General features: G+C 41.6%; 1 protein-coding gene across 1 annotated transcript; it reads right to left on the bottom strand.

The window, feature by feature from the left end:
* Positions 1–49,210: 49,210 nt before the first annotated feature.
* Positions 49,211–51,684, bottom strand: LOC121978264. Its single transcript, XM_042530632.1, has 3 exons — positions 50,733–51,684; positions 49,945–50,651; positions 49,211–49,756 (listed from the first exon to the last, which is right to left on the bottom strand). Exons 1-3 carry the CDS (start codon positions 51,682–51,684, stop codon positions 49,211–49,213), a joined length of 2,205 nt encoding a protein of 734 aa, XP_042386566.1.
* Positions 51,685–72,089: the final 20,405 nt, after the last annotated feature.

The following is a 72,089-nucleotide window of genomic DNA, read 5'->3' as shown; positions in this document are numbered from 1 at the left end:
ATGCTTAGTTTTAGGATACAACAACATATAAGCATGTGAACCTTAAATCAATTTCATGTCATACACTATAAAGAATATCATGAGCATAGGTAGTAGGTTCTAAGCTTCCTAGGCCTTTTAACTTGGTTGTGGCCGAACCTTTAAGAGCATGAAACTAAGTTTTATACAAGCATAAGAGTCCAAGCTAACTTCATATCATATCATAAGGGAAATCCATGAGCTTGCTAAGTTTAAATTTAAACTTCCTTGAACCCTAGAATATAGTCATGGCCGAAAGTTCATAAAAGGGAAATAAACTTCTAAGCAACATATAAACATGAATACCTAGCCAAGTTCATGTCATATCATAAAGAAGTCTATGAGCATGTTAAATTAGGTTTTAAGCTTCATGGAACCCTAAAACCTCTCATGGCCGAAACTTCATAAAACAAGAGATAAACTTCTAAGCAACATACAAACATGAATACCTAGCCAATTTCATAACATATCATAAAGAAGTCTATGAGCATGCTAAATTAGGTTTTAAGCTTCATGAAACCCTAATATCTCTCATGGCCGAAACTTCATAAACCAAGAAATAAACTTCTAAGCAACATATACAAACATGAATACCTAGCCAAGTTCACAACATATCATAAAGAAGTCTATGAGCATGTTAAATTAGGTTTTAAGCTTCATGAAACCCTAATTTCATCATGGCCGAAACTTCAATAAACAAGAGATAAACTTCTAAGCAATATACAAACATGAATACCTAGCCATGTTCACAACATATCATCAAGAAGTCTATGAGCATGTTTAATTAGGTTTTAAGCTTCATGAAACCCTAATTTCATCATGGCCGAAACTTCAATAAATAAGAGATAAACTTCTAAGCAATATACAAACATGAATACCTAGCCAAGTTCACAACATATCATCAAGAAGTCTAGGAGCATGTTAAATTAAGTTTTAAGCTTCATGAAACCCTAATTTCATCATGGCCGAAACTTCAATAAACAAGAGATAAACTTCTAAGCAATATACAAACATGAATACCTAGCCGAGTTCACAACATATCATCAAGAAGTCTAGGAGCATGTTAAATTAAGTTTTAAGCTTCATGAAACCCTAATTTCATCATGGCCGAAACTTCAATAAACAAGAGATAAACTTCTAAGCAATATACAAACATGAATACCTAGCCAAGTTCACAACATATCATCAAGAAGTCTAGGAGCATGTTAAATTAAGTTTTAAGCTTCTTAAAGCCCTAGCATATTCATGGCCGAAACATAGCAAGAAGAAGATCAAGCTTAAACAATATCCAACAAAAATTTTTAACTAAGTTCATATCATAACATAATAAGATCCATGAGCATGGGTTCTTCTCCTTTTATTTTTATTTTTAAGTGTTCTAACCTTTCGAAAATATTGTAAGCGACTTGTACCACAAGTGAGGGGATACTTACATCTTTGTTTGATTTACCTAAGGAGGAAATCTTGCTTGTGGAGCCTTCCTAGAGAGGAACTTCTTGTTTTGTTTGGGTTTCGGCAATGGGGGTGGGGAGATGCTCTTGGTCACGGTGAGGAGGAGGAGGGAGGAGGAAGGGGAGAAAATGCATTTTCTTCTTTAATTTCCCCTTTTATTCATCATGAGAAGAGGAAGGGAAAATGCACTTTTCCTTCTCCTTTCTTTTACTCCTCCTTAATGAAAAAAGGAAGCAAGAATCCTCTTTTCTCTTGAGAGGAAGAAGGCTACTCTAACTTCTCCTTCTAAATGAAAGAAGCTCTTTTCTTACTCTTAACTATATTGTCACTTCTCTCTCTAACAATAACTTCTCTTGGTCTATTGGTTAACACATACATGTATCTAGTAAGAGATCCAAGGTTCAAACCTGGGTCATCTCTTTTTTTAGTTCTATATTTATTATTTTGCAAATTTATACATAAGGCCTATTTTTATTCATGATAAAAAAATATCTAAAATCTTGCTAAGTACCCTATAGGTGTTACAATTCTTCCAACGGTTGGAAAGATATGACATAAATCACATTTATATTAATTCTTGTGCGTATTAGCCAAAGCTAACTCAAGTTTTAATATAACTATGGATAATGATCCTATAAACAAGAGTTGCATAGAGATGTTATTGGTAATCGTTACCTACCGATCATACTAAATCTTGGGCGTATTAGCCAAAGCTAACTCAAGGGTTAGTATGATGTGGATCTTGTCCCACATGAATTATAGAATTCAGTGGGAGCATCATTTTGTTGAAGGCCTAATTAAATGATTTAAAAGAATATGATATTTATTTCTGCATTTATTTCTGTTGTAGAATTTCCATGATGTCAAACACAAACAACTTCTCTCTGCGTTCTGTCCTTAAGAAGGACAAGCTCAACGGAGCAAATTTCCTGGACTGGTACAAGAACCTGAGAATAGTTCTCACCCAAGAATGTAAACTGTACGTTCTGGAGCAGCCCATTCCAGAGGCTCCTCCTGCCACTGCCACGCGAGTAGACCGAAATGCTTACAAGAAACATCAAGATGACGCATTAGATGTGTCCTGTCTTATGCTCGCGACCATGAACTCTAAGCTTCAGAAGAAACATGAGTTGATGGGCGCTTACGATATGGTTGAACATCTTTGTCACCTATATCAAGGACAAGCAAGGCACTGGAAGAGGAACTCCAAAGAATACCTGGAAGATCTTAAGAAGAAGAGAAATAAGATTTCTACTTCAGGTATACATGTTATTGAAGTCAACCTCTCTATTTCTTCATCATGGGTATTAGATACCGGATGTGCTTCGCACATTTGTACTAATGTACAAGCGCTGAGAAATAGCAGGGCATTGATGAAGGGTGAGGTAGACCTACGAGTAGGCAATGGAGCACGGGTTGCTGCTATTACTGTAGGAACTTACTATCTATCTCTACACTCTGGGCTTGTATTAGAATTAGATGATTGTTGTTATGTGCCTGCCTTGACTAAGAACATAATTTCAGTTTCTTGTTTGGACAAGAAAGGATTTTCGTTTACAATAAAGAACAAATGTTGTTCTGTCTATTTAAACGATATGTTCTATTGTAGTGCACCTCTGATGAACAGACTCTATATTCTAGACCTTGAGAGCCCTATCTATAACATAAATACCAAGAGGTTCAAGTCAAATGACATGAACCAAACCTACCTCTGGCACTGTCGCTTAGGTCATATAAATGACAAGCGCTTATCCCAGCTCCATAAAGATGGTTTGTTGGACTCATTTGATTTTGACTCATATGAGATATGCGAGTCATGCCTACGAGGCAAGATGACCAAGACTCCCTTTAGTGGGCATAGCGAGAGAGCGACTGATTTGTTAGGACTTATACATAGTGATGTATGTGGCCCTTTCAATGTCGCTGCTAGAAGAGGTTATAGGTACTTCATCACATTTACTGATGACTTCAGTAGATATGGTTATGTGTACTTAATAACACATAAGTCTGAATCCTTTGAAAAGTTCAAAGAATTCAAGAATGAAGTACAGAACCAGCTTGGCAAGAATATTAAAATACTTCGATCAGATCGAGGTGGAGAATACCTTAACCATGAGTTTCGTGACTACCTAGCTGAGTGTGGGATTCTATCTCAACTCACTCCTCCTGGAACACCACAGTGGAATGGTATATCCGAAAGGAGGAATCGTACCCTATTAGATATGGTACGATCTATGATGAGTCACACAGATCTTCCGACATACCTTTGGGGCTATGCTCTAGACACGGCAGCTTTTATACTCAACCGAGTTCCATCCAAGGCCGTGATAAAGACACCATATAGGATATGGACTGGGAGAGATGCCCAGGTGTCTTTCATAAGGATTTGGGGTTGTGAGGCTTACGTTCGACGTCAAGTCTCAGACAAGTTAGGACCCAAATCTGACAAGTGCTACTTTATTGGATATCCCAAGGAAACTAAGGGATATTACTTCTACATTCCTAGTCAGCACAAGGTAGTTGTGGCAAAGACTGGAGTCTTTCTAGAAAGGGACTTTGTTTCTAGAAAGACTAGTGGGAGTACATTCGATCTTGAAGAAGTTCAAGATGCGAACAATAGCACTGATGCCTCGATGGAAGTTGAACTGGAACCATAAAGTGTTGTGGATGATGTTGTTCCACAAGGAGTTGAGGAACAACAACCAGTTCAAGTAGACATACCTCTTCACAGGTCTGATAGGGTACGTCGTCAGCCTCAGAGATACTCATTTCTCTTGTCTGACCATGATGACGTTGTGCTCATAGAGGATGAGCCTACCACCTATCAGGAAGCTGTGATGAGACCAGATTCTGAGAAATGGCTAGAGGCCATGAGATCCGAGATAGAATCCATGTACACCAACCAAGTATGGACTTTGGTTGATCCACCTGAAGGGGTAAAACACATTGGGTGTAAGTGGGTCTTTAAGAGAAAGGCTGACATGGATGGACTTATCTATAAGGGTCGCTTGGTAGCTAAAGGTTTCAAGCAGATTCATGGTATTGACTATGATGAAACCTTTTCTTCAGTAGCGATGTTTAAGTCCATTCGGATCATGCTTGCTATTGCAGCTTACCACGATTACGAGATCTGGCAGATGGATGTCAAAACCGTGTTTCTGAATGGAAACCTACTCGAGGATGTGTACATGATACAACTTGAGGGTTTTGTAGATTCACAACATACTAGCAGAGTATGCAAGCTGCATAGGTCCATTTATGGACTAAAGCAAGCTTCTCAGAGCTGGAATCTTCGATTCGATGATGCAATCAAACAGTTTGGTTTCATCAAGAACGAAGATGAACCTTGTGTCTACAAGAAGGTTGTAGGGGATATAGTTGTCTTCCTCATATTGTATGTGGATGACATACTACTCATTGGGAAGGACATCCCTATGCTTCAGTCTATCAAGACCTGGCTAAGGAGTTGCTTCTCAATGAAGGACTTAGGTGAGGCATCCCGCATTCTAAGGATATTGATCTATAGAGATAGATCTAAGAGATTGCTTGGCCTAAGTCAGAGTACATATATTGACAAGGTACTCTTTCGGTTTGCCATGCAGAACTCCAAGAAGGGATTTCTGCCGATGTCACATGGCGTGAGTCTTTCGAAGACTCAAGGTCCCTCTTCTAGAAAGGAGAGAGACCGCATGGATCAGATCCCTTATGCCTCATCCATAGGATCTATCATGTATGTCATGCTATGTACTCGACCTGATGTCTCGTATGCTTTGAGCATGACAAGCAGATACCAGTCAGATCCAGGTGAAAGTCACTGGATAGCGGTCAAGAATATTCTTAAGTACTTAAGAAGGACTAAAGAATATTTCTTGATATATGGAGGTGATGATGAGCTAGCTGTAAAGGGTTACAGTGATGCTAGCTTCCAGACCGACCAGGATGATTATCGATCACAGTCAGGGTTCGTGTTTTGCATAAATGGTGGTGTTGTGAGCTGGAAGAGTTCGAAGCAGGACACAGTACCTGATTCTACGACAGAGGCCGAGTATATTGCTGCATCAGAGGCAGCAAAGGAGGCAGTTTGGATTCGTAAGTTCATCACTGAACTTGGGGTGGTTCCTAGCATTGTTGACCCTATTGAGCTCTATTGTGACAACAATGGAGCTATAGCACAGGCGAAGGAACCTCGCTCACACCAGCGGACCAAACACATACTACGGCGCTTCCATCTCATTCGAGAGATTATCGAGAGAGGAGATGTGAAGATATGCAGAGTACCTACAGAAGCTAACATCACAGATCCCTGACCAAGGCTTTGGCATAGAGGAAGCATGATGGTCACACTAGGTCATTGGGGCTTAGAGCCTACACTGATTGGCACTAGTGCTAGTGGGAGATTGTTAGTTAGAGCCCTAGAGCCAATCATTTGATGATTGTATTATGGACTTGTTGTATCATATTCTTATATAAATAAAAGGCATTTGTTTTGGTTATTATACTTACTTGTATTGGTGCCAAATAAACTAAGTATAATAGCGTCCTTGAGTAGAAGGTTCTCACCTATATCAATCGGTTAGTTGAACCGATAGTGAGATGATATAGGGAACACTACTCTTAATCATTCCTTGTCGAGTATTAACATTCAGGGACAATGTTAATGCAATAAGACTAGCATGTAGGTCAACTCGATGACTTGATCTCACAAGTCATGGATATGGAGATATCAAGTTGACACATGGGTATGCATTGGAGAATGTATACTGAATGACCCGCTATGAGAAAGTATCATGGATCATTATATGAGTGTCATATACTTTCTCATGTGGCTATTAGTATGACTACTAGTCCTTGGACCTGAAGTCACCATGGATCCCTACATAAGGAGTTATGTACTTTGGTTTCGTCAAACGTTACCCGTAACTGGGTGGACTATAAAGGCGATTACTGGGTATATAACAAATTATGCGGAGGGATGTGAGTGATGTAGATGGGATCTATCCCTCCTATATGATGGGAGAGACATCGGTATTCTTGATAGAGTGAGACCATGAAGTGCATGGTCATGCTCAAATGAGTCAATATGAGATATTGAGCTCATTTGATTTAGTGAGTCTACTTGGAGTTCAAGATTTAGATTGATCAGAGGATGACACGGTCTATACCTCACATTGATCAATCTAGATGTCTAGGATAGAAGGACACTTGTCATATATTGTGAGGAGTCACAATTAATAGTCACAAGGTGATGTTGGATCTCAACATTCTTGTAACTTGGGTAGTAATGATGTATTGCTAGATACCGCTCATTACTTATGCTTCTAAATGAGTTTAGGGGCATTGCCAACGTTACAAGAACCTATTGGGTCACACACAAAGAATAAGTGGATGGAGATTAGGTTCATATGATGAACCAAGAGGATTAGATTCATGTGATGAATCAAATTGGATTAAGAGTAATCCTAATTGGGCTAATTGAGTTGGACTCAAGTTGATTCATGTGTTCAATGAGTCTAATTTAGATTATGACTCATTGAATCAATTTAATTAAATGAATTAGATTCATTATATTAAATTGGCTTGAATTAAATGGTTGGATTAGATCAACCATGAGAGAGATTAAGTCAAGTTTGACTTGACTTGAGAGGAAGAGGAAGAGTCAAGTTTGACTTGACTTTATGCCACATCATTTGTGACTTGGTATTAGGAGAACTAATGATGATGTGCCACATCATCACATGTGCCACCTCATGGAGGTTACAACTATTCTCTTTAATGGCCTCCACATTAATTGTGATTAATGTGAAGGGGGTTACACCACTTGATGGAAAAAAGAGAATTTTTCTTTTGGTGAGTAACTCTCATTCAAGTGATCTTCCTCCTCCTAAGCTCTCTTCTTGCTCCTTCTCTTCTCTTAGTCGTGGGCTTCAAGCAAGGGAGAAGAAAGGAGAGTGAATCTAATCCAAGAAGAAAGGTTAGTGAAAGTCACATAGAGATTTTAGAGGAGTGTGTTCTCTTCTTTTCCTTTCTTCTTCTTCCAATCCCATCCGAGAGCATCAAGAAGTGCTAGCACACTTGTGGTGTTCTCTTCTCCATCCTTGTGTGTTAGAGAACACATCTTGTTCGTGTGGATACTTCTAGAGAGTTGTCTACTTTGACAACTAGAGATCCGACATCTCCTTGGACAAGCGGGACTCGCGAAGGGCACGCATCGAAGGTATAAGATTTTCTCCATGTAGATCTAAGTGTAGATCTAGGTAAACTTGTACTCGTAATTTCGAATGATTTTTCTTTGCACGGATCCATTGGCTAGGGAGTTTCAGGGTTTTCGCGACGCGAAAAAATGATTTTCGCGGCCCGAAAAACCCAACACAGGCATGTACACCAAGGTCTTGAGTTACTTGGTGGCGGCGGTGTTAAGCGAGTTGACTAACCATCACCTTAAAATCCTTTATACTACGATCAGACAACTTAAAATTCAAGAACTCCTGAAGATGAACTACAACATAGAGAACTCTATGAAAAAGGTTTTCTACATCAGCCCCAGATGATGTTCTACTCCTCGAAGGTTGTCTTCTATGATCTTCTGCCACATGGTGGCCTGATCCTGTATGTAATGAACCGCTAGTTTCACCATCTCTACATTATTGTGAGTCATATACCCAAATGTCCTTTCGAGGTTATCTAAACATATGTGAGGGGTCCATGGTCAAAATTCCCATGGAATAGAATACATCAATCCTCAATTGCTTGGAATAGTATAAGTACATGCACCTTATCCATTACCCAAATTATAGTGGTAAGAACTATATGGTTGTTTGTATTTCCTTAGACTGTGCTCCTTGATCTCCAATAGATTGTTAACGGGCCCAATCCCTACTTTCCAACTTGGTCTTAGTTGGTGTCACAGAAGAATCTACATCCTCAACATCAGGTTCCAGTCCTAAGTGTCAATTGGTTGCGTTCATGGTTGACCCTGACCATGATTACGAATAGCATTGATTCACTAAGTGTCATCACGCTAAACCAAATCATTGAGTACCTAATAGATACGTATAAAAATCGTTACACAATCAAACTGAAGGGAGTAAGTTTAACCAATCACACCTCAATTTCTATGACATTCAACTTTTCTAACCATAACCTACACTAAGTAGTGAACACAATATGTAAGATAATCATTAGAGGTATACATTACTTCCTATAGCTTAGAGATATCCTACAGCTTGCCTTGTCCATAATCCAAAAAAAGTATAAATCAAAATAAGATTGAAATCCCCAAAACACAAAACCCAGCATTTGAACTTGAACCATGCTCTAATACCAATAAAATTGTCATGCCATGAGGGTTTACTTGTCCTTCAAAGTGGACGGTACCCCCTAGTGATAATATATAAAATAATCAATATCAAATCACTTAAAGACAATATAACAACCTAAACATGATAATGCGTGTATGTATGCATGTACATATGAAACACTAAAAATCCAGAATAAAAAGAACTATAACTATAAGTAATGGAAACAATAAAACAAAGCAACTCAATATAAATCCAACTCGAGCGGGACTGACAGCAGGACTCTGAGTGATACACATCCTCTATCTGTTAACCTAAAAGTCAAAGAAAAGGTAAAGGGTAGTGAGTACAACAACTCAGTGGCTAGAAGAAAATAGTGTGTGAATAATATACTGTCATGAGATCAAAGGATGCAGTCTCAGATGAAGTACTTACTATAACAGTAAAAGAGTCAATATGATCAACCACTAACAGAGCATAACTAACTACATACTCATCTACTAACTTGTTCAACCAAGTGTGACCAATAAATCGGGAGTACATATGTTACATCCCAACCTGCATGAATAAATACATGACCGACATATGACAAGTATAAAACAAGCACTGACTACAAGAGAACGCTCTACCATGGATGGTCCCATGGGCAGTCAGGGAAATCAAATGGTCACTATCTGTAGGTGAACTCGCTACCATGAATGATCACATGGGCAGACAAGATAAGTAAACAGTCACTATCTTTGGACGAACTCGCTACCATGAATGGTCTTATGGGTAGACAAGGTCTTACGTAGCTGTGTGGCTAGGGACTACACGTGAAATTGCCACCATGAATGGTCTCGTGGGCAGTTATATATATATCATGATCGCTGATGACTCTCTCAACCATGAATGGGACAATGGTAGACGGGATATACTAACAGTCGCTGACGACTCTCTCAACAATGAATTGGAGACAATGGTCGACAAGATATACTAACGATCACTAACAACTCCCTCAACTATAAATGGGAGACAATGGTCAACAGGATTACTAACTATGGGTCTAGTAGGATACTCAATATACTACACTATGATATTATCTTAGGGGGTGTTTGGTTCTTTCCTAGGAATAGGAATCGGAATGGGAATCATTGTATTGTGGAATGGGAATGGGTATGAGCATGGATATCACTCTTAAAAGCAATGTTTGGTTAGTTGCATATTTTCTATCGGAATAAATCAAAATTTCCTTTTTTTACCCTTAAAGGAAAATAAGAGAAAAAATTAGATATGAGAGAAAGATGAATGTGAGAGAAAAATATGATGAAAGAGAATGAAGAGAGAGAAAGTGTGATGAGAGAGAAAGTGTGATGAGAAAAAATACAGAGAGAGAAAGTGTGATGAGAGAAAATGAGAAAAGAGAGTGTGATAGGAGAGAGCATGATGAGAGAAAAAATGATGTGAGAGAAAGTATGATGAGAGAGGATGAAGAGAGAGAAAATATAATGAGAAAAAATGATGAGAGAGCGTGTGATGAGAGAGATTGAGGAGAGAGAAAGTATGGTGAGAGAGAAAGTTTGATGAGAGAGAAAGTATGATGAGAAAAAAAAAGAACAGTGAGTGTGATGGGAGAGATTGAGGAGAGAGAAAGTATGATGAGAGAGAAAGTGTGTTGAGAAAAAAAGGAGGGAGTGTGACAAGAGAGATTGAGAAGAGAGAAAGTGTGATGAGAGTGAATATGTGATGAGAAAAAAAGAGAAAAGAGAGTGTGATAGGAGAGATTGAGGAGAGAGAAAGTATGATGAGAAAAAAAAGAAGGAAGAGAGTGCGATGGAAGAGATTGAGGAGAGAGAAAGTATGCTGAGAGAGAAAGTGTAAGAAGAAAAAAAGAGGAAAGAGAGTGTGATAGGAGAGATTAAGGAGAGAGAAAGTGTGTGATAAAATGATGAGAGATAAAATATGATGAGAGAGAATAAGGAGAGAGAAGTGATATGAAAGAAAAAATAAATAAATATATTTTGATATTTGATATTAAGGGAGAAAATTTTAGTTTTAGGTCAAGGGTATTTTTGCAATAAGGAAATATTTTTATTGATGAAAATAGGGTAATAGCTCATTGAAAGGGAGGTACATGGGAATGAGTTATTACCCAATTTCAAGAATTCATTCCCTTATTTGTATTCCTATTCTTATAATCCAAACATTAACAATGGCAATCAATGATTCTCATTCTCATTCCCCACTCCTATTCCCCTAAACCAAACGCCCCTTACTAATATATAGTCATGAGCCTATATAACAAGGAAGGGTCTACTTGGATACACAATATCCTATACTACGATATAATCCAACTAAAATATAGGTAGAAAATAGACAATCAGGTCCCCAAAATACTAGTCAACCAATCTCATCAAGAGAATACTAGTCATCTAGTATTAATATCTCAACTCATTTCATGGTATCATTACATATATAATAAACAACAGGATCAAGATCAAGTAATCCTGGGGGTTGATCCAAAGAGAAAAGTCTAGTGGAATACGTTACCCCTCTACTAGGGAGTGATTTCTATAAAACATGATAGTAAATAATCATGCACTATAATCAAAACTCACAAAAGATAAGCAGAATCTACCCACCTTAATTATAGAATATCTTATCCATCCTCAAGTCAAAAGTCTACCTCAAGCTTGAATATATCCTACAAGTACAGAATACGAAGACAGTTTATGTACTAAAGTAATCCTAGTCACAAAGTCAAATCGATTTATCAATTATAGATTAATTCATATGTTAATCTATTAATCCACATATTAATTAACTAATTAATTCATCGATCTATTAATTAATTAATTGGCTTCTTAATTAATCCCAAATCAGATTAATATTTCATAAACTCCTAAGTGAGTGCATCATTATTCAATTATTAACCATTAAAATCAAATCTCAATTAATTAATCTGATTTACTCAATTTATCAAAAATCCTATTGTTAATCAATGTCTTAACTAATTAATTAACTTAAAACAAATTACCAAATCCTTAATTAATTACCAAGTAAGCTTTAGTTAATTAATCAACTAAATCAAAGCTTTAATTAATATAACATTCTGTTAACTGATGCACGATTCTTCCTCAGTCAATGACTCCTCCTCGCGTTGAAATTCTGACAAGGTTGTGGGGAATCAACGGCGGCGACGACATTGGAGAAGGGTTCGTGCATGGTGAAGGGAAGAAGAAAACTGGCAAGTGGCTCGGTGGCAATGACGCGAGTTAGACTTACGGCGTGCACGTGTGGTTCTGGGAGGTAGAGGAAGGCAGCCGGTTGAAGCAGTTGGGAGGCACTTGAACGGAAGGGGCTCTTGGGAAGTGAGCAGGACGATGACCGCTCGCAATACCCAGATCATAGTTTTCTCCAGCGATAGACTCTCGACAAATTGCTCTCCCAATACCCGACGGTTTGCAGCGGTGGCGTCGCATGACCAGGAGAAGGAAGGATAGTGTTTGACAGCCAACAAAATGGTAAGGATGCTCGACGGCGACCGTGAAATCATGGTAGCATCCGTGCACATGGCGATGAGGATGAGGAACGATTTCACATCATCTTCTTCAGTGATGTCTCACGATGACGGCCGGATGAACGGCGTCGAGTGCAAGGCAATGAAGTGAAATGATACAAAGATGGAACCCCCGGGTCGTCGACATCACTACGATGGCAAGATCGGTGACTCGACAGCATAGGTGCTTCTCGTGTAGGAGCAGGGCAAGAGACGAGTGGTGAAGTAGCGCAGTAGAGAAATGACACTGGCAGAGGTTGTACCAGCGTCGGGGGTGATTGGCGACTAGAGATACGGCGACGACGCCGTGTGCATGCATAGAAGAGACTTCAAACTTAGATTTTTAAGTTAATTAGGTTAATTGATATTATTAATTCCCAACTTAAATGGGTATTCTAAATAGTTTTTTCTAAAGTCTAACCCATTATCCCCATAAAGTATCCAAATATTCATTTTTAAAATTCTAGAAAAATTCTAATAAATTCCAAAAAAAATCCTATAATTTCTATTAAGTCATACAAACTTATTTCCTCATAAATTATCTACTAAAATGTATTTATTTTCCTAAAATAATTTAATTATGTCAAATTTTAATTATTTACATCTTTATCTATATTTTTTTATTATATTACACATTGTATCATACGGATTGCCAAACATGAATTTAAATCTATTCCAGGAGTATTTTTTACCATCTCTAAGTCATCGAGATCACATCCTAATACTAGTGTCATACGGGTGAGCATCCCTCCTAAAATAATTGGGGTATTAAAACACACCCTCCCTAATTTCACTAAGTGCTTTAGAAAGTGATAACCAGAATTTATTGAAACATTTTCCACCATCGCCCATAAACAATACAAATTAGAAAGTCTCACTATTCCTTCCTTATCTCCCCATCCAAATATAGTATTCCTCATAACCAATTGCAGATATGGGAAGATGGGGTTAATGATACTAGTAGCCTTGGATACATGTGGATTGTAGTGAGATTGCTCAGAGATCAATTGTCATATGTTTGAGTTTTTGAATATAGGGAGTATTGTATGTATTCATACCTAGGCAAATCATAATATGCATTAAAATCATCAAGTGTTCATTCATAATTATCATTAATGAAATTTAATCTTCCCACCTCCTTGAACATTATCAACATTGATGGAGTTTAAGATTTCAAAAATAATTCTAGGATAAATTGGGTATTTCATGCTTATCAAGTTGTTCCATCCTATCCTCTAGAGTAGCCAATCCACATCATTCCTAAAATCTAAAACATCTAAGGTTGCCTTGTCCATAAATCTAGTGCTCAAAATAGAACGTTTAGACAATGAATTATAACGATGTATTTGTTCATCACCAGAGAAAATAATACCAAAGTTATTATACATACCTTTGAAGCGTGTATTCCTTTCTCTTAAAGTTTCCATCTTCTCCTTCCCTTTTCTTGTTGTAGTACTTTCTTTGATGAGATTTAACATTCTGATGATGGAGAGGTTAGCCTAAAGTGGGGTGAAAACTCAAGGTATAGAGAAGGAAGTGGATGGTGGGGGTTGAAGGAAACAATTTGAGGGCTTTTGGAAGAAGAGGGAATGGAATTGGAGAGGGTGAAGAAGAAGGAGGAATCGGCAGGCATGGCCGTGTGGATTTCACATGGTCGTACCCTTACTAGGGTGTGGTTGGGCTGGGCCGTGTGGGATCCACATGGCCCCTTCTTACTAATTTCTCACATGGCTGTGTCAAATGGCATAGCCATGGTCTTCTTCGCCTCGGCTATAGTTACACGACCATGTCATTTGACACAGCCTGGGTTGGCTTCAGCTTGGCTGGAGTCACACGGCTGTGTCATTTAACATGACTACCCTCTTCCTCCTCTTTGCTAAGTTCACATGACCATGTCAAATAACATGGCCTAGTCCCTTTTCCTCTCGGCTTACTTCACACGGTCATGTGAGGTCACACGGTTGGCAATTTGAGGTGTGTAAAGGTTGATTTTTCTCCTCTTTAACCTTGTCGGTGCCTCCACACCCATGACATGATCATGGCTTGCTCATGGAGGCTACACAAAACCTAACAATAAAATTAAAAATGGATAAGACAAAATATAAACAAAATTGGAAATTGAATTAAACAGAAAAGAAACCCGTGGGTTGCCTTCAAAGAAATACTTATTTTAGGTCTTTAGCTCAACCCCTTATGTAGTTCACTTAGGTGCCCATGGTTCAGAAAAGTATAGCTTTTCACATTCATTAATTGGTGATCCAAGGAGTTACCTCTTGAGACTTTGCCCGTTTACTTTGCAAAGTCTAGATTCTTCGTTCCAAATTACAACTTCTCCGTATGGATATACCTTTTGAATTTTGAATGGTTATGACCACCTTGATTTTAGTTTTCTAGGGAATAGTATAAACCTAGAATTGAACAATAATACCAAGTCTCCTTCCTTGAATTTGCATCGCAAAATGTATTGATCATGTCATTTTATAGTTCTCTCTTTATGTAACGCCCGCCCTTCTTACCCAACCAAAGGCGGCGCTACGTTCTTATACTACTTACGTACATGCTTTAATTTATACTATAGCAGCGGAAGAAAAACTTTTAAACCATTCATTTTATTTAAATAAGCATGATATCACAGATTAAATATGCATATATTGATTCTATAACTAATCATATTAATCTGTCCGAATCGTTCTTTGCCGAGCCACCACCACACACATCATTATCCGCTCCTCCTGTTGCTCCTCTAGTTCATCCAGTTCTTTTATCTGCGGTACAAGGAAAGTAAGCTGTGAGCACTCATGGCTCAGTAAGTTCCTTTCCTACTCACTAAAACCGAAAATCATCGTATATTAACATCATGCGTAATATCATAAGCATACAACATACAAAGGTATCATATTCATATCATCATGGCATCATATCAAATCATTAGCTAATTCAAGCACATATGCAGGCAATGCATCATGAATTTGAAAACTTATACTTGTAAGTACTTGAAATTAATATCATCATCATTGGGGATCCCGGTTTGTACCACATACATCATACGTAGGTCCAAGGTAGCAAGTCTTGAACCCTACCATACATACATACTAGGCCCGAGTCTTACTCCATCGACCTAGGGCATCAGAAGCCCATTACTGACGAGGCCCGAGTCTTATTCCATCGACCCCGGGGCGTTTACGGAGCCCACCCTTGGTACAAACCATACAAAGTAATTTATCATGCATAACTATCATATCATATCCCTAACAATCTTTCATGCATTTCATTTTTCATTCTTCTCATTATGTATAGCATTTCATACGCTATCACATATCATGGCATTCACATAATTTCATTCTTCTCATTATGTATAGCATTTCATATGCTATCACATATCATGGCATTTACATATATTTCATTCTTCTCATTATGTATAGCATTTCATATGCTATCACATATCATGGCATTCACATAATTTCATTTTTCTCATTATGTATAGCATTTCATATGCTATCACATATCATGGCATTTACATATATTTCATTCTTCTCATTATGTATAGCATTTCATATGCTATCACATATCATGGCATTTACATAAATTTCATTCTTCTTATTATGTATAGCATTTCATATGCTATCACATATCATGGCATTTACATAAATTTCATTGCATAACATTTCCTAGGTTTCTTTCTTTCCTTTTTTTTTCTTTTATTTCTTTCACATGGCCGAAACCTACCATTCTTTAGCTAGGTTCTTAAGTAGTCTAAAGCATGAAAACCTAAGTGAGTTTCATGGTAAAATTTACTAAGAAATAAACATATAAATTTAGTTCATGAACAACTTGGCCGAAACATACAAATCTTTTAACATCTTTGTATCCTACCTCATGAGCATGTTTATTTAAATTTAAGGGTATTCCTAACCCTAAACCCCTTCTTGGCCGAAACATATGGGTGGGTTTCCTTTTAGTTCAAACATCTTCTAAGCAAGAAAACTAATTACATGGTCCCTAACATTTCATAGGAAGAATCTTGTACTAGTTGAGTAAAACAATGAATTTCTCTAGCCTCTTAAAAATATTTTTGGCCGAAATTCTAGGGTTAAGTGCTCCTCTTATCAAGCATCATATAGGTATAAAAACATGAAGAAGAATCCTTTTCCATGGCATAGAAAATCTATCATTTAGTGAAGACTAGATAAACATCACTAGATTTCGAAAGCTCTTCTTAACCGAATTTTCTCATACTTGTTTCTAGGTTTTAAAATCCTCATAAAATCATAAAAACATGTAAAAAGCCTTGTACCACAGGTGAGGGGAAGCTTACCTTCTTCGCTTAAGTTTCCTAGAATTGAGAACTTGCTTGGACCTTTCTTCTTGCTTGCTAGGTTCGGCACCAATGGAGGGAAAGGAGTGGCTAGGTCTTTTGGTGGAGAGGGGAGGAAGAAGAAGCTTCTTCCTCTTGTGTTGCTCGGCAACAACAAGGAAGAAAGAAGAGGGAGGGAGTGAGGAGGAAGAGGAGCTTCCTTCCTCTTGTGTTGCTTGGCAACAAGAAGAAGAGGAGAGGGAGAGGGGGTCTCGGCACAAGAGGGAGGAGGAGAGGGAGAGGAGTGGAGGATGAATTTGAAGTCACCCTCCATGCCTATTTATACTAAAATGAGGGGAGGAAATTTGACTTGATTCATCCTCCCCATTTATTCCTCTTCTTTATGATAGGAATATTCTAGAGATATGCCTTGTGAGTTCTCTCTTAATCTCTCTCTTTTCTCTCCTTTAATAAAAATTTTCTATCTCTCCTCTTACAATATCCTCTCTTATCCCAATTGGTTAACACATGCATGCATCCACAAGAGAACCAAGGTTCAAAACTTGGTTATGCATATTTTTATTTCTTTTTTTACTTCTTTTTCTTTTTAAGTAGAAAGAATCCTTTCTTATTCTTAACTACTTAATCCTTCCTCTCTTTACTAATAATTCTCCTATCCCCTTTGGTATCCTATACATGTTCTCTACAAGAGATCCAAGGTTCAATCTCTCTTCTAACATTTTATTTTCTTTTACACATAATAATTCATATATATTATGCATTATGCATAAATATTTCATACATGTACATATTATCTCTTATTTCTTTCTTTTGTCCACATTAATTCCATACATTTTAAATCATGCATAGATGATTATATTCTCAACTTTATTTTTCTTTCATAAAGTTTTAATCATCTAAATCCATCTTAATATTTAACATAGAGTATTTACATCCTCTTTTCATTCGTACTCCCATTACCCTTCTAGGCTTTCTAGGGGTGTTACACTTTATATGACCTTGCATGTTCATATGCATCCATTCGCAATTCATCAAGTTCATTGAGTTAGAATTTTCTTTTCTCACTAGCTATCTTCAAATCAAAATTGAGACATTGAATTACTCAATAGGCTTTGTATTCCAATTCTACTGGTATATGACATGGCTTTCCATAGACTAGCCAGAACGGGGTCATTTCGATTGAGGTCTTGTAAGAAGTTTAGTATTCCCACAAGGTGTCATCTAATTTTAAAGACCAATCTATAGGTCTCCGGTCGGCTAGCAAGAGGGGAGTGAATTGCCTGAAATGAAATGAATATCCTTTTTTGATCTTTGGACTAAGTTAGGAAAACACTTGTTTAAAAATAGAAAGTAAATGTATAAAATAAAGACAAAGGCAACAATATTTACTTGGTTTGCAATCAGAGGATTGCTAATCCAAGATAAATGTAGCTCACTAAGATCTCCTTCTTCTGAAGGCAGAGCAGCCTCTTACAATGTTGAAAGCTTAGAACAGTGAAGAACAAAACAAGAATTTGAAGTACAGAAGTTGTTTACAAGTGCTGTTCTAAACTACTGAGACTAGGGCTCTATTTATAGCTTGTTGGTCGAATCTGACCATTTACTGACATAACAGCTCTGAGTTCCTGGAAGGGGTCCGAGTACCTGGGTGTAGATAAAACTTTATCTATCCCTCAACAACACGACAAAGATAGATTTTCTCAATCTGGGTGCCTGGACCAACTTCGCGCTCCCAGACCATGTTGACGTGGCTCCGAACAAGAGCGCGTCTGAGACTAGTTTGGGTGCCCAGACAATCAACTTCTTGTTGATTATTTGGTTTCTCCTTCATTCCAGCTTGACTCGCTTGGGTGATTTCAACCATCTAGAATAGGGCTCATCCGAACTCATTTTCTGGCCTTCTCCTCGAGCAAACTTACTCCAGCTTCTCGTCCCTTAGAAACACCATGCACTTCCTTCTCATCCACTAGCATACTCTTCTATAGCACCTCGTTCCTTAGACGCACAGAATCGGTTGATTCTCTCCCATGTCATGTTTCTCACTAGCTGCGTCTTTCACTCAACTTCCTATGCTCCTAAGTTCCTGCACACTTAGACACAAGGCATCAAATATACACAGGACCTAACTTGACTTGGTTGATCACACCAAAATCACAATGGGGTGTTTACAATATCCCCTTGTTGATGTGGATCAACCCAAGTTAAGTTAGGATAAAACAAAACATTAAAATAAATGAATATGAAATTAAAGCATTAAATATGCAAATTAAAACGCATTAAATTAAAATGTAACTTCCCCTAACTTAATCTATAATTTTTCCTCTTTGATCACATTAAAAATAGGGGTTAAAAAAGACTAAGGGCCCCATAATTGTGATATATATAAAGCAATTGTAAACAAAATAATTATAAAAATAATTTTTATTTGCTGAAAAATTTTAAAAATTTTTATAACTATTAAGCAGATATATTTAAAGCAGTGATTAATTTTTTATGAAAAAATAAATTAAATTTAAGTAGAAATAAATTATTTTCTATAAAAAGATGCATTTTTAAAAAAAATGCTTTAAAATAGTTTCTAAACTCGAAAAATCTTGAAAATATTTCTGAAAATGTAATAGAGCAAGTATTTTTTAGAAAAATAAATTTTCAAAAATTGAATCTGTAAAAATTTTTAATAATTAAAATTAACATTTGGATAAATAATTTATAGAAAATTCAGTAACGGTCAAAAAATTTTGAAAATATTTTCTTTGACAGAGAACATGATATTTTATCACATAAATATAAAATTTTCAAGAAATAAATCTGAGAAATAATTTTAAATTAAAAATATGATTTTAAAAATTTATAAAATTAATACAACCATCAAAATTTTTTGAAAATTTTCCTAGAGATAAGTAATGAGATCCTTTTTCTCATAAAAATTAAGATCCAATTAATTTCGACAGAAATTTTACAAAACTATTTATTTGAAAATGTTAGACAATTAAAAAAATATTGAATCAAATTAAAATTAGAAATATGGGTAAAGAATTTAATCTAAACATGAATTTGGAACCCAATATAAGTTTTTTCCTACTAGATTAATCAAGTACTTTCTAGAAATATGCTTTTTTGTTATTCTTCTGATTTGACCCTTGTGAAATCTATAATACCAATTTAGTGCTTGATAATTTCTAACATTTGAAGTAATAAAATTTGAACATGCAAAAATTTTTAAGTTTTATATTTGTTCTTTCAATTTAGCATTTTCAATTTTTAATTTATCAAAATCATTAAACATGATTTTGCTAAGATTATTTTTATTTCTAAATTCTCCTTTTTCAGTTTTTCATTTTTATTTTTCAATTTACACATTGACTTAGACATGGGGATTTTATACCAAAATATAGTTGATAAGGAGATAAGAGACATACCTCATTTGCCATATTGGATCTGAAGCTAGATTCTAGCCCTACATCGCTGCATTCATCTGACACGCTCCTGCTTCATTGATACTAGTTTTTGAATTGCTTTGTTCTTCGTGACTAGCCATCAGTGCTAGTCTAGCATATGCTTCTATTTCTGACTCTGATGATGAACTCTCATCCCAAGTGGCCTTAAGATTTGTGTGCTTATTTCGCTTTGGCCTTTTTCTTTCTCCTTCTTGAGATCTGGACAGCCTTCCTCTATATATCCTTCTTTTTGGCAATGATAGCATCAAACCTTTCTCTTGTTTCTTGGATTTTTTTCCAATCTGCATTTCTTTAAATTTGTTAGATTTAATTTTTTTTTAAATTTCCTTACCATACAAACTTCTTGCTCTACATCAATATCTAAATCTGATTCAGGTTCGTCCTTCTTGGTGGCTCTCAGTAGCAGGTTCTGGTTTAACTCTTTACATGTCCTTACACATTTGGATTCATGTAATTCTAAAGTCAAAATTAGTTCTTCTTAGGTATTTACCTCTAAATCCTTCGAGATATAGTAGGCGTCTATAATCGAAGTCCGTTCTAGGGTTCTGGAAAAGCCGTTGAGTGCGTAGCATACTGAGTCCTGATTGGTTACCTTTTCACTCTGGTTGACCAGTATAGTGATCAGCTCCTTGATCTTCGTGTGTAATTGGGCTACCTTCTCACCTTTTTCTAGATGGGTGTTTGTTAGTTAATTTCGAAGGAGGTCTTGTCGTGCGAGCTTTACTTCGAAAGTTCCTTCATGGAGCTCCAAATTTTTTTTCCAGAGTTCTTTAGATGATGAGTATCTTCTGATGTAGCTGACTTCTTAAGATGGCAATACACTCAGTAAGTGGTATTCCACTCTATTGTTTGCTACAAAATCACTTTGTTCCTTCTTTGTCCATTGACTTTCTTCTTTCTATTCTCCTTGATGTTCCTTAGGAACTACAAAATCATATTTTATGATTAAAAGAATTTCAAAATTAGTTCGTAGGAATAACTCCATTCGACGTTTCTAGTGTACTAACTCCCCCTCAAACTTTGGCTGGTAGAGGCTTAGTCCGGCCATTGATTTCTTTACTTCAATTAGTGGTTAGTCCTTTAGAAGCATCATCACTCTGATACCAATTATAGGTCCCCAATTGGTTGGCAAGAGGGAGTGAATTACCTAAAATGAAATGAATATCCTTTCTTGATCTTTAGACTAAGTTAGGCAAACACTTGATCTTTGGGCTTGGTTTACAATTAGAGGATTGCTAATCCAAGACATGTTGGGTTCTTCGAGCCGCGAAAACCGCTTTTTCGCGTCGCGGAAACCCCGAAGGACCCAAAGCCGTAGATCCGTGCAAAGATTCGTATACAAAATTCGAAAAATTATTTCTTGTACGAGTTCAAAAACTGATCTACTACTTAGATCTACGAGGAAAAAGTGTTTACCCTTGATGCGCGCCCTACGCGAATCCCGCTCTTCCAAGGTGTTGTCGGATCTCAAGACCGTCAAGCGCCGGTCCTCTAGAAGTATCCACACGGACAACTTAGGTGGAGAAAAACCTCACACAAAGGTGTGCTAGCACCTTGGTAAGGTTCGGCCAAGTAAGGAGGAGAGGGAGAGGGAGAGCTTGAGAGGAAGGAGGAAGGAGGAAGAAGATGCACCACTTGAATGGGAAAAATGAAATTCACTCCCAAAAACCAAGTGGCCGGCCACTTTCAAAAACTCACCAATTAATTGCATTAATTGCAATTAATATGAAACCATTACCAATTAATTGCATTAATTGCAATTAATATGAAACCATTAAGAGAGTGGCTTTGTAACTTCCATGAGGTGGCACCCATGATGATGTGGAACATAATTATTGGTCCACCTAATGCCAACTCACCAATGAGGTGGCAAAAGGTCAAGTCAAAATTGACCTTTGGTCTTCCTTCTCAAGTCAAGTCAAACTTGACTCAATCTCTACCATGGTGGATCTAATCCAACCATTTGATTCGAGCCAACTTAATATAATGAATCTAATTCATTAAATTGAATTGATTCAATGAGTCAAAATCTAAATTAGACTCATTTAACACATGAATCAACTTGAGTCGAACAGGATTACTCTTAATCCAATTTGATTCATCAAATGAATCTAATCCTCTTGGTTCATCAAATGAACCTAATCTCCATCTAATTGTCCTAAGTGTGTGACCCTATAGGTTCTTGTAACGTTGGCAATGCCCTAAACCCATTTAGGAGCATAAGTAATGAGCGGTATCTAGCAACACATCATTACTACCCAAGTTACAAGAATGTCGAGATCCGACATCACCTTGTGACTACCAATTGTGACTACTCACAAAATAATGACAAGTGTCCTTCTATCCTAGACATCTAGATTGATCAATGTGAGGCATAGACCGTGTCATCCTCTAATCAATCTAAATCTTGAACTCCAAGTAGACTCACTCGATCAAATGAGCTCAACATCTAATGTTGACTCATTTGGGCATGGCCATGCACTTAGTGGTCTCACTCTATCAAGAATACCGATGTCGCTCCCGTCATATGGGAGGGATAGATCCCATCTACATCACTCACATCCCTCTACATAATTCGTTATATACCCAGTAATCGCCTTTATAGTCCACCCAGTTACGGGTGACGTTTGACGAAACTAAAGTACATAACTCCTTATGTAGGGATCCATGGTGACTTCAAGTCTAAGGACTAATAGTCATACTAATAGCCACATGAGAAAGTATATGACACTTATATAACGATCCATGATACTTTCTCATGGCGGGTCATTCAGTATACATTCTCTAATGCATACCCATGTGTCAACTGATATCTCTATATCCATGACTTGTGAGATCAAGTCATCGAGCTGACCTACATGCTAGTCTTATTGTATTAACATTGTCCCTGAATGCTAATACTCGACTAGGAATGATTTAGAGTAGTGTTCCCTATATCATCTCACTATCGATTCAACTAATCGATTGATATAGGTATGAACCTTCTACTCAAGGACGCTATTATACTTAGTCTATTTGGCACTAATATAAATAAGTATAATAACCAAACAAAAGCCTTTATTAATATACAAGAATATGATATACATGAGTCCATACAATCATCAAATGATTGGCTCTAGGGCTCTAACTAACAATCTCCCACTAGCACTAGTGCCAATCAGTATAGGCTCTAAGGCCTAAAGACCTAGTGTGACCATCATGCTTCCTCTGTGTCAAAGCTTTGGTCAAGGGATCTGCGATGTTAGCCTCTGTCGGTACTCTACAAATCTTCACATCTCCTCTATCGATAATCTTTCGAATGAGATGGAAGCGCCGTAGAACTGCTGTGAACTCTGCCAGCTCATAGCACTACCATTCAAGCAAAACACGAACCTCGACTACGATTTTTTAATCATCCTGGTCGGTCTGGAAGCTAGCATCACTGTAACTCTTTACAGCTAGCTCATCATCGCCTCCATATATCAAGAAATATTCTTTAGTCCTTCTCAAGTACTTAAGAATATTCTTGACCGCTATCCAGTGACTTTCACCTGGATCTGACTGGTATCTGCTCGTCATGCTCATAGCATACGAGACATCAGGTCTAGTACATAACATGACATACATGATAGATCCTATGGCTGTGGAACTACAAAAACCCTCAGGTTGTGTTATGTACACATCCTCGAGTATGTTTCCATTCAGAAATGCGGTTTTTGATATCCATCCGCCATATCTCAGAATCTGGTCTCATCACAGCTTCCTGATAGGTGTTAGGCTCATCCTCTATGAGCACAACGTCATCATGGTCAGACACGAGAAATGAATATCTCTCAGGCTGACGACGTACCCTATCAGACCTGCGAAGAGGTATGTCTACTTGAACTGGTTGTTGTTCCTCAACTCCTTGTGGAACAACATCATCCACAACACTTTGTGGTTCCAGTTCAACTTCCATCGAGGCTCCAGTGCTATCGTTCGCATCTTGAACTTCTTCAAGATCAAAGGTACTCCCACTAGTCTTTCTAGAAACAAAGTCCCTTTCTAGAAAGACCCCAGTCTTTGCCACAACTACCTTGTGCTGACTGGGAATGTAGAAGTAATATCCCTTAGTTTCCTTGGGATATCCAATGAAATAACACTTGTCGGATTTGGGTCCTAACTTGTCTGAGACTTGACGTCGTACGTAAGCCTCACACCCCCAAATCCCCATGAAAGACACCTGGGCATCTCTCCCAGTCCATATCCTATATGGTGTCTTTATCACGGCCTTTGATGGAACTCGGTTGAGTATGAAAGCTGCCGTGTCTAGAGCATATCCCCATAGATATGTCGGAAGATCTGTGTGACTCATCATAGATCGTACCATATCTAATAAGGTATGATTCCTCCTTTCGGACACACCATTCCACTGTGGTGTTCCAGGAGGAGTGAGTTGGGATAGAATCCCACACTCAGCTAAATAGTCACGAAACTCATGGCTTAAGTATTCTCCACCTCGATCGGATCGAAGTATCTTAATACTCTTGCCAAGCTGGTTCTGTACTTCATTCTTGAATTCTTTGAACTTTTCAAAGGATTCCGACTTATGTGTCATCAAGTACACATAACCGTATCTACTGAAATCATCAGTAAATGTGATGAAGTACCTATAACCGCCTCTAGCAGCAACATTGAAAGGGCCACATACATCACTATGTATGAGTCCTAACAAATCAGTTGCTCTCTCGCTATGCCCACTAAAGGGCGTCTTGGTCATCTTGCCTCGTAGGCATGACTCGCATATCTCATATGATTCTAAATCAAATGAGTGCAGCAAACCATCCTTATGGAGCTGGGATAAGCGCTTGTCATTTATATGACCTAAGCGACAGTGCCAGAGGTAGGTTTGGTTCATGTCATTTGACTTGAACCTCTTGGTACTAATGTTATAGATAGGGCTCTCAAGATCTAGAATATAGAGTCCGTTTATTAGTGGTGCACTACAATAGAACATATCTTTTAAATAAACAGAACAACATTTGTCTTTTATTATAAAAGAGTATCCTTTCTTATCTAAACAAGAAACTGAAACTATGTTCTTAGTAAGAGCAGGCACATAACAACAATCATCTAAATTTAGTACAAGCCCAGAGGGCAGAGATAGCTGATAAGTTCCTACAGCAACAGCAGCAACCCGTGCTCCATTGCCTACTCGTAGGTCCACCTTGCCCTTTGCCAATGCTCTGCTATTTCTCAGCGCCTGAAGTGGAAGTCTCACTTCGCTTCTTCTTAAGATCTTCCAAGTATACCTTGCAGTTCCTCTTCCAGTGCCAGGTCTGACCGCAGTGGAAGCAGGTAGCATCCTTGGCGACCCCTCCTTTAGGCTTCAGTGCCTTGCCTTTGCCCTTGGCTTGGGACTTTCCTTTGCCTTTGGGCTTGCCTTTGCCCTTGTGCTTCTGGACCATCAGAATGGGCTTAACCTTCTTAAGGTTAATCTCAGCAGTTCGTAACATACTAAGGAGCTCGGGCAGTGGCTTGTCAATCTCGTTCATGTTATAGTTCAGAACGAATTGACTATAGCTATCCGGCAAGGATTGCAAGATTAAGTCAGTGGCCAGCTCTTGGCCAAGTGGAACAGTCTTTGTAGGTTCTCTATGTACCCAATCATCTTGAGTACATAAGGACCTACAGGAGCCCCGTCTGACATCTTGCACTGAAACAGTGCCTTCGAGATCTCAAATCTCTCATGCCTTGCTTGTCCCTGATATAGTTGGCGAAGATGCTCAACCATATCAAAAGCGCCCATCAACTCATGTTGCTTCTGAAGCTCTGAGTTCATGGTCGCGAGCATTAGACAGGACACATCTAATGCGTCGTCTTGATGCTTCTTGTAAGCATCTTTGTCGGCTCGCGGGGCATTGGCAGGAGGAGCCTCCGGAATGGGTTGCTCCAGAACGTACAGCTTACGCTCCTGGGTGAGAACTATTCTCAAGTTCCTGTACCAGTCCAGGAAATTCGCTCCGTTGAGCTTGTCCTTCTCAAGGACAGATCGCAGGGAGAAGGAATTCGTGTTCGACGTCATGGTTATATACAATAGAAAATTTGCAGAAATAAATATCATATTCTTTAAAATCATTTAATTAGGTCTTTAATTAAACGATGCTCCCACTGAATTCTATAATTCTTGTGGGACAAGATCCACATCATACTAACCCTTGAGTTAGCTTTAGCTAATACGCCCAAGGCTTAGTATGATCGGTAGGTAACGATTACCAATTACATCTCTATGCAACTCTTGTTTATAGAATCAATATCCACATTTATATTAAAACTCGAGTTAGCTTTGGCTAATACGCCCGAGAGTTAATATAGATGTGATTTTGACCTATCTTTTTCAACCGTTGGAATAATGCCTATAGTTGACTCGATCCAACCGAGTAACTAGGAATACTCAATCTAATTGAGTTTGTATTCACCCATGCGTTGATAGGCGGGACCAAGATTGTCCCTCCGTACCCTACCAAGATAATATGTATTGCTCTGCAACAATACATGTGATCGAGGTAGTGATAGGTATCACGGCACGGTTAGGCATTTAGAGTTGGTTCGATCTAGATCTAATCTAATCGAGAAGGATGCATCTTGTGCACGACTTAGATCTAATCTAATCGCAAGGGTGCATCATGTGCACGACTTAGATCTAATCTAATCGTTAAGGCACTAATTAATTAATTAACTATTAAACATGCATCAGATACATAATAATTAATTAATTAATCTATTTGTGATTTAGTCATGGCTCTACTACGATCTTCTCAAGCCAATGAGAAGATCGAATGGTCAACCTAGGGTCAACAGCTTCTCCAAGCTCCTCCCTTTGACCACCTTGTGTTGCTCGTGCCCGCCTCGGAACTCCGTCTCGTGTGGACCCTCCACCGCTCTAATTTGTACATTACAATTTGAAACTCGAGTTACATTCGAGTCTAAATCTAATTTACAACAAGAATAAAAGACGAGGCACGACGCGCAGGTCGCGAATAATAAAATAAATACAACACGCGAAAACACATCACGGCACGCAGGCCGTATTATGAATTACAACACAACCAATCATATTGGGTTTTGGGCCATGACTATCACAAAATTAATATATAATTCAAAATTATATATTTTCTTATTTTCTGTAATTTTAAAAATAATTTTTTTTTTTACAATTTTACAAGTAAAATTTCCCGGCGGTCCCGTTTAGCGGTTTCGGGCGCAATCGCGGAACGGATCCCCTTGCGGGGCCCAGGGGCAGCGCCCCTACCCGCGATCTAACCATCGCGAGGGTTCCTTTACGATCCAACAGCGCCTAAACCCGCTGTCCCAAAATGATTTGGGCCGAGACATTACCGTTTCGGAAAAATCTTCCCGACGGGTTCGTTTTTAGCGATTTCGGGTGCGATCGCGGAGCAAATCCCCTTGTGGGGTTAGGGGCAGCGCCCCTACCCACGATCTAACCATCGTGAGTTGCTCCGTTGCGATCTAAAGGCACCTGAGTCCGCTGTCCCAAAAGATTTTGGGTCGAAACGAAGCCGTTTGGGAAAATTCTTCCCGATAGCCGAAGCCTACAAGTGCCGAGACACTTGTGCTTCGCCTATAAGGAAAAATTACCCATAAAAACATAAAAATTGAATTTTTACAGAAAATCACAGAAGTTTTTTTTCCAAAAACCAAAAACTAACTCGTACAAGTCTTTGCACGTGGCTCTGATACCACTGTTGGGTTCTTCGAGCCGCGAAAACCGCTTTTTCGCGTCGCGGAAACCCCGAAGGACCCAAAGCCGTAGATCCGTGCAAAGATTCGTATACAAAATTCGAAAAACTATTTCTTGTACGAGTTCAAAAATTGATCTACTACTTAGATCTACGAGGAAAAAGTGTTTACCCTTGATGCGCGCCCTACGCGAATCCCGCTCTTCCAAGGTGTTGCCGGATCTCAAGACCGTCAAGCGCCGGTCCTCTAGAAGTATCCACACGGACAACTTAGGTGGAGAAAAACCTCACACAAAGGTGTGCTAGCACCTTGGTAAGGTTCGGCCAAGTAAGGAGGAGAGGGAGAGGGAGAGCTTGAGAGGAAGGAGGAAGAAGATGCACCACTTGAATGGGAAAAATGAAATTCACTCCCAAAAACCAAGTGGCCGGCCACTTTCAAAAACTCACCAATTAATTGCATTAATTGCAATTAATATGAAACCATTACCAATTAATTGCATTAATTGCAATTAATATGAAACCATTAAGAGAGTGGCTTTGTAACTTCCATGAGGTGGCACCCATGATGATGTGGAACATCATTATTGGTCCACCTAATGTCAACTCACCAATGAGGTGGCAAAAGGTCAAGTCAAAATTGACCTTTGGTCTTCCTTCTCAAGTCAAGTCAAACTTGACTCAGTCTCTACCATGGTGGATCTAATCCAACCATTTGATTCGAGCCAACTTAATATAATGAATCTAATTCATTAAATTGAATTGATTCAATGAGTCAAAATCTAAATTAGACTCATTTAACACATGAATCAACTTGAGTCGAACAGGATTACTCTTAATCCAATTTGATTCATCAAATGAATCTAATCCTCTTGGTTCATCAAATGAACCTAATCTCCATCTAATTGTCCTAAGTGTGTGACCCTATAGGTTCTTGTAACGTTGGCAATGCCCTAAACCCATTTAGGAGCATAAGTAATGAGCGGTATCTAGCAACACATCATTACTACCCAAGTTACAAGAATGTCGAGATCCGACATCACCTTGTGACTACCAATTGTGACTACTCACAAAATAATGACAAGTGTCCTTCTATCCTAGACATCTAGATTGATCAATGTGAGGCATAGACCGTGTCATCCTCTAATCAATCTAAATCTTGAACTCCAAGTAGACTCACTCGATCAAATGAGCTCAACATCTAATGTTGACTCATTTGGGCATGGCCATGCACTTAGTGGTCTCACTCTATCAAGAATACCGATGTCGCTCCCGTCATATGGGAGGGATAGATCCCATCTACATCACTCACATCCCTCTACATAATTCGTTATATACCCAGTAATCGCCTTTATAGTCTACCCAGTTACGGGTGACGTTTGACGAAACTAAAGTACATAACTCCTTATGTAGGGATCCATGGTGACTTCAGGTCTAAGGACTAATAGTTATACTAATAGCCACATGTGAAAGTATATGACACTCATATAACGATCCATGATACTTTCTCATGGCGGGTCATTCAGTATACATTCTCTAATGCATACCCATGTGTCAGCTTGATATCTCTATATCCATGACTTGTGAGATCAAGTCATCGAGCTGACCTACATGCTAGTCTTATTGTATTAACATTGTCCCTGAATGCTAATACTCGACTAGGAATGATTTAGAGTAGTGTTCCCTATATCATCTCACTATCGATTCAACTAATCGATTGATATAGGTATGAACCTTCTACTCAAGGACACTATTATACTTAGTCTATTTGGCACTAATATAAATAAGTATAATAACCAAACAAAAGCCTTTATTAATATACAAGAATATGATATACATGAGTCCATACAATCATCAAATGATTGGCTCTAGGGCTCTAACTAACAAGACAAATGTAGCTTACTAAGATCTTCTTCCAAAAGCGGAGTAGCCTCTTATAACATTGAAGCTTAGAATAGTGAAGAACAGAACTAGAACTTGAAGTACAAAAGTTGTTTACAAGTGTTGTTCTGAACTACTAAGACTAGGACTCTTTTTATAGACTATTGGTCGGATTTGACCATTTGCTAATATGGCAGCTCCAAGCGCCTAGAAGGGGTTCGGGCACCTGGTTGTGGATAAAACTTTATCCAATTCATAATGACTCAGCAAAGATAGATTTTTCTAGGTCCGGGCACTTGGACCATTTCCGGGCACCTAGATTGTGCTGATGCGGCTCTAAACAGGGGCGAGTCAAGGAGGCACCCTACCTAGGGAAGTCCAAGCACCTAGACTTAGTCCAGCCGCCTAAACAGTCAACTTTTTATTGACTGTCTAGTTTCTCCTCCATTCTAGCTCTGTTCGCTTAGGTAATTTCAACCATTCAAAATAGGGCTTAGCTGAACCCATTTTCTGGCCTTATCCTCGAGCAAGTTTCCGCTCTGACTTCTCATCCCTCAGAAACACCACGTGCTTCTTTCTCGTCCGCCAGCATACTCTTCTACAGCACCTCGTCTCTTAGATGTACTGAGTCAGTTGACTCTCTCCTGTATCGTCCTTCTCACTAGCTATGTCTTTCACTCAACTTCCTATACTCCTAAGCTCTTGCACACTTAGACATAAAATATTAAACATACACAGAACCTAACTTGACTTGGTTGGTCACACTAAAACCACAACAAGGTACTTACACAATGCTTTCAAGATGTAGATACCGTCTTCTCTAATATTACTTTGATTTCTCTATTAACTTGCCCACTAGTTTGCAGATGGTAAGGTGTTATAATTTTGTGACTCACTCCATATTGCTTAGGCACATTTTCAAATTGCTTCTCAATGAAATGAGAACCCCATCACATATGATAACTATTGGAACTTCAAATCAAGGAAAGATTATCTTTCTAAATAATTTGATAACTGTTTTAGCATCGCAAGTATGGGAGGTGATGGCTTCCACCCACTTAAACACGTAATCCAAAGCAACAAGGATGTAGTTATTTTCGCATGACAACGGAAATGGACTCATGAAATCTATTCCCTAAATATCAAATAATTTGACTTCAAGAATCCTGTTTTGGAGCATCTCGTGTGGCTTTGTGATGCTTCTAGTCTTTTGGCACCTATCACAAGATTGGGCATACTCCTTCGTGTCCACCATAGGATGATGAATGACAATGAAATAGAATTTCTTTAACTTCTTCTTCGAGAATGCATCTTCAATAAATTGCATCGCTGCACTTCTTATAAAGGAAAGGTTCATCTCAAACATAATATTAAATATTAGATAAGAATTTCTTCTTTTGTTGATGTGAAAAGCTTGGGGGGATGACCTTGCTGGCAAGGTAATTTACAAAGTCTGCATACCATGGTGCCTTCTTGCTGGATATGGCTAAAGTTGTTCATCAGGGAAAGAGTCATTGATAGGTAAATTGTCTCCAGGTCTCCCTTGTTTGTCTTGCCATATCCTATATAAGTGATCTGCTATCATATTTTCTACTCCTTTCTTATCTCTGATTTTCAAGTTAAACTCTTGGAGAAGAAGTATCCACTTGATCAATCATGGTTTTGCATCTTTTTTGCTGAGTAGATATTATATAGCTACGTGGTCTGTATAGACTATGACTTTTGAGCCCACCAGATATGATCTAAATTTGTCAAATGCAAAAATCATTGCAAATAATTCTTTTCTATAGTAGCATAGTTCACTTGGGCTTTGTCTAGGGTATTGCTAGCATAGTGGATGATATGTATCTTCTTATCATTTCTTTGGCCCAACACTACTCCAACTATGAAATCACTAGCATTATTTCAAAAGGGTGTTCCCAATCTGGTGCTTAGATTATCGGGCCAGTGAGAAGAGTATTTTTGATTTTATTGAAGGCTTCTAAGAAACTTTCATCAAAATAGAATTCTACGTCCTTAATCAAAAGATTAGCCAATGGCTTTGAGATTTCAGAAAAATATTTTATGAATCTTCAAAAAAATCCTACATGCCCTAAAAAAACTCCATACTCCCCTCACGTTAATTGGTGGGGGAAGTTTCACAATAGCTTCTATCTTCATTTAATCGACCTCTATTTCGCATTCTGAGATCTTGTGTCCCAATACTATTCCTTCTTTAACCATAAAATGACACTTTTTCTAATTGAGGACTAAATTTACTTCTTCACATCTCTGTAAGACTCTAGAGAGATTAGATAAGTATGAATTAAAGTTGGTCCCATATACTGAGAAGTCATCAATAAATACTTCCATTACGTCTTCTATTAAATCTATGAAAATGGCCACCATACAACGTTGGAAAGTTGCAGGAGCATTACATAATCGAAAAGGCATGCATCAATAAGTAAAAGTTTCATATGGGTATGTAAAAGTAGTCTTTTCATGATTATGAAATCCATAGTATCCAAGTAGCAAAAGTAGGAATGTTTTACTAGACTTTCAAGCATTTGATCAATGAAGGAAAGGGGGAATGATCTTTTCTTATTTCTTTATTCAATTTCTGGTAATCAATCACATTCACCACCCAATAACCATTCTTGTTGGAATTAATTCATCATTGTCATTCTTGATTACTGGCATTCCTCTCTTCTTTAGAACTACATGTACCAGGCTTACCTATTCATTATCAGAGATGGGATATATGATTCCTTCATATGTAGCTTTAGTACCTCCTTTCATACCACCTCTTTCATATTGGGGTTAAGTCTCCTTTGATGTTCAATGGAGCTTCTATGACATTCCTCTAACAAAATCCTATGCATGCATAAAGAAGGACTGATTCCTTTTATGTCATCAATCACCTTTCTATGCAAGCTTAACTCTATAAGCAGTTTCTTGGTTTGCAACTTACTCAAATTTGCATTGATTATTACAGGAACTGTAGAGTTTGGTCCTAAGAATTCATATATGAGATTGGATGGAAAAGGCTTCAGTTCCACTTGAGGTGGCAAGATTTCAGGTACAATAGAGTTCTGTTTAATTATCATGACTTGTTTATACTCCTATATTGGTCTAGGAATTCTATCCATGTCTCCCTCTACTTCTTCAAATCTCAAACTTTCCTCTAGAGGGTCTTCTACAGTGGAGAGGAGTGAACAATCACCGTTATACCCATTTCCATCTAAGGAGTCTCCACAACCCAAGTCCATAGTTGTTTTAGTTGGAGAATTCACACCTCCTAATATTAGTGTCAGTGCTCCACTGCATCGGTGCGGTAGCTCTATAAGGTTTTCATGGTGGAGATAAATGTCTTCATCAAAATGGTTTTCGATTTTCTGAATGAGAGAGTCTTATGGTTTTCTCCAAACCATTCATTATGATTCGTTGCTACTCAGTCAATGATTTCACATGCTTCATTCAAACTTTTGCTTAGTAAAGAACCCTCGGATGCCTAGTCTAGTAGATTCTTGTTGTCAAAAGATATCCCTATATAAAATATATAGATTACTGTCCTTATCCCATAATGTGGGCATTGGTGTAAGAGAGTTAAGAATTCACTACATGCTTGGCATAATGTTTCTCTTTCTTCCTGTGTAAAGTTGAAGATTTGATTCCTAAGTTGAGTTATTTTCCTTGAGGGAAAATATTTATTCAAAAATTTCCTTTTGAGTTTGTCCCAAGACCTTATACTCCTGGATTGAAAAGTGTTTAGCTATACTTTTGCAGGGCCTTAAAGCTAAAAGGGAAAACCACTAGCTTAATCCATTCAGTTAAAATCCCTTCATACTTCATTGTGTCACAATATTTGTAAAGCTCTGTCAAGTGTGCATATGGACTTTCTGATTTAACCCTCCAAATTGATTTTCTTGAATTTTAGAAATAAAGGTTGGATCAATAGCAAAGTTGGAAGCATACATTTTTGGTAATATAATTGGACTCAAATCCCATACTAATTTAGGAGTAGAGTAATCTTTCAAAAGTTTCTAAACCATCTTTATATGATCAAATGATTTGCTACCTAGAAATATAAATCTTAATGGCAAGAATTCCCAAAGTACAATTCATTATTCAAGAAATCAATTGCAAGAAAGAAATTGTAGAAATAAAAGTAAGCAAACACAAGATATATCTACCGAAATAGAATTATAGAAATATTTACAATATGAAAAAGAAAACAAACTTAGACAAACTCAAGTGATTATCAACTAATGTTATAAGCGCAGTCCCCGATAATGGTGCCAAAACCTTGATGTGCTTGCCCACAAGTGCATGGATGTCATCAAGTAATAAAAGCTTATCGGTCTCATAAGGACTGGTTATAAACACTAGAGATTATTCATGGTGAATTAGCTAAGGTATTAATGATTGAGAGTCACACACTAAGTGAAGAGAAGTAGGATTAAGAAAGAGGAAGAGAGAGAGAAAGTGTTGAGGACCTTGTTTTGGGAGATATTCTAAGAGTTCAGTTTCATTATGATATTAATCAATGTATCATGGATCACCTATTGCCTATCCTTTATTCCTAAGCACTTGTAGGAAGCTAAATTCATTATCGGCTCTTCCTCGCGGAGGTTGAACCAGAATGCTATTTTGATCCCAATCCTATACTATCAAGTGGAAGTGATTTATATGAAGTTGGGTAACGGGATACCCGTGTCACTGGGATCCCTCGGTTATAAATCACAAGAACACACTGCACACAATAATCATAGAGATAGGAATAACAATTATGTCCAATTCCCTACTTTCTTGAGAAGAATTGCTTCTCCTTTTAAGGTAATACTCTAGACAATCAGAAATCGGATACTCTTATCACTAGGGCCCCTTGGTTATAGGATGTAGGGCAACTCCCTTTATGGGATTAATAATTCTGCACAAACATTCAATCAAACATGTGAATTAAGCTTAAACACAATATATACACATAAGATCAAATACATACAAAGCATATAAATGTCATATAGATAGGAAATTGGCAAATCCATAAGTTCTTACATCAGTCCACATCATAATTACTCCTTTAATTCTTGAACAATAGATCTACTCTATGACACAGAGGAAATAATCCAAATACATTGGAATTAAAAGCGTTAAAATCCAAACTAGAAGAAGAAGTGAGGAGAAGCTTATCCGATTCGTTGAGTGATCTTTATATCAAATCTTTTTGCTTTTGGAGTCTATAAGATGATGGAAATAGCTTTAAATCATCGAACGAAGAGTGAAGAGAGTGTAGATCAGAGCCAAGATGGATCTCCTAAAGGAGAGAACCTTCCTCCCTTTAGAAAGGAAAAGAAACCCCTTTAAATAGTGTTGGGCGCGGGCCTGGCACGGCCCGTGCCACGACCCTTTGGCACCCATATAGCTAGACTCTGCTTGGCCTCTTTTCAGATGACTCGACCATGTGGATTCATACGGCCATAGTATTCTTACATTCTGGAAGTCCCACACGGCCATATGGATTCACATGGTCATACTCTTCTTGCTCTCTGAAATCTCACACGGTCGTGTGGATTCACACGACCATACTCTTCCTGCTCTCTGAAAATCCCACACAACCATGTGGATCCACATGGTCAGGGTTCTCTTCTTCTCTATTTCATAGCACAGTCATGTGAGATCACACGGCCTGGGTCTTCTCCATCTCTAGTAAGTGGCACAACCATGTGGATTCCACATGACCAAGCCCCTTTTTCTTTGTTTATTCTCTGATTCATCTATGAGCGTTGTTTTCACTCCAAAAGTAACTCCTATCAATAGAAAAATACATAAAGATTAGATCTCCGACAAAGAAGAATAAATGTGCTGAAAATATGATAAGAGGCGTAAAAAATGCATAGATCAAGTACAAATAAAGTATGTGAATGTGTGTCAAAATATGCATAAAAGTATATATAATCTACGCATATCAATGCACTATACAAATACATGAGTCTAGATTGCAAGTTTTTTACTTGAGGACAAGCAAAGATTTAAGTTTGGGGGTGTGATGTCCATAGATTATATATACTTTATGCATTATTTGACATATGTTTACTTGCATTTTCATGAGCATGATTTATGTTATCACACCCTATTTCATCATTAAATCAACATAATAACTCCTTTTTTCAGCGATTAGCTCTTATGTTGATCAACATGACGCATTTTGGAATGAAAATGGAACAAAAATGAACATTGGAGTAGCTTTGGAGGAAAAAAATAGCAAACATGGTCGTGCCCCTTGGCACAACCATGTTCTACCAGCTAACATGACCGTGTCTCATGAGACACAACTGTGTCTCCCAAGAGCCACTTAGAGCATGTCTAAAGACATACATGACACGGTTATGCCCAATAGGCACGGTTGTGTCTCTCTCTTGCAAGGCCAACGCCAAGGCTGTGTCTTAGGGATACAACAGTGCTCAAATTCCAAAGGATTCCATAGGCAGGTCGTGCCTTAAAGGCACAGTGGGTAGGTCGTGCCTTAAAGGCACAACGGGTAGGTCATGCCTCAAAGGCATGATCGTGACTCATTTCCAGAACATCCCATGACTCGACAGTTCCTCATTTTCCCATGGCTTACACGCCATGGTCGTTCCCCTCAGGCATCGCCAGTGGCGTGGAGGCAGGGGTTGTGTCCCCTACTTATAAAAGAGGATCTTTTCTCCCTTTTGAAGGGGAGAAGAGTTTTCCCCTTTAGGAAACCCACGAGGTTCAGATCTATGGTATATTTCAGTGATTCTTCGATGATCCAAGGATGAATTCATCATCCCATCCATCTCTACAATAAGAATGGTTCTCAAAGACTCTGATTTCATCTGGCTAAGCTTTCTCTTCTCTTCTCTTCTAGATTTGAATTATATAGATTACTTAATTTGTTATCTTTGGATTGTAATTTCTTTATTATGGAGTAAATCTTTGAATTCTAAGACGTAGGGAGTAATTGTAATGTGATGTTGATGTAAACTCCATGGATTTACCAATTTCCTAGTTCAATGACATGTTTATACTTTGATCTTATTTGATTAAATGTGTGGGTGTGATGAATGCTTGCTAAATGTGTGTTTGATTGAATGGATGTAAAGGATTGATCATCACGTAGGGGAGATACTCTAGAGCATATGATCGGGCCCATAGTGACAGAGGGTATCCCTTTAACTGGACTTTCTAGAGTATTGCTTGGAAATAGAGATCAATTCTTTACAATGGATTATCTAATTAGAGCTTAATGGGTTTGTCCCAATTCCATGTTAGGAAGTGATCTATGTAATTAAGATTATATAACTAGGGGGCCCTCATGTGACAGAGGGTATCCTTTTAATTGGACTTTCTACGTTACCTCCTCTATTTAATAGCATTGAAATCCAACGGGATAAACACTTTGATGTAATCAACGCGGAGTTGTATCAGTATTTAGTTAGAATCCCTACAAGAGTATAAACATAGAGGATAGGAGATGAACAATTTATAGTACATCAACTAACATTATAATGAAATCGAAATCTTAGAATCATTTTTCAACCAATTTTCTAATCTCCCTTGAATTCTACGGACCTACCTCTTATTCTCAACTCTCTCAACTCTCTTACTCTTTCTCTCTCTTAATCTCTTGTTCTTAAGATTTTAAATAATATTTGATAGTCTAGATAATTTGCTTCGTAGACTCAACTAGTGCTTAATCTATAGTCCTTGTGAGATCGATATTTTATTACTTGACGATATAATCATACACTTGTGGTTGTACAACAAGGATGTTAGTATAGATTATTATTATTATGTAAGGGTAGGCTAGTTTTTTTTTTGTTATTACTTTTGTTGTCAATTTATATCCCTCTTTTCATTGTAAATTCTAAGACTTCGTAATACAATTTACTAGCCTTCTTTTGTGCCTATCTCTTTCTCTCCTTCTCTTTGAGTTATCTTTTGTATTCTTTGCTTGATTCACAATAACAACCATGAAATGTTTACTGTTTTGGGTTTTATGATTTCACATCTTCTAGAGGAGTTTTAGGATTTATGTTTGTTGTATGCTTCGTTCATTTTTTATATTTATTTTGGTATAATTATGCTTTAAGTAATCGATTTTGAACGTATAGTTTTATTTTATTTGGTTTAAGATGAGCTAATATGATCAAGTGTGTCAAGTATAGAGGTGCATATTACTTGACGATTTATTACCGGTGCAATTTGTTGAAAATTCTAATATTGACAGCAAAAGGTGAAATTGTCATCTCGACGGTCTCTCTAAGGTGGCCCTCATTGTCTTGAAGGGAGTCGAATCATGGGTGGCTTAGCCCAACAATAGCAGTACATGCAAAGTTGTACATGCAAAGGGAGGTTAGGAAACCGGTAAAAAATTCCACATCCGTTGAGAATCTACTTCAGGCCTATTGACAACAACATCTTTGTATGAACCAACTACGCTAGCCCATGAGGGCTAAAAGTAGGTTAATATTGACCAAATACTTAGAAGTCCAACAAGATCCAATAAAAACAATGTAGTATTCGAAAACTCAATGATTTAATTAAAGGGGTTCACTTAATTTAATTAAAAATTTATTTAATTAAGTTAGCCTACTATTATAGAATTTAGATTAATCAAATAATAAGATATAAATATATGAAATTTTTTTTATAGATTATTCATTAAAAGATAATTGACATATTATAATATAAAATAATAATATATAAGAAACGTCTAGATAAATTAGATATTATTATAGATTTAATCTCTATAAATAATATATATAATATAAAGAAAATATGATGAATATAATATAACATATAGATAATTATAATATATATATATATATATATATATATATATATATATATATATATATATATATATATATATATATTTATGAATATGAATATGAATTTTTATAAAGACAGAATAAAAATAAAATTTATATAACGAAATTGGTAGAATTTAGATAAAATCTTAACCTTCCACCTCTTTAAAATTCTACCTTCAAAAGTTCTAGGGGATTTTTTTTGAGAGCCGGCCTTAAGAAGCTCCATCCTCCCTATCATTTTCCACCGGTCCTAGAACTCCACGGGAAGACAAAGAAGGAAGAAATTGAAGACATGTTCCCTACTTGTTAACGCTCTAGTTAGTTCTCATAGTTTATGAATTTTGGGTAACATAGTTTGATGTTCTTGGCTATTTTTAGGAGCATGATCCAATAGTTTTTCTAACTAAATTTTAAGAGTGATCGATCATGTTCTTTCTCTGTAATTCCATGCGTGTTCTATACTTTATTATGCTTTAATTAGATTATAGGATTACACGAGATTTCTTGTCATGATTCCTCGGCGTTATGTTTTAAATGCATCATCGTGTCAGGATATAGAGTAGTACTTGTTAAAAGAAGAATAGAAAGAAGATACAATAGGAGAGTAATAATTAATCTTATTGTTTCTTGATATTTGCCCTCAAGACAATACAATATATAGGATTTAAACAAGTACTCGGTCAATTAACCAATTAATAAATAACACAATAATTCTAAAAATTATTCTGAGAAATATTCTAATAATTATAACAGAATTATTAAAATAATCCTAAAACTAATTTGATTTGATTTAATGATTTGATCCGGTCAATTCTGGTAATTCTCTTTTATCTCTTTTACCCCCCGACAAACTTAACGGGAGATCTTTGACGTTGAGTTTGCTTGCTAACTTGTTGAAACGTTGTCTGGACAATGGCTTAGTAAAGATATCAACAATTTGATTCTCAGCAGAGATATAAGAGACGGATAATTGTTGAGTTGCCACACGTTCACGAAAAAAATGAAAATCAATTTTCACATGTTTTGTACGAGCATGAAAGATTGGATTTGCTGTGAGATATGTTGCTCCAATATTGTCGCACCAAATTTTTGGTGCAATATTTGATGCAAGATAAAGTTCAGAGAGAAGTGATTGAAGCCAAATAATTTCAGACGTTGTATTTGCTATAGCTTTATATTCTGCCTCAGTACTTGAACGAGATACCGTAGGTTGCTTCTTCGAATTCCATGAGATAAGATTTCGTCCAAGAAATATTGCATATCCACTATTAGAGCGTCTATCTTCAGGAGAACTTGCCCAATCCGCATCACTATAGGCATGTAAATCTCGAGACGATTGACGATATAAAAGAAGACCATGTAGAATAGTACCTTTGAGATAGCGAAGTATTCTTTTTACATTATCCCAATTTTGTTCAGTTGGAGCATGCATGAATTGACAAGCACGATTTACTGCAAAAGTAATATCAGGGCGTGTGATAGTGACATATTGTAAGGCTCCAACAATGCTTCGATAAATCTGTGGATCAGACAGAGCGGGAGAGGATGCAGATGGAGAGTTGTTTATAGCAATTGGTGTAGAGACCGAACGTGCTCCATCCATTTTGGCTCTTTGAAGAAGTCCAGTAATGTATTTGCTCTGAGAGAGAAGATAGCCATCCTCATGTGGAATAAGCTCAATACCAAGAAAAAAATGAGCAATGCCCAAATCTCGAGTAGGAAATTCTTGATTGAGAAGACTTAATAAAGTTATGATGCCCTTGTGATCATTACCGGTTATCAGGATGTCATCCACATAAATAAGAAAAAATATCATAGAGCCATCATTATATTTGTGAAATAGAGACGAGTCAGTCTTTGATCCAGAAAATCCTTGAGATTGTAACCAATTGGATAGTCGATGAAACCATGAACTTGTCGAAGACCATATAAAGATTTCTTAAGTTGGCAAACATGAGATGGAAATTGTGGATGAATGAACCCAGGTGGTTGCTCCATAAATACAGTTTCCTCAAGATGACCATGGATAAACACATTTGAGATGTCCAATTGGCGTACAGGCCAATTGGAACTAACAGCTATCGATAATAATAGTCTGATAGATGTAATCTTGATGACTAGACTAAAAGTGTCATTGAAGTCAATACCTGGTTGCTGACTAAAACCTTTGGCTACAAGTTGAGCTTTGTATCGTTCAAGAGAGCCATCAGCTCGATACTTAAGACGGAATATCCATTTAAAGCCCACAACATTCATTGAGGAAGTGCGTGGAACTAGACTCCATGTTCCATTGTGAAGAAGTGCATCAAATTCTGTAGCCATTGCACTATGCCAATTTGGATCCTTGTTTGCTTGCGTAAAACAAGTTGGTTCAATAGATTTTGAAGAAACCACTAAAGCCCGTGGAAGAGGATATCGAGTCGCATTTGGTGGGCAACGTTCATAAATGTCACTAATGGGAAGCATGCGACGAGGAGCATTATCATCTGAATCACTTGTTGATGGTGATGAGGAAGTAGGTTGACATGGTGATGTAGATGACGGACTTGCATTATCCAAGGATTCAGAACTAGAGAGCATATTATCTTCGACCGACGAGGCTTCCAAGATTGGAGCAGCATCCTGAGGTGATTCTGATGGTATAGGGGAGTTATTAGAGAGCGGAGCAGGACCTAGGATGCCATCATTTCTGACAATATTAGATGGTATTAAGAATGTGCCACCTGTATCTGGAGGAGAGATCGAAGAAGATACTGAAAAAGGGAATAGAGTCTCATCAAAAGTAACATGTCGTGAAATATAAATTCGACCTGTTGGTATATGTAAGTAACGATAACCATGGTGCAAATTCCTGTAACCAAGGAAAACACATTGTAGTGAACGAGAGTCAAGTTTGTGTTTAGAGTAGGGGCGTAACCATGGATACATGCGCAACCAAAAATTCGAAGGAAAGTGTAATTAGGAGTTTGATTATAAAGTGTTTCAAAAGGACATTTATGATTGAGCAATGGAGTAGGGAGTCGATTTATGAGATATACAGCAGTGGTAACAGCTTCATCCCAAAATTTACGTGGAACTGATGCATGATGAAGAAGAGCTAAGGCAGTTTCGACTATGTGTCTATGTTTTCTCTCAGCAGAGCCATTTTGTTCCGGAGTGTGAGGACGAGAGACTCGATGAACAATTCCACAAGTGACAAGATGACGATGGAAAGCTTGATATTCACCTCCCAAATCAGAATGAAAAGAAAGTATTTTACGATTAAAATATCGTTCAACTTGATTTTGAAATTTATAGAATATATCTAATAAATCAGATTTTCTTTTCATAGGATAGAGCCAAGTATATTTACTAAAATGATCAATAAATGTAACATAATATTGGAGACCTTGGTTAGATAAAATAGGTGCAGGGCCCCAAACATCAGAATGAATTAATTCAAGTGGGAAATTAGAAACATAATCCGATGAATAGAAAGGTAGCTTATGACTTTTAGATTCCATGCAGGCCCTACATGAATGAGATGGAGAGGAGGTAATGGAAGTAGGTAAACCATACCTATTGATGATTGACTGGACAATTTGAAGAGAAGGATGACCAAGTCGAGCATGCCAAGCTGGTTTATTTGTGCGTTCACCAACAAAAGCTTTGATTGAAGAACTTTGAAGATAGTAGAGGCCATTTTTGATTCTCCCATGAAACACAATAGCATTTGTTTCTTTATCTTTTATAAGATAATGATTATAATGAAACTCAAAAATGACATTATTATCAAGACAAAATTGACGGGTAGAAAGTAAATTTTTAGTGATAGATGGAACATGAAAGATATTGCGCATGTGAAAAGTTCGATTAGATAAATGAATATATGTATTTCCAAGATTAGCAATTTGCAAACCTGAGCCATCGCCTACTTGAACCGTATCTGAGCCATAATATGACATTACGTTTGTAAGGATATTATAATCCGATGTGACATTATGAGTTGCTCCAGTGTCAATATACCAATCAGTAGATGAAAACTCTGAGGTTTTACCGCAAGTAGGCACAGATGAGAGAGCTTTAGGATATGCTTGTGAAATAGACGGTTGTCTTGAGACTGTAGAACCACCAATGAAATTTGAGGCAAATCTTTGAGGGCATAGATTTCCAGGATGACCAATGATGTGATAAATTTGACATTTTACCCGAGAGTAATCAAATCTTTTAGGGCATAAATTTCCAGTATGGCCAATGATGCGACAAATTTGACATCGGACTGAATTTTGCTTTTGGCCTCCTTGATAATGTTGAGTATTTGACATCTAAAATAAAATAACTTATCTTGTAGAGAGACTGAATCGCCGGAAAGGGGGCCTTTCGCCTGGAGAAACTCCCCTTGGAGGAAATAGAAGCCTTGGCTGGAGCAACCACTTGTTGTCGATGTCGAGGTTTAGTCGGCGTTTGGTGGACAGCGGCGGTAGCACAAAAGGAGAAGCCCTTTTGTCGTCTTGTTTTGCGGTTTCAAAAAGAAAAAAGAAAAGAAAAAAGAAACTCCTCTTTTGTCTTGGGCGGTGGCAGAAAAAGGAAGGGAAGAGGATTTGTGAGGGAGAATTAAGAGAAAGAGAAGGAACGAAGGATCATGACTCTGATACCATGTTAAAAGAAGAATAGAAAGAAGATACAATAGGAGAGTAATAATTAATCTTATTGTTTCTTGATATTTGCCCTCAAGACAATACAATATATAGGATTTAAACAAGTACTCGGTCAATTAACTAATTAATAAATAACAGAATAATTCTAAAAATTATTTTAATAATTATAATAGAATTATTAGAATAATCCTAAAACTAATTTGATTTAATTTAATGATTTGATCCGGTCAATTCTGGTAATTCTCTTTTATCTCTTTTAGTATTGTGGGTTTCCGATTAGACATTAAACTTTTATATGGTGGATTCTTTTAATTGGGTGCTTAGTTGAAATTGTTACTTGTGCCATTGCATGCTAGAGAATAGAATTGCCAATAAAATGGTATTGGATCTTCCATTTGCATTAGTAAACATGTCAAGGGTATCAACAACAATGATCGAACATGGGGCAAGATACTAGGTTTTTTTTTTCAATTTGCGTTGTATCTGGTTTCAATTTTTGTGATGTTGGAAGATAACCTTAGTTTCAGCAAGGTAGAGGTAAAGTAAGTATAGGGCTGAGCGACCACATTATTGCCAAATATATTTTCTAGAATGGGCCGTTTTGATCGACTAGTTGATCTTGGATTAGGCAAGTTAGTTGATCCTGTCCGAACTGTGAGTTGATGAAAGTTGCGGACGTGGCGCTCTCTGTTGGCTCCGCGTAGACGCCGGGATGAGGTGGACCTCCGGCGAACCTGCAACAAAGCCGTGTTGGGAAGGGGTTCCCAGCGACGACCCTCCGACGCTCAAGTCAGGCGAGAAGAAAGCTGAAGCAAAATAAGGAGAACTGTGGCTACAGTATGGTTAATTGCATACCTCCGTCGAAGTCTGGGGGTCCTTATATAGGCCCCCAAGGGTGCGCGTGCATGCTCATCGATGCATGCACACTTCCCAAGTCATACCTCAAAAATGGATGTGTCAGAAAAGTACGTCTGATGTCATACCGCAACCGTCCGAGCATATCTCTGACATGACAGTGGAAACTTTCACCGTACGATTCTCTGTCTGGTCCGGGTGCCGACCATGCTGTCTATCGGCGGCATATATCTCGAGAAGGATATCTCTAACTGTCCCCTTTGTACTCTTCTACACCTTCTGTCTGTTACTGTTCCGAGCGAGAAAACCGCTCGACCATACTAGTGTCTAGGAGGGACAGACATTGGACGAGCAGACTGTCGGCTTGGCCTCAAGCTCAAACGAGCATGTCATCTCCGCTGGTCCGCTGCTGGTGCACTGTTCGTCTGAGCTGACAAGTTGTTAATCCGTCACTCAGCCGAGCGGACCAATTGCTCGGCGCATCGGCTCTCTTAAGCGGACCCCTACGCGTCGAAAACTCGACCTGCAGTCGAGTTGTCTCCGGGCCGACCCGGGTACTGATGTGGACGCTCGGCCAAGTAGCCTCCCGCTCAGCCAAGTGGCCTCCCGCCCGGCCAACACTATACGTTGACCGCCTTGACTTTGACCTCCACGGGCCATCGATCCCTATCCGTTCAGGACCCCCCCCCCCCTCTTAATACTGGATCACGTGTCTCCCCCTCAAGTCCAGTCGAAGGAGGCTGCAAGTCCAACTCACTGGACAACTGGACTGGTGACATCACGGCCGCTCTGCCCCTGGCAGAAATATTTATCCGATTGGGAACTGTGTGGTGGATGATGTCGCTCGGCCTATCACCCGTGGTGCTTGGCGAATATTGGTCTTACGACTGTTTGCCTTGCTGACCCAACGTTAGTCGACGCTGACATCCCCAAGATTTCCTCGGGATTTACGTAAATCCTGGCCATTAAGGCTGAGCACGCGCCCTCGCCTGCGTAATGGGGGTCATTAAATGCGCCCAATGGGGTAATGCCACGTGGCCAGGCAGCCATTATCGCCTGCTCGAGCTGTCAGGCTCGATGTGACCCCTGGCGCTTTGAATTCAACGGTCGGATGCGCTCCTCGGATCCCGTGCCCTGGATCAAGCGGTCCCGGCCGCTCGAGCCCAACCTTTATAAGGCCGCCTCCTCTCCTTCCGCCGCGCCCGTGTTCTTTGAAGGTTCCTACTCTATTCTTCGGCGAATCAATTCTCCGCATTCCGGCCATTAGCTTTCTTCTCCGACAATCCTTTTCTCTGTAAGAACTCTTTGCCCGCTCCTTTTTTGTTTTCTTCGTGCTTTTCTTCGCATTCCGGTGGTGTCTGTGCTCCGTAGGCACGGTTTTGCTCACCGCCTCCGTTGCCTTCTGCTCTTTCTTTTGCTTCGCATTCTGGCTGTAATGGCTAGTTCTTCTGCCCCCTCTCCCGGTTTTTGGTATCAAACCATGGAGAGTAGGTTTGACTCGGGAGATGTCTTCAAACTAATCAATACCTATGACATCCCTTCTGACCATAAATTCGTTTTAGCCGAGTCATCCGACCGGCCACATGACCCTCCGGCCGAGACTGTTACCTTCTTTCGTGACCAATTCGTAGGTGGTCTTATGTTTCTGATCCACCCATTCATCTTAGAAGTTTGCAATTATTTTCGTATTCCGCTCGGCCAGCTCGTGCCAAATTCCTTTAGGCTGCTGTGCGGCGTAGTTGTGCTCTTCCGGGTGCACAATATTCCCCTTAAGCCCCAAATCTTCCATTATTTTTACTACCCCAAGCAGTCCGAGTTGGGCACCTTCTTGTTTCAAGCTCGGAGCGGTCTAGTTTTCTTTGATAAAATGTCTACCTCTAATAAGCATTGGAAAGAGCATTTTTTCTTCATGTGTCTCCCCGAGCCGACACCTTAACGAACCCAGTGGAAGACTGCTTTGCCACCTCCCCCCAACCAGAAGAGGTATAGAACAGAACCTACTTTTCTACACGTGGCTAACTTGTTGGTCAGGCTGAAGTTGGACATCAATAAGTTGCTACCTGAAGGGATGATGTACCTATTCGGTTTAAGTCCGATCAGAACACGGGTTCTGAACGACCCTGGTAAGAAATGACTTTCTCCCCTTTTCTTTGAGTCTAACTGATTTTTTTTTTGCTTTTCTGCAACCGAGACTATGATGAAATCGGTGGTGTTCGGCATGCTAAAACACAAGACCGCCGAGATAGAGGCGGCTGCAGCACAGGAGGTGGAGAAACTTGGCCTAACCCCGATTGGCTCGCATGAAGGTGAGAGTGACGAGGCGCAGATGGCGGGCGAGACGTCTGCGGCTCAGACGGTTACCCCTGAGGCAGCTGGGGAGACCGCCCCTTCAAGCGTGCTACCAGCTGCTAGGCCTGAGGAAGCTGAGTCTGCTTAAGATAAAATTCCATTGGTTGGGCGCAAACGCCACCGCACAGGCACCCCAACCCGCTCGGCCGCCTTTGTCGTTCACGAACAGATAGGCGACCCTCCTCTAGCTCCAGCGTCTGTGGAAGCGCTGTCATCCGACCGGACCCTATCTCAAGGAGACTGGCCTTCCGACCCCGTCGCTGCTCAGCCTCTTAGGTCGCTTCCTCCAGCTCGCCAGATAATCAAGCGCTTTCTCATCCGCTCTGAGCCAGTCGGACAAACTTCTGCTCCTTTCGCGTCCGCTCAGCCCACTCCAGGCCGGTACAGGACTATCAAGGTTTTGCTCCACCTGCTGACAGAGGAATATTTGCAGAAGGCCGATCAGCCCTCGAGTCCTGAACACTTGATAACCATTCGGGGACCCCTTTCCAAAGTCTGGGAGGACGCCCGAGCGCGTGTAGGCGTGATGCCCCCTGGGCTGCTCGGCAATAGTTACCTGCAACAAACCACCGGGGTAATTCCCATGTCTTTACTTTTACACCCCCCGTTCGACACTAACTGTTTTTCTTTGGACCGGGTTGCAGAATTGGGTGGAAAGCATAGCAGTGTGCCGCCGCTTGGCTTTTCTCGAAGAGGAGTTCAAGAAGATTAAGGTCTCTGGTGGGGCTCCTTCTCAAGGCCCCTCTTATGCCGAGTTGAAGGCCGACCTAGATAAGGCTAATAAGTTGCTAGAGGCCGAATGACATAAATCTTTGGGCTTGCAGACCATGGTGGACCGGCTCGAGATCCAGGTCAAAACATACGACAAGAAAATTGCTCTGGTCAATAACAGGAAAAATCAGGTCATCACTGACCTGGAGGCGAAGAATGCTGAAGCCCGGGCGCTTGAGGTCAGAATCAGCGAGTTGACCGACCTGCTTACCGCCGAGAAGAATGGTCATTCGGAGGAGGTAGCCGGTCTTCAGAGTGATCTGAAGACCTTTCAAGACGTACTGGAGGCCTCTCGAGCTACCTTCAAAGAATATCAGGAAGCTGAACCCGGCCGAGCCTTGGTCATGCAGCAAAATTACATTCGCTCGAAGAAGTTTGTAGAGAAAACCTGCGATCGACTCGTCCACGCGTTCGAGCTAGCTATCACCGCAATGGCTGACTATCTGAAGAAAAAGGGCCGGCTGCCTGAAGACTTTACAATTCCCGTCCGCGACCACGCTGACCTTCTGACCACAATTCCGGACGAGATTTTTAATTATTTAGAGTGAAGTCGTGGATGTATATTAGTCGTCCGGCCGATACTATTTTGCTGTAATCGCCGTTTAGTTAGTTTTGATGAATGAATCTTTCTATACCCTTGGTCGCTTGTCTAATCACAGTGCGTGTTTGAACCGCATTACTCGTGAGCCCTAAGATTTGTTGGGCTTTTGTGATGCCAAGGCTGGCTCCTCTAGTTGCCGTTCAGCAATCTACAAGTCAGGTTTTCAATTGCCGATCCACAAACTCCGGGCCGGGGGGGTAATAATCGCCGGTCTGACTCTGGGATTTAACGTCGCCTCTCGACGGTCTTCGGGCCGGGGGGTTTATAGTTACCGGTCCGACTCTTGAGTTTAACGTCGTCGCTCGACGGTCTTCGGGCTGGGGGATTTATAGTCGCCGGTTCGACTCTAGAGTTTAACGTCGCCACTCGACGGTCTTCGGGCTGGGGGGTTTATAGTCGCCGGTCCGACTCTTGAGTTTAACGTCGCCGCTCGACGGTCTTCGGGCCTAGGGGTTTATAATCGTCGGTCCGACTCTAGAGTTTAACGTCGCAGCTTAACGGTCTTCGGGTCGGGGAGTTTATAGTCGCCGGTCCGACTCTTGAGTTTAACGTCGCCGCTCGACGGTCTTCGGGCCGGAAAGTTTATAGTCGCCGGTTTGACTCTAGAGTTTAACGTCGCCGCTCAACGCTCTTCATGCCGGGGAGTTTATAGTCGCCGGTCCGACTCTTGAGTTTAACGTCGCCGCTCGACGGTCTTCGGGCCAAGAGGTTTATAGTCGTTGGTCCGACTCTAGAGTTTAACGTCGCTGCTCGACGGTCTTCGGGTCGGGTGGTTTATAGTCGCCGATCCGACTCTAGAGTTTAACGTCGCCGCTCGACGGTCTTCGGGTCGGGAGGTTTATAGTCGCTGGTCCGACTCTAGAGTTTAATGTCGCCGCTCGACGGTCTTCGGGTCGGGAGGTTTATAGTCGCCGGTCCCACTCTAGAGTTTAACGTCGCCACTCGACGGTCTTCGGGTCGAGAGGTTTATGGTCGCCGGTCCGACTCTAGAGTTTAACGTCGCCGCTCGACGATCTTCGGGCCGGGAGGTTTATAGTCGCCGGTCCGATTCTTGAGTTTAACGTCGCCGCTCGACGGTCTTCGGACCGGGAGGTTTATAGTCGCCAGTCCAACTCTAGAGTTTAACGTCGCCGCTCGACGGTCTTCGGGCCGGGAGGTTTATAGTCGCCAGTCCAACTTTAGAGTTTAACGTCGCCGCTCGACGATCTTCGGGCCGGGAGGTTTATAGTCGCCGGTCTGACTCTAGAGTTTAACGTCGCCACTCGACAGTTTGAGGAAGCTCGACTTTCGGTGTGCATTAGTTGTGTCTTTTCATGATCTTATTCCTGCATTCAAAGGATAGCGTAGAACGGGAATACACGCAATTAATTACACAGGCGCACCTTTTCATCCAGCTCGATATGGCTGGAGGTGGTTTGCGCTCCATGGTCGTTCCAGTCATCGTCCGTCTTGATCTTCGAGGTAGTAGGCGCCCGATCGAAGCTTCTCAATGACCTTGAAGAGTCCCGCCTAGGGAGCCTCCAGCTTGCTTACATAACCAGCTGGCTTTACCTTCTTCCATACTAGATCACCGACCTGGAATGCTCTGGCGATTACTCGCCTATTGTAGTTTTGCTTCATTCTCTGCCGGTACGCCATTAGCCGAACAGTTGCTTTAGCTCGTGCCTCATCTACCAAATCCAGCTCCAGCTGCCTTCGCTCGGTGTTGTCCGCGTCATATTGCTGCACCCGATCGGATTCGATCCCAACCTCTATTGGCACGACAGCCTCTCCTTCGTACACCAAGTGGAACGGCGTGGCCCCCGTTCCTTCCTTAGGAGTCGTGCAGAGTGCCCATAAGACGCCAGGGAGCTCGTCCACCCAGCTGCCCCGAGGAGGTCGAGTCGTATCCTCAGAATTCGAAGAATCTCTCGATTGACAACTTCGGCTTGTCCGTTGCTCTACGGGTATGCCACAGAGGTGAAGTGTTGTTCGATGCCGTACCCTTCGCACCATTCTTGGAGCTCCTGTCCTATGAGCTGCCGCCCATTGTAGGACACGAGCCGCCTCGGAATGCTGAACCGACATATGAGGTGCTGCCAGATGAATTTTTTGACCATCTACTCGGTTATCTTGGCCAGTGGCTCTGCCTCGACCCATTTGGAGAAGTAGTCCACCGCAACCAGTAAGAACTTCCTCTGCCCGGTCACTATAGGCAAGGGTCCCACGATATCCATGCCCCACTAGTCAAATGGACAGGATACCGTAGACGCCTTCATCTCTTTCGTCGGTCGGTGGGAGAAGATGTGATACTTCTGGCAAGAGAGGCAAGTGGCTACGGTCCGAGCGGCGTCTTCCTGGAGAGTCGGCCAGAAGTACGTGGCTAGCAAGATCTTTCTCGCTAATGATCGGCCGCCAGGGTGTCCTCCGCAAGATCCTTGATGTACTTCCTTCAATATATATTCCGTGTGCTCCGAGCTGATGCACTTTAAAAATGGTCGGGAAAAAGCTTTCTTGTAAAGCTGGTCCCCGATGAGGGTGAACCGACCAGCTCTTCTTCTCAGAAGCTGAGCTTCATTCTGGTCAGAAGGAGTGGCTCCTGACCCCAAGTACTCTATTATAGACGTCCTCCAGTCGCTGGGGAACGTGTGGCCCTCCATCCTGTCAATGTGCGCTACTAAGGATAACTGCTCTATTGCTTGTTGAATGTCGATCGGTGTTATTGAACTAGCCAGCTTCACCAACTCATTCGTCGCCTGGCTGTCTGCTCGAGGAATTTTTTGTACCACCACCTCGCCAAAGCTGGTCTTGAGCCTTTCGAAGGCCTCCACGTAGAGCTTGAGCCTCGCATTGTTGACCTCGAAAGCTCCCGAGAGTTGCCGAGCAGTGAGCTGAGAGTCAGAGAAGATAATCACTCGGCTCGCTCCCACGTGTCGAGCGGCCTGCAGTCCCGCTATGAGGGCTTCGTATTCTATCTCATTGTTAGTAGCTCAATAATCCAGCCGAATGGACAAATGCATCCGTTGCTCCTGTGGTGAGACTAACAACATGCCGACCCCGCTCCTGAGTCGAGTTGATGACCCATCCACATAAACCCTCCAGGAAGCCTCCTGCTCGGGATTTTGTACTTCCGTGATGAAGTCCGCTAGGAATTGCGCTTTAATCACTGTGCGGGGCTGATATTGAATATCGAATTCACTGAGCTCGGTAGTCCATTTAATCAGCCGTCCGGACGCCTCTAGGTTAAGGAGGACTCTCCCCAGAGGGTTGTTCGTCATGACAATGATTGTGTGCACCAGGAAATAGGGCCGGAGTCTCCGAGCGGCGAGGACTAAAGCGAAGGCAAGCTTTTCGAGACCAGTATAGCGGGATTCAACATCCTTTAGGATATGATTTAAGAAATACACAGGCTGCTCTTCGCCATTCTGCCTTACTAGCGCCGAGCCGACAACCTGCTCGGTCGAGGATAGGTAGATACGGAGCGGTTCACCGGCGGCTGGCTTAGCCAGTACAGGTAATGAATTCAGATACACATTTAATTCTTCGAAAGCCTGGTCACACTCTTGGTCCCATTGGAATTTGGCTGCTCGGCGTAAAATCTTGAAGAATGGTAAACTCCAGTCGACTGTTTTAGAAATGAACCGTGACAAGGCTGTTATCCACCCAGTGAGGCGTTGCACTTCCTTCATGTTTCGGGGCGGTGGCATGTCCTGCAGCGCCTTCACTTTGCAAGGGTTCGCATCTATGCCCCGCTCGGTAACAATGTAGCCCAGGAATCGTCCGCTTTTAGCCCCGAACAGACACTTTTGCGGATTCAGTTTGACGTCGTACGTTCTGAGTGTCCGGAAGGTTTCTTCTATATCTGCACACAGGTCGACCACTCGGAGTGATTTAATAAGTATTTCATCTACGTATACCTCCAAGTTTCGCCCGGTCTGCTTTTGGAACACTCTGTTCATGAGCTGTTGATACGTGGCGCCTGCGTTCTTCAGCCCAAACGGCATTACCTTGTAGCAGTAGGTGTCGTCCGCTATGATGAAACTCACTTTCTCCTGGTCTCCTCGGGCGAGCGGCACCTGGTGATAACCCTGATATGCATCCAGCATGCATATCAGCTCGCATCCAGCAGTTGAGTCCACCATTTGGTCGATCCAGGGCAAAGGGTAGAAGTCCTTCGGGCACGCCCTATTAAGGTCCCGGAAATCGATGCAGACCCTCCACTTGTTACTCGGCTTGGAGACTAGCACCACATTTGCCAACCAGCTCGGGAATTGCACTTCCCCTATATGTCCGGCTTCCAGCAGCTTTTCGACCTCCGCTCAGATGATGACGTTTTGCTCTGCACTGAAGTCCCGCTTTCTCTGCTTCACTGGCCGAGCGTCGGGTCGGACATGGAGCTCATGCTGCGCTATGCTCGGCGAAATGCCCGGCAACTCGTGGGTTGACCATGTGAAGACATCATGGTTGCGTCATAGGCACTCGACCAACTCCTCCCTCTGGTCTCCCTCCAGGTCAGACGCTATGAATGTTGTGGCTTCTAGCCGGTCGGGCTGGATCTGCACTTCCTCCTTTTCCTCATAAACTAAAGTTGGAGGCTTTTCAGTGTTTTCTGCACGGACCTGGACTCGGCTCGGAACATTTCCACATAGCATCGCCGGGCGGCCAGCTGGTCTCCTCAGACTTCGCCCACTTGGTCCTCCACGGGGAACTTGATCTTCTGGCAGAAAGTGGAGACAACCGCTCGGAATTCGTTGAGTACGGGTCGCCCCAATATAACATTGTAAGAGTAGGGGACATCGACCACTATAAAGTTAGTGGTTCTCGTTCTTCGCAGCAGCTCCTCACCCAGCGATATAGCCAGCCTGGTCTGGCCGACCGGCGAGACCTCGTTGCCAGTGAATCCATACAAGGGTGTTGTCATCGGGAGCAGCTCGGCACGATCAATTTATAGCTGATCGAACACCTTTTTGAAGATAATGTTGAGCGAGCTGCCTGTATTAATAAAAATGTAGTGAATAGTGTAATTTTCTATTACCGCTCGGATGATGAGTTTGTCATCGTGCGACACTTCAACTCCTTCCATGTCCCTAGGCCCGAAGCTGATCTCGGGACTCCATGCTCATTCTTGACTGCAGCCTATAGCATGAATCCTTAGCTGTCGAGCGTGTGACTTTCTGGCCCTGTTGGAATCTCCTCCCGTAGGGCCCCCAGCGATGATGTTGATTTCGCCCCTGAGCGGTATTGCTTCGATTTTCCTCCTCCCGAGCGGAGTGCCTCGCTCGCATCTGTGAGGCTCGGGAGTTGGCCCTCGGTGGATGATGATGCTGCCACTCGACCGACTCCCTGGCCCCACGTCGTCCAGTGTCCTGGTGTCGGGGGCGCCGATCAGGTGAAGGGGATCGAAGGCGATAGCTCCTAGGCGCGGGGTGAGCGATCGGCGGAAGGCTCCGACAGTCACGGGTGTTGTGGGTGGCTGACTGGTGAAGTGAACAGAACATGGGAGTCCATACCTTTCCCTTCTGCTTAGGCCGATCAGCCGCCACATGCTGGACAGCTTGCGATCTTGATTCGTGGTGTGGACGTACTCCTTCGGCTCGAGGTCCTCTTGGCGGTTGATGGCTGGTTGGTTGCCTCCGCTCGACGGGCGCCAGTGGCTCGGCCGGTGCTTCTTTTCTTCTTGCCACATAGGCTTCCTCCACATTGATGTATTCATTGGTTTTGTGCAGCATATGGTCGTAGCTACGAGGCGGCTTTTTGATGAGCGAGCGGAAGAAATCGTCATCCACAAGGCCATGTGTGAACGCATTCATCATGGTCTCCGAGGTGACTGTCGGGATATCCATGGCCACCTGGTTGAAGCGCTTGATGTAAGCTCGGAGCGTCTCCCTCGGGCCTTGTTTTATGGCGAACAAGCTGACGCTGGTCTTCTGGTAGCACCTGCTGCTCGCGAAATGATGAAGGAAAGCCGTGCGGAATTCTTTGAAGCTTGTGATCGATCCGTCCGGCATCCTCCGGAACCACCGTTGCGCCGATCTCGAAAGGGTGGTGAGAAATACCCTACACTTTACACCATCTGTATATTGATGTAAAGTGGTCGTGTTGTCGAACTTACCCAGATGGTCATCCGGGTCAGTGGTCCCGTTATATTCTCCGATCGTCGGGGGTGTGTAGTGCCTTGGTAGTGGATCCTGAAGAATGACCTCAAAAAACTGTCGATTGATCTGCTCGGGGGATGACTCAGCCCGAGGCGTCTTCGCCTTCATAGCATCCCATACGGACGCTTCATCTGATGACCCTTGATTGGCCTGTGCCAGCTCGGACGGAGTCTGGAATAATGCCCGATGAAATGGAATAGGGGCGGGCGGCACATTCCCTAGAGTGCCGGTCTGACCTTTATTCTGCGCCCATGTGGAGTATTGCTCCGGCCGGTCCTCCTCCGTCGCTCGGCCACCTGACGCCAAAGTTGCCTGTTGTGTTAACCGCTCGACTAGCGCCTACTGTTGCTACTGCTCCACAATTTTTGCCTCTCTTGCCTCAATAAGGGCGTCGAGCTCCTCCTGAGTGAGTGTCACGGTGTGTGGTCGTCCAGCTCCTTCCATCTTCTCTACTCGGATTCAGGTGCGTTCTCACAGACGACGCCAATTTGATCCTCTCCGAACTGTGAGTTGATGAAAGCTGGGGGCGTGGCACTCTCTGCTGGCTCCGCGTAGACGCCGGGATGAGGTGGACCTCCGGCGAACCTGCAACAAAGCCGGGCCGGGAAGGTGTTCCCGGCGACGACCCTCCGACGCTCAAGTCAGGCGAGAAGAAAGCTGAAGCAAAATAAGGAGAATTGTGGCTACAGTATGGTTGATTGCATACCTCCATCGAAGTCTGGGGGTCCTTATATAGGCCCCCAGGGGTGCGCGTGCACGCTCATCGATGCATGCACACTTCCCAAGTCATACCTCAAAAATAGATGTGTCAAAAAAGTGTGTCTGACGCCATACCGCAACCGTCCGAGCATATCTCTTACATGATAGTGGAAACTTCCACCGTACGATTCTTTATCCGGTCCGGCCACCGACCATGCTGTCTGTCAGTGGCACATATCTCGAGAAGGATATCTCTAACTGTCTCCTTTGTATTCTTCTACACCTTCTGTCTGTTACTGTTCTGAGCGAGAAAACCGCTCGGCCATACTATCGTCCTGGAGGGACAGACATTGGACCGAGCGGACTGTTGGCTCGGCCTCAAGCTCGGACGGGCATGTCATCTCCGTTGGTCCGCTGCTGGTGCACTGTTCGTCTGAGCTGACAAGTTGTTAATCCGTCACTCAGCCGAGTGGACCGATTGCTCAGCGCATCGGCTCTCTTAAGAGGACTCCTGAGCGTCGGAAACCCGACCTGCGGTCGAGTTGTCTCCGGGCCGACCCGAGTACTGATGTGGACGCTCGGCCAAGTAGCCTCCTGCTTGGCCAAGTGACCTCCCACCCGGCCAATACTATACATTGATCGCCTTGACTTTAACCTCCACGGGTCATCGATTCCTATCGATCAGGATCTCCTCTTAATACCGGATCATTAGTGATTCATTCTAAAGTGGTAAGTTAATATAAAATCTTCCGCTGTGATTGTCTTTAGAATGAGGCGTTTTAATCAATAAATTTCTTTATCCAGAATTAGTTTTAGGATATGGAGTTAGTCATTGTCTAATAAAATATTATACTTAGAATTAGTCCTTTCCTTAATCGTTAACAATATACCTTTTGGAATGCTTGCATATAAACGTGTTGCAAAGTCACTTGTCATAAATCAAGCAACCAATAAATAATTAATTCGTTAAGGAATTACAAGTCTTTGGCAGTTTTTCTTTCTAGCTAAAAAATTTATCGATTTCTTCATGTTTAGTGAACTATGGACAATTTTAAAGTATGTGAAATGTGACCGATTCTTGATGCTCTAGTCGATTTCTTGTTTATGTTTATGTATACTCATGCTATGTTTATGAACAAATCTATGCTTAAGCTGATGTTTTAAATTTACATGCTCAAGTTAAGATTCACGATTATATTCATGTATAAGTAGTGATCAAGTTTATGTTGACTGCATGATTATCCTTATGTCTATATTTATATAATGAACACGGTTGAGTGTGACCGGTGTCCTTAGCCCGGGAGCTCACCAAACCTTATGTGGTAGAGTATGACCGGTGTCCATAGCCCTGGAGTTCACCAAAACTACACGGTTGAGTGTGACCGGTGTCCTTAGCCTGGGAGCTCACTAAAATTCTATGAGGTTGAGTGACCCGTGTCCTTAGTCTGGGAGCTCACCAAAATTCTATGAGATTGAGTGTGATCGGTGTCCTTAGCTCGGGAGCTCACCAAAATTTCATGAGGTGGAGTGTGACCGATGTCCTTAGCCCGGGAATGTTGGGTTCGTCGGGCCGCGAAAACCGCTTTTTCGCGTCGCGGAAACCCCGAGTTACCCAAAGCCATGGATCTCGTGCAAAGATTCGTAAACAAAACTTTTCGAAAAACCTTTTTCTTGTACGAGTTTGTAAAAACTTTAGATCTACACTAAAGTTAAGATCATTACCCTTGTAGCGAAGCCCTTCGCATTCCCGCTCGTCCAAGAAGTTGCCGGATCTCTAGACCGTCAAGCGTCGATCCTATAGAAGTATCCACACGAACAATTCTTGATGGAGAAAACCTAAACAAAGGTGTGCTAGCTAGCACCTTGATAGGTCACGGCAAGGAAGAGGAGGGAGAGCAAGGAGAGAACCCAAGGAAGGAGAAGGAGTTACACCACTTGAATGGAAAAATGAATTCCCACACCAACACAAAGTGGCCGGCCACTCTCAAAAAACTCACAAATTAATTGCATTAATTGCAATTAATATGAAGTCATTAAGAGAATGGCTTTGTAACTTCCATGAGGTGGCACCCATGATGATGTGGAACATCATTATTGGTCCACCTAATGTCAACTCACCAATGAGGTGGCAAAAGGTCAATTCAAAATTGACCTTTGGTCTTCCTTCTCAAGTCAAGTCAAACTTGACTCAATCTCTACCATGGTTGATCTAATCTAACCATTTGATTCGAGCCAACTTAATATAATGAATCTAATTCATTAAATTAAATTGATTCAATGAGTCAAAATCTAAATTAGACTCATTGAACACATGAATCAACTTGAGTCGAACTCAAGTTAGCCCAATTAGGATTACTCTTAATCCAATTTGATTCATCAAATGAATCTAATCCTCTTGGTTCATCATATGAACCTAATCTCCATCTAATTGTCCTAAGTGTGTGACCCTATAGGTTCTTGTAACGTTGGCAATGCCCTAAACCCATTTAGGAGCATAAGTAATGAGCGGTATCTAGCAACACATCATTACTACCCAAGTTACAAGAATGTCGAGATCCGACATCACCTTGTGACTACTAATTGTGACTCCTCACAATATATGAGACATTGTCCTTCTATCCTAGACATCTAGATTGATCAATATGAGGCATAGACCGTGTCATCCTCTAATCAATCTAAATCTTGAACTCCAAGTAGACTCACTCGATCAAATGAGCTCAACATCTAATGTTGACTCATTTGGGCATGGCCATGCACTTAGTGGTCTCACTCTATCAAGAATACCGATGTCGCTCCCGTCATATGGGAGGGATAGATCCCATCTACATCACTCACATCCCTCTGCATAATTCGTTATATACCCAGTAATCGCCTTTATAGTCCACCCAGTTACGGGTGACGTTTGACGAAACCAAAGTACATAACTCCTTATGTAGGGATCCATGGTGACTTCAGGTCTAAGGACTAATAGTCATACTAATAGTCACATGAGAAAGTATATGACACTCATATAATGATCCATGATACTTTCTCATGGCGGGTCATTCAGTATACATTCTCTAATGCATACCCATGTGTCAGCTTGATATCTCTATATCCATGACTTGTGAGATCAAGTCATCGAGCTGACCTACATGCTAGTCTTATTGTATTAACATTGTCCCTGAATGCTAATACTTGACTAGGAATGATTTAGAGTAGTGTTCCCTATATCATCTCACTATCGATTCAACCAATCGATTGATATAGGTAAGAACCTTCTACTTAAGGACGCTATTATACTTAGTCTATTTGGCACTAATATAAATAAGTATAATAACCAAACAAATGCCTTTATTAATATACAAGAATATGATATAACGAGTCCATACAATCATCAAATGATTGGCTCTAGGGCTCAAACTAACAATCTCCCACTAGCACTAGTGCCAATCAGTATAGGCTCTAAGGCCTAATGACCTAGTGTGACCATCATGCTTCCTCTGTGCCAAAGCCTTCGTCAAGGGATCTGCGATGTTAGCCTCTGTAGGTACTCTACAAATCTTCACATCTCCTCTATCGATAATCTCTCGAATGAGATGGAAGCGCCGTAGTATGTGCTTGGTACGCTGGTGTGAGCGAGGTTCCTTCGCCTGTGCTATAGCTCCATTGTTGTCACAATAGAGCTCAACTGGGTCAGCGATGCTAGGAACCACCCCAAGTTCAGTGATGAACTTGCGGATCCAAACTGCCTCCTTTGCTGCCTCTGATGCAGCAATATACTCGGCCTCTGTTGTAGAATCAGCTACTGTGTCCTGCTTCGAACTCTTCCAGCTCACAGCACCACCATTTAAGCAAAACACGAATCCTGACTGCGATCGGTAATCATCCTGATCGGTCTGGAAGCTGGCATCACTGTAACCCTTTACAGTTAGCTCATCATTGCCTCCATATATCAAGAAATATTCTTTAGTCCTTCTTAAGTACTTAAGAATATTCTTGACCGCTATCTAGTGACTTTCATCTGACTGGTATCCGCTCGTCATGCTCAAAGCATACGAGACATCGTGTCGAGTACATAGCATGGCATACATGATCAATCCTATGGCCGAGGCATAAGGGATCCGATCCATGCTCTCTCCTCTCTAGAAGAGGGACCTTGAGTCTTGAAGACTCACGCCATGTGACATCGGGAAATCCCTTCTTGGAATTCTAGGCAAACCGAAGGAGTACCTTGTCAATGTATGTACTCTGACTTAGGCCAAGCAATCTCTTAGATCTATCTCTATAGATCTGTATCCCTAGAATGCGGGATGTCTCACCTAAGTCCTTCATTGAGAAGCAACTCCCTAGCCAAGTCTTGACAGACTGAAGCATAGGGATGTCCTTCCCAATGAGTAGTATGTCATCCACATACAATATGAGGAACACAACTATGTCTCCTACAACCTTCTTGTAGACACAAGGTTCATCTTCGTTCTTGATGAAACCAAACTGTTTGATTGCATCATCGAATCGAAGATTCCAGCTCCGAGATGCTTGCTTTAGTCCATATATGGACCTATGCAGCTTGCATACTCTACTAGTATGCTGTGGATCTACAAAACCCTCAGGTTGTGTCATGTACACATCCTCGAGTAGGTTTCTATTCAGAAACGCGGTTTTGACATCCATCTGCCATATCTCATAGTCATGGTAGGCTGCAATAGCAAGCATGATCCGAATGGACTTAAACATCGCTACTGGAGAAAAGGTTTCATCATAGTCAATACCATGAATCTGTTTGAAACCTTTAGCTACCAAGCGACCCTTATAGATAAGTCCATCCATGTCAGTCTTTCTCTTAAAGACCCACTTGCACCCTATGGGTTTTACCCCTTCAGGTGGATCAACCAAAGTCCATACTTGGTTGGTGTACATGGAGTCCATCTCGGATCTCATGGCTTCTAGCCATTTCTCGGAATCTGGTCTCATCACAGCTTCTTGATAGGTGGTAGGCTCATCCTCTATGAGCACAATGTCATCATGGTCAGACAAGAGAAATGAATATCTCTCAAGCTGACGACGTACCCTATCAGACCTGCGAAGAGGTATGTCTACATGAACTGGTTGTTGTTCCTCAACTCCTTGTGGAACAACATCATCCACAACACTTTGTGGTTCCAATTCAATTTCCATCGAGGCATTAGTGCTATTGTTCGCATCTTGAGCTTCTTCAAGATCGAACGTGCTCCCACTAGTCTTTCTAGAAACAAAATCCCTTTCTAGAAAGACCCCAGTCTTTGCCACAACTACCTTGTGCTGACTGGGAATATAGAAGTAATATCCCTTAGTTTCCTTGGGATATCCGATGAAATAGCACTTGTCGGATTTGGGTCCTAATTTTTTCTGAGACTTGACGTCGTACGTAAGCCTCACATCCCCAAATCCTAATGAAAGACACCTGGGCATCTCCCCCAGTCCATATCCTATATGGTGTCTTTATCACGGCCTTTGATGGAACTCGGTTGAGTATGAAAACTGCCGTGTCTAGAGCATATCCCCATAGATATGTCGGAAGATCTGTGTGACTCATCATAGATCGTACCATATCTAATAGGGTACGATTCCTCCTTTCGGATACACCATTCCACTGTGGTGTTCCAGGAGGAGTGAGTTGGGATAGAATCCCACACTCAGCTAGGTAGTCACGAAACTCATGGCTAAGGTATTCTCCACCTCGATCTGATCGAAGTATCTTAATACTCTTGCCAAGCTGGTTCTGTACTTCATTCTTGAATTCTTTGAACTTTTCAAAGGATTCAGACTTATGTGTCATCAAGTACACATAATCATATCTACAGAAGTCATCAGTAAATATGATGAAGTATCTATAACCGCCTCTAGCAGCGACATTGAAAGGGCCACATACATCACTATGTATGAGTCCTAACAAATCAGTCGCTCTCTCGCTGTGCCCACTAAAAGGAGTCTTGGTCATTTTGCCTCGTAGGCATGACTCGCATATCTCATATGATTCAAAATCAAATGAGTCCAGCAAACCATCCTTATGGAGCTGGGATAAGCGCTTGTCATTTATATGACCTAAGCGACAGTGCCAGAGATAAGTTTGGTTCAGGTCATTTGACTTGAACTTCTTAGTATTTATGTTATAAATAGGGCTCTCAAGGTCTAGAATATAGAGTCCGTTTATTAGTGGTGCACTACAATAGAACATATCTTTTAAATAAACAGAACAACATTTGTCTTTTATTATAAAAGAGTATCCTTTCTTGTCTAAACAAGAAACTGAAACTATGTTCTTAGTAAGAGCAGGCACATAACAACAATCATCTAAATCTAGTACAAGCCCAAAGGGCAGAGATAGCTAATAAGTTCCTACAGCAACAGCAGCAACCCGTGCTCCATTGCCTACTCGTAGGTCCACCTCGCCCTTTGCCAATGCTCTGCTATTTCTCAGCGCCTGCACATCAGTACAAATGTGAGAAGCACATCCAGTATCTAATACCCATGATGTAGAAATAGATAGATTGACTTCTATAACATATATACCTGAAGTGGAAGTCTCACTTCGCTTCTTCTTAAGATCCTCCAAGTATACCTTGCAGTTCCTCTTCCAGTGCCCGTGGAAGCAGGTAGCATCCTTGGCGACCCCTCCTTTAGGCTTCAGTGCCTTGCCTTTACCCTTGGTTTGGGACTTTCCCTTACCTTTGGGCTTGCCCTTGCCCTTGTGCTTCTGGACCATCAGAATGGGCTTAACCTTCTTAAGGTTAATCTCAGCTTCAGAACATACTAAGTAGCTCGGGCGGTGGCTTGTCAATCTCGCTCATGTTATAGTTGAGAACGAATTGACTATAGCTATCCGGCAAGGACTGCAAGATCAGTGGCCAGCTCTTGGCCAAGTGGAACCCAGTCTTTGTAGGTTCTCTATGTACCCAATCATCTTGAGTACATAAGGACCTACGGAGCCCCGTCTCACTGAAACAATGCCTTAGAGATCTCAAATCTATCATGCCTCGCTTGTCCCCTGATATAGTTGGCGAAGATGCTCAACCATATCGTAGCGCCCATCAACTCATGTTGCTTACGAGCTCGGAATTCATGGTCGCGAGCATTAGACAGGACACATCTAATCGTCATCTTGATGCTTCTTGTAAGCATCTTTGTCACCGGGGCATTGGCGGGAGGAGCCTCCGGAATGGGCTGCCCAAAACGTCAGTTTACGTTCTGGTGAGAACTATTCTCAAGTTCCTGTACCAGTCCAGGAAATTCGCTCCGTTGAGCTTGTCCTTCTCAAGGACAGATCGCAGGGAGAAGGAATTCGTGTTCGACGTCATGGTTATCTACAACATAAAATTTGCAGAAATAAATATCATATTCTTTTAAAATCATTTAATTAGGCCTTTAATTAAATGATGCTCCCACTGAATACTATAATTCTTGTGGGACAAGATCCACATCATACTAACCCTTGAGTTAGCTTTGGCTAATACGCCCAAGGTATAGTATTATCGGTAGGTAACGATTACCAATTACATCTCTATGCAACTCTTGTTTATAGAATAAAATCCGTATTTATATTAAAACTCGAGTTAGCTTTGGCTAATACACCCGAGAATTAATATAAACGTGATTTTTTCCTACCTTTCCAACCATTGGAATAATGCCTATAGTTGACTCGATCCAACCGAGTAACTAGGAATACTCAATCTAATTGAGTTTGTATTCACCCATACGTTGATAGGCGGGACCAAGATTGTCCCTCCGTACCCTACCAAGATAATATGTATTGCTCTGCTTTGGCAGATTCAACAATACATGTGATCGAGATAGTGATATGTATCACGGCACGGTTAGGCATTAGAGTTGAGTCGATTGAGATCTAATCTAATCGAAAAGGATGCATCTTGTGCACGACTTAGATCTAATCTAATCGCAAGGGTGCATCATGTGCATGACTTAGATCTAATCTAATCGTAAGGCACTAATTAATTAACTACTTATTAAATATGCATCACATACACAAGCAATTAATTAATCTATTTGTGATTTAGTCATGGCCCTACTACGATCTTCTCAAGCCAATGAGAAGATCGATTGGTCAACCTAGGGTCAACAGCTTCTCCAAGTTCCTCCCTTTGACCACCTTGTGTTGCTCGTGCCCGCCTCGGAACTCCGTCTCGTGTAGACCCTCCACCGCTCTAATTTGTACATTACAATTTGAAACTCGAGTTACATTCGAGTCTAAATCTAATTTACAACAAGAATATAAGAGAAGGCACGACGCGCAGGTCGCGAATATAATACAACACTCACAAACACATAACGGCACGCAGGCCGTATTATGAATTACAACACAACCAATCATATTGGGTTTTTGGGCCATGACTATCACAAAATTAATATATAATTCAAAATTATATATTTTCATAATTTTCTATAATTTTAAAAATAATTTTTACAATTTTTACGAGTAAATTTCCCGGCGGTCCCGTTTAGCGGTTTCGGGCGCAATCGCAGAACGGATCCCCTTGCGGGGCCCAGGGGCAGCGCCCCTACCCACGATCTAACCATCGCGAGGGTTCCTTTGCGATCCAACAGCGCCTAAACCCGCTGTCCCAAAACGATTTGGGTCGAGACATTGCCGTTTCGGAAAAAATCTTCCCAGCGGGTTCGTTTTAGCGATTTCGGGTGCAATCGCGAAGCAAATTCCCTTGCGGGGTTAAGGGAAATGCCCCTACCCACGATCTAACCATCGTGAGTTTCTCCTTTGCGATCTAATGGCACCCGACCCCGCTGTCCCAAACGGATTTGGGGCAAAACGAAGCCGTTTAAAAGAAAACTTTCCTGTAGCCGAAGCCTACAAGTGCCGAGACACTTGTGCTTCGCTTCTACGGAAAAATTACTCATAAAAACTCTAAAAACTCAATTTTTACAGAAAATCACAGAAGGTATATTTTTCATAAAAATACAAACGAACTCGTACAAGTCTTTGCACGTGGCTCTGATACCACTGTTGGGTTCGTCGGGCCGCGAAAACCGCTTTTTCGCGTCGCGGAAACCCCGAGTTACCCAAAGCCATGGATCTCGTGCAAAGATTCGTAAACAAAACTTTTCGAAAAACCTTTTTCTTGTACGAGTTTGTAAAAACTTTAGATCTACACTAAAGTTAAGATCATTACCCTTGTAGCGAAGCCCTTCGCGTTTCCGCTCGTCCAAGAAGTTGCCGGATCTCTAGATCGTCAAGCGTCGGTCCTCTAGAAGTATCCACACGAACAATTCTTGATGGAGAAAACCTAAACAAAGGTGTGCTAGCACCTTGATAGGTCACGGCAAGGAAGAGGAGGGAGAGCAAGGAGAGAACCCAAGGAAGGAGAAGGAGTTACACCACTTGAATGGAAAAATGAATTCCCACACCAACACAAAGTGGCCGGCCACTCTCAAAAAACTCACAAATTAATTGCATTAATTGCAATTAATATGAAGTCATTAAGAGAATGGCTTTGTAACTTCCATGAGGTGGCACCCATGATGATGTGAAACATCATTATTGGTCCACCTAATGCCAACTCACCAATGAGGTGGCAAAAGGTCAATTCAAAATTGACCTTTGGTCTTCCTTCTCAAGTCAAGTCAAACTTGACTCAATCTCTACCATGGTTGATCTAATCTAACCATTTGATTCGAGCCAACTTAATATAATGAATCTAATTCATTAAATTAAATTGATTCAATGAGTCAAAATCTAAATTAGACTCATTGAACACATGAATCAACTTGAGTCGAACTCAAGTTAGCCCAATTAGGATTACTCTTAATCCAATTTGATTCATCAAATGAATCTAATCCTCTTGGTTCATCATATGAACCTAATCTCCATCTAATTGTCCTAAGTGTGTGACCCTATAGGTTCTTGTAACGTTGGCAATGCCCTAAAACCATTTAGGAGCATAAGTAATGAGCGGTATCTAGCAACACATCATTACTACCCAAGTTACAAGAATGTCGAGATCCGACATCACCTTGTGACTACTAATTGTGACTCCTCACAATATATGAGACATTGTCCTTCTATCATAGACATCTAGATTGATCAATATGAGGCATAGACCGTGTCATCCTCTAATCAATCTAAATCTTGAACTCCAAGTAGACTCACTCGATCAAATGAGCTCAACATCTAATGTTGACTCATTTGGGCATGGCCATGCACTTAGTGGTCTCACTCTATCAAGAATACCGATGTCGCTCCCGTCATATGGGAGGGATAGATCCCATCTACATCACTCACATCCCTCTACATAATTCGTTATATACCCAGTAATCGCCTTTATAGTCCACCCAGTTACGGGTGACGTTTGACGAAACTAAAGTACATAACTCCTTATGTAGGGATCCATGGTGACTTCAGGTCTAAGGACTAATAGTCATACTAATAGCCACATGAGAAAGTATATGACACTCATATAACGATCCATGATACTTTCTCATGGCGGGTCATTCAGTATACATTCTCTAATGCATACCCATGTGTCAGCTTGATATCTCTATATCCATGACTTGTGAGATCAAGTCATCGAGCTGACCTACATGCTAGTCTTATTGTATTAACATTGTCCCTGAATGTTAATACTCGACTAGGAATGATTTAGAGTAGTGTTCCCTATATCATCTCACTATCGATTCAACCAATCGATTGATATAGGTAAGAACCTTCTACTCAAGGACGCTATTATACTTAGTCTATTTGGCACTAATATAAATAAGTATAATAACCAAACAAATGCCCTTATTAATATACAAGAATATGATACAATGAGTCCATACAATCATCAAATGATTGGCTCTAGGGCTCTAACTAACAGGGAACTCACCAAACTATGTAGTGTGACCGGTTCCTTTAGCCCAGGAGCTCATTAACTCTATGTGATTATGTTTATTTACATGCTAGCTTATGTACATGATGATGCTTATGATTATGCCCATCCTTAGTATATACGTTTATGTCATGCAAGTATGCTTATGCCTATGTTTATATGCATACTCATGATTATGTCTATCTCATGCTTAGTTATTTACATGCTGATCCTGTCCGAATGTTGAGTCGATGGACGATGGGGAATCTCCGGTGAACCTGCAAGGAAGTCGGGCCGGGAAGGGGTTCCCGGAGACGACCCTCCGATGCTCAAGTCAGGCAAGAGGAAAACGATGAAGTGGCTCCAAAGATGAGAGATCTCGTACCTCTGGTGAAGTCTAAGGGCTCTTATATAGAGCTGTGGGGAGGCTTATGCACACCTATCGAGGCGTACACGTGTCCTTTACCATACCTCAGTATGGGATTACCAGAGGAGCATGCCTGACACCATACTGCTACAGTCTGAGCACCTCTCTGATGTGACAGCAGAACCTTTCGTCGTAGGATTCTGCGTATGGCTTGGTCGTCGAACATGCCTGTTGTCAGAAGATGTTCCCCAATGTCCTTTTGTCCTTGTCTTCTTTTTCCCCGAGCCAAGCGTCCATCCGCTCGGCAGGCATCGGTCCGACCGGGCGTAAGTATCGGTCTGACCGGGTGCTCAGCTGAGAGTGTTCCTTCAGAGCAATGATGCTTTATGCCTCGGCCGAGCGGGCTACCCGCTTGCCCCGGCAACCCTGTTCACCATGAGCGTCGGAAACCCGACTCCCCGTCGCCGGACCTCATGCTGATCCTTTTGACTTTTGACCTCCATGTGGCGTTGACTCCCCTCTAGAGGGGGTCCTCCGTCCTTACTACCGGATCACTTGCCTCCCCTTCAAGTCTAGTCGAAGGAGGCGATTAGTCCGACTGACTGGACCGCCAGTTATGCCGAGCGGCGTCTCTGTGAAACTATCCTCCGCTCGGCCCCCACGAGGGTAGCCATGACCTTAGTCAACGCCAACATTCCTCGGATCTCTTCGAAATTTGCGCCAATCTCCGTCATTAAGGCCGAGCATGCGCTCTGTGCCTCGTGAAGGCGCTCATTAAATGCATTCCAGTGGTCGAATGCCACGTGGCGCTGCTGCCGTCATTGTACGGCGGCGGCGTCGCGGGCGACGAGACCGAGGCGGTTTAAAATGGACGGCCCGATGCGTGCTTCGGTTCCCGTGACCTGCATCGGACGGTTGAGGCCGCTCGGACTCAACTCTATAAAGCCTTCTCCTTCTCCCCCTCCTCGCCGCATTTGCGTCTTCTTGTGCTCCACAGCTTCCTCTGGTGCTTCAGTGCTCCGGCAGCTTTGATTCTCCTTTTTCCGGCGATTCCGTGTTCCTTGTCGATCTTCATTATTCTCTGTAAGGTTCTTTTTCTTTTCTATCTTTGGTTCTTGTGTTTTCTTTGCGTTTCTTTCCCGAGTTTTGGTCTCTGGGCACTGTTTCGTTCGTCATCTTCTTCCTTCTATCATATGCCTTTCTTCGCCTTTTGTGGTTTCGCCCGTTCGGACACAACCTTTCCTTTTTGTACTTCGGCCGCTCGGCCTTGCTTTCTCTAATTTCAATGAAAAATTTATCTTTGTGCAACTTCGTTTTTACTTTACATGCTTGTGGGTGATTGATCGGGGCCTATGACACACAACTCGGCCGACTAGGCCTCCCGAGCGGGCGTAGGTGGCATGCGACTTGTCCCTACTTTCCCTTGCCGCTTATCTTCAAGTGTCTTTCGTTCTGACCGCAGGGTTTATAGTCGCCGGTTCGACTCTTCGATATTTAACGTCGGAGCTCGACGGTCTTCCGGCCGGAGGGTTTATAGTGGCCGGTTCGACTCTCGATTTTTAACGTCGGAGCTCGACGGTCTTCCGGCCGGAGGGTTTATAGTCGCCGGTTCGACTCTCGATTTTTAACGTCGGAACTCGACGGTCTTCCGGCCGAAGGGTTTATAGGCGCCGGTTCGACTCTCGATTTTTAACGTCGGAGCTCGACAATCTTCCGGCTGGAGGGTTTATAGTCGCCGGTTCGACTCTCGATTTTTAACGTCGGAGCTCGACGATCTTCCGGCCGGAGGGTTTATAGTCGCCGGTTTGACTCTCGATTTTTAACGTCGGAGCTCGACGGTCTTCCGGCCGGAGGGTTTATAGTCGCTGGTTCGACTCTCGATTTTTAACTTCGGAGCTCGACGGTCTTCCGGCCGGAGGGTTTATAGTCGCCGGTTCGACTCTCGATTTTTAACGTCGGAGCTCGACGGTCTTCCGGCCGGAGGGTTTATAGTCGCCGGTTCGACTCTCGATTTTTAACGTCGGAGCTCGATGGTCTTCCGGCCGGAGGGTTTATAGTCGCCGGTTTGACTCTCGATTTTTAACTTCGGAGCTCGACGGTCTTCCGGCCGGAGGGTTTATAGTCGCCGGTTCGACTCTCGATTTTTAACGTCGGAGCTTGATGGTCTTCCGACCGGAGGGTTTATAGTCGCCGGTTCGACTCTCGATTTTTAACATCAGAGCTCGACGGTCTTCCGGCCGGAGGATTTATAGTCGCCGGTTCGACTCTCGATTTTTAACGTCGGAGCTCGACGGTCTTCCGATTCGGCTGACGATGCCCTATACTTACGCTAATTTTTTGATTTTTTACTCCTGCATTTTAAGTATACAGCCGAACGGAAAGAATACAACATACATTACATTAGCGCACCTTTCACCCCGACCGATAAGGCTGGAGGTGGTTCGCGCTCCATGGTCGATCCAGTTGTCGTCCGTCTTCATCCTCCAAATAATAGGCACCCGAACGGAGCTTTTCGATGACTTTGAAGGGGCCCGCCCAAGGAGCCTCCAGCTTGCCAACATCCCCGACCGGCTTTACTTTCTTCCACACTAGGTCACCGACCTGGAACGCTCTAGGGATCACGCGCCGGTTGAGTTTTGCTTCATTCTCTTCCGGTACGACATCAGTCGGACGGACGCCTTGGCTCGCTCTTCGTCGATCAAGTCCAACTCCACGTTCCTCCGCTCGGCATTGTCATCATCATAGTTCTGGATCCGGACGGATGCTACGCCGACTTCAATCGGGACAACTGCTTCACCTCCATACACTAAATGGAATGGCGTGACGCCCGTTCCCTCCTTTGGAGTCGTGCAGATAGCCCATAGGACGCCCGATAGCTCGTCCACCCAGTTTCCTCCCATATGGTCGAGCCAAACCCGAAGAATGCGAAGAATCTCCCGGTTGGCTACTTCGGCTTGACCATTGCTCTGGGGATACGCCACGGAAGTAAAGTGTTGTTCGATGCCATAACTTTTGCACCATTCTTCGAGCTGCTTCCCGACGAACTGTCACCCGTTATCAGATATGAGCCGGCGAGGAATACCGAACCGACAGATTATATGCTGCCATATAAGCCTTTTGACCATATGCTCGGTGATCTTGGCCAGTGGCTCGGCCTCCACCCATTTGGAAAAGTAGGCGACCGCCACTAGTAGAAACTTTCGCTAACCGGTCGCCATAGGGAACGGATCTACGATATCCATTCCCCACTGATCGAACGGACAGGATACTGCATATGCTTTCATCTCCTCCACCAGTCGATGGGAGACATTGTGGTACTTCTGGCAGGAGAGGCACGTCGCGATAGTCCGAGCGGCGTCTGCTTGCAGGGTTGGCCATAAGTACCCGGCCAGCAGGATCTTCTTGGCCAGCGATCGTCCGCCCGGATGGCCTCCGCAAGATCCTTGGTGCACCTCCTGGAGGATGTACTCCGCGTCCTCCGAGCTTACACATTTCAAAAGTGGGCGGGAGAAAGCCTTCTTGTAGAGTTAGTCTCCAACGAGCGTGAACCGGCCGGCTCTCCTTCTCAATAGCTGGGCTTCCTCCTGATCGGACGGGGTCGCACCTGAGTGCAGAAACTCCATAATGGCTGTCCTCCAATCGCTCGGGAATGCGAGGCCCTCCATCCGGTCAATGTGCGCCACCAAGGATACTTGCTCAATTGGCTGCTAGATGACGACCGGTGATATTGAACTTGCGAGCTTGGCTAACTCATCTGCCGCCTGGTTCTCTGCTCGGGGTATCTTCTGGATAATGACTTCTCTGAAGTGGGTCTTGAGCTTTTCAAAGGCCTCAGCGTAGAGCTTGAGCCGAGCGTTGTTAATCTCAAAAGTGCCCGAGAGCTGCTGAGCGGCCAGCTAAGAGTCTGAATGGATTGTCACCCAACTGGCTCCAACATGCCGAGCTGCTTGCAAGCCGGCTATGAGGGCCTCATACTCTGCTTCATTATTTGTGGCTCTGTAGTTCAGCCGGACGGATAGGTGCATCCGTTCTTCTTGGGGAGAGAGCAATAGCACACCAATCCTGCTCCCGAGTCGAGTGGACGATCCATCCACAAATATTTTCTACATAGCTTCGGGCTCAAGATTTTGCACTTCGGTAACAAAATCTGCTAAGGACTGCGCCTTTATGGCCGAATGGGGTTGATACTGAATGTCAAATTCACTTAACTTCGTTGTCCATTTGATGAGCCGTCCGGATGCTTCTGGGTTCAGCAGTACTCTTCCCAATGGGCTATTCGTCCGGACGATGATTGTATGTGCTAGGAAATAAGGACGAAGTCTCCAGGCGGCAAGGACCAAAGCAAAAGCCAGCTTCTCGAGCCCAGTGTAGCGAGATTCAGCATCTTTTACAATATGGCTCAAGAAGTACACGGGTTGTTCTTCACCGCTCGTCCTCACTAATGCCGAGCCTACTGCCTGCCCGGTTGAAGATAAATAAATACAGAGCGGCTCACCTACAGCTGGCTTGGCTAGCACGGGCAAGGAGTTCAGATATGTCTTAAGCTCTTCAAACGCCCGATCGCATTCCTCGTCCCAATGAAACTTAGTAGCTTTGCGTAGGATCTTGAAAAAAGGGAGACTCCGGTCGGCAGTCTTAGAGATGAACCTTGACAATGCAGTTATCTGCCCGGTCAGGCGCTGTACTTCCCTCAGATTTCTTGGGGGCGGCATATCTTGCAACGCTTTTACCTTGCTGGGATTCGCCTCTATGCCCCGCTCGGTCACTATATAGCCCAAGAAACGCCCGTCTTTTGCTCCGAACAAACATTTCTGAGGGTTTAGCTTGACTCCATACTTCCTCAGCATTCGGAAGGTCTCCTCCATGTCCGTAAAAAGATCAGTCGCTCGGACGGACTTGATGAGAATATCATCCACGTAAACTTCTAGATTGCGTCCGATCTGCTCCTTGAATACTTTGTTCATCAAGCGCTGGTAGGTTGCTCCCGCGTTCTTCAGTCCGAACGGCATTACATTGTAACAATAAGTGCCGTCGACTGTGATGAAGCTGACCTTCTCTTGATCTTCTCGGGCGAGCGGCACCTGATGGTATCCCTGATAGGCGTCTATCATGCATATCAGCTCGCACCCGGCTGTGGGGTCCACCAGTTGATCAATCCGGGGCAGAGGGTAAAAATCCTTCGGGCATGCTTTGTTGAGATCCCAGAAATCAATGCAAACCCTCCACTTGTTGCCCGGCTTGGAGACTAGCACTACATTTGCGAGTCAGCTCGGGAACTGGACCTCCCTTATATGGCCGGCCTCCAGGAGCTTCTCGACCTCCACTCGGATGATGGCGTTTTGTTCGGCGTTGAAGTCCCTCTTCCTTTGCTTCACCGGCCGAGCGTCCGGTCGGACGTGAAGCTCATGCTGTGTTATACTTGGCGAAATTCTCGACAGCTCATGCGTCGACCAAACGAAGACGTCGCAGTTTCTCTGGAGACATTTAATCACCTCCTTTTTCTGGCTTGCCTCTAGATCGGCCGCAATGAATGTGGGTGTTCCAGACACATGACTGGGGATCAACACAAATTTATCAACATTGAATTCAAAAATTTAGGGTCTGTTGCCTTTGGAAACAATGGTAAGTTAAAGGTAATCGGTACAGGTGAAATTCAATTACAGTCAAACATTTCAATTAAAAAGGATTTACTTGTTGAACATTTTAATTATAATTTACTTAGTATAAGTTAACTTTGTAATTCAGGTTTTAAGGTTCAATTTTTGTCTTCTAAATGTTTAATAAGTTACAATGACTCAACTAATGTTTTACTGAAAGGTTTTAGAGACAAAAATATATACTCCATTCATCTACCTAAAACAATATCTAAATGTCTTCTAGCAAATAATGATGAAACTTGGTTATGGCATAGGAGATTAGCTCATACTCACCTTAGAAATTTATTAAAATTAAGCAAAAATGGTTTAGTTAAAGGTTTGCCAAAATTAGGAAATCCTTTAAATAAATTTTGTAATTCCTGTCAACAAGGTAAACAAATTAAATCAACTCATAAACTTACAAATCAAAATAGAACAAATAAAATACTTGAACTAATACATTTGGATTTATTTGATTCTCATGGAATAAAATCTTTTAATGGAAATCTATATTGTTTAGTAATCATTGATGACTACTCTAAATATACTTGGGTAAAATTTTTATCTAACAAAAATGAAACCTTTGAAACATTCAAGAATTTTTGTAAACAAGTAGAAAATGATAGAGATATTAAAATAAAAAGGATAAGAAGTGATAATGGAGGAGAATTCAGAAATCATAACTTTAATAATTTTTGCTTAGAAAATGGTTATCAC

The sequence above is a fragment of the Zingiber officinale genome, chromosome 4B, assembly GCF_018446385.1.
Source record: "Zingiber officinale cultivar Zhangliang chromosome 4B, Zo_v1.1, whole genome shotgun sequence".
NCBI classification, from domain to species: Eukaryota; Viridiplantae; Streptophyta; class Magnoliopsida; order Zingiberales; family Zingiberaceae; genus Zingiber; species Zingiber officinale.
The sequence above is the reverse complement of the archived record's forward strand: the minus strand, read 5'-3'. Positions and strand labels throughout refer to the sequence as shown.

What these genes read in the sequence shown, in the direction of transcription:
- LOC121978264 (XM_042530632.1), bottom strand. Translation starts at nt 51,684, where the DNA reads ATGCCGTTTGGGCTGAAGAACGCAGGCGCCACGTATCAACAGCTCATG. An exon ending in TCGACTCAGGAGCGGGGTCG is followed by an intron (nt 50,652 to 50,732) that starts GCATGTTGTTAG and finishes ACAATGAGATAG; the next exon opens with AATACGAAGCCCTCATAGCG. An exon ending in AAGAGATGAAGGCGTCTACG is followed by an intron (nt 49,757 to 49,944) that starts GTATCCTGTCCA and finishes ATGTCGGTTCAG; the next exon opens with CATTCCGAGGCGGCTCGTGT.